Source organism: Epinephelus fuscoguttatus, linkage group LG19 (assembly GCF_011397635.1).
Source record: "Epinephelus fuscoguttatus linkage group LG19, E.fuscoguttatus.final_Chr_v1".
In the NCBI taxonomy this organism is placed as follows: domain Eukaryota; kingdom Metazoa; phylum Chordata; class Actinopteri; order Perciformes; family Serranidae; genus Epinephelus; species Epinephelus fuscoguttatus.
This window is the reverse complement of record NC_064770.1, coordinates 18341106-18413194: the sequence shown is the minus strand read 5'-3', so window position 1 is coordinate 18413194 and position 72089 is coordinate 18341106. Positions and strand designations below refer to the sequence as shown.

Here is a 72089-nt window from a genome sequence, read left to right as displayed (position 1 = left end):
GATCCACCCTCTTATTAAGGGTCTCATGTATCCACACAGATCTCCCAACAAACTAGCTGACCGCCTCTCATCCTCAAACCAGAGCTACAGCAAGTACCCTCTGCCTGAACATTTTAGGATCTATAGTGACTAATTACTGTGACATAAAAAATAAATAAAGGGCATATTGATCATATGGGAAGGTTAGTGTAAGGACGTGATGGGGTGGTTGCCTGGCAACAATAAAAAGGCGCAGCAAGCATTCCAAAAAATAATCTGTCAGGAGCCACAAAACATATTTGAGCGTTATAAGGAAGGTAACGCAGCCTATTAAGTCTAAATTAGCCTATCAGCATTACCAATGGGTCTAAATTAACATTTATTGATATGTTTTACTACAAAGTGGCCACACACTTTCTGTGAGAGACATTCCCTTTTTTGAATTTGGAAACCATAGCCATCCTATCCAGGGAGACACAAGATCAGCTACCGCTATGGCAGCTTGACAAAATTTAGAAGAAATGGCCCACATATTTCTTGCTGAATTATTAAAGCATTTATCTTTTTTTCTGTGGGCTCCACATTTTTACACTTGGAGTATGTAAGAATCAATTCAGACCTACAACACTGATAAATGAAAATGAAAATGTTAAAAAATAACCATTATTCATTTACATATACATTTTACTTATAGTTTTACAAGATACCACTTTCACTCCAGCTTAAAGAATCACTGCACCAAAACATCTTGCAGGCAGTTATATTGGCCTCCAATTATTTTAGCAGTTGTACAACCCCCCCCCACCCCCCCACCCTGAGGGCACATCTCTGCCTCCATAATCTGATTCACATTTATATTTTCTTTATTAGAAAAACAGATGTTTGCGTCATTTCTAATTAATCAGATTTTGTTTTGCTATTATGGCATTTAATACCTCATCACACAGCCGAGCCGACAGCCAGATGCATTAGAAATATAAACCTTGTTACTGGGACGAGACAAAAGCACATGGAGGTCAATGTGTGCTGCTGCTGAGACCAATATGGCTGCACATGGTAATACGGTATCTATTTTCTGTTTGCACGGGAGCCAAATAGATGAATGTAGCATGAAATATGGCTCGCAGCTCGGGGACTGAAGTCGAACTGGTGTTTATGTTTAATTGCTGCAATTTATTTATTTAAATCTGTTAAAGAACACAACCTGCTGTAGGACTCACTGTCAGGTATTTTAATGACCCACAGCTTAAGGAGCGCAAAAGAATGCTAATGAGGACAGGACAGTAAATACACTGAAATCACCGAGCAGTTTTCATACATTAGGAAAAGACTGCAGGGAGCTTTTTTTCCCCATTTGAATTGGGAATCGGTTGCTCAGTAGTGCGCCTGTTTTAGGCCACATCCTCCTGCTTGCAGAATAATGAATGCGTTTTTAATATTACAAAGATTATCAGGCTGATCCTCTCGCAAGACAGCAGCTGGTTATTCTCAGACTTCTACCGCAGTCTGAGGTTCAAGCTGAAAAATCCCCGTGACATGTTTAAAATATCAAGTAGTTCAACACTTGCAGTAATTGTGCATATTTGCATTGATGGGCTCGCTGTTATTTCACTTGGATGATATGCGGGATATGTCGTGTGGAGGATATTAACTTCTCACCTCACTCTATCTCTTTCTGTCTCTCCTCCAGTCCTCCCTCTCCAACAACCCTCCCCTTTCATCTCTCATCTGCAGTTCCCGGCTGATCTGCCACCATCTTTAAAGTCGCTCTGGATCTCTGAGAATATTCCTCGCTCAGCAGCTATGGATGAACTCATCCTCACACCCTGCTGCTGTATCGAGGACAGGTGAGCGCGTGAGATACCCATAGTTTTACCAGCACACTTGGATTTATAACACCTCAACACCACAAAGAGGCTCACTAAATAATAAAAAATACCCCTGTGAGCATGGAGGTTTAGATGAGAAAACCTTTGTTTTTCGTAACAGCAAAAGCAGAGAGAATTCCAGTTACCGCTAACTGAGAGTCGACATGTCTGGTTTTATTTGTCCAAACATTGGTAGCACACAGGCCTGACTACTCGCAAAGATCTGATGTAGGGCAATCCAAACAAGATAGGCCCTTTCGTCTAATCAGAGTCGTGATTGTTATTGATCTTCTCTCCTTTCTGCAAACAGAGGTTCAAGAGTATTTTTATCATTTCACAGTGAAGTAGCTTCTATCCTCTGACTGTTTTGGTTCAGCCGAAACCGTTTGATTATTTTCTGGAGGCAGCAGCAATTTGCCCTCTGATTGGTTAGTATGCAGTAAAAGCAGGAATAAATACAAGTTTACATAGCTGCGGGTTTATTTAAGTGATGCACATCATCATACTCAACGGTGACTGAAGAGAGCAGCCAGTTTGGACGAGGGTGTGATGTGAATTAGAAGCTGCTGTAAATCTTTTTTATCTGCCGAGCTGGAGGGAGTTTGCCATACCATCAGGAGAGTTTTACAGCCCATTGATACTTAATGTATCTTTGTATTGTTTAGAATGTGTCTTTGTTTGAGCTTGTTTTTTTTTTTTTGCAAGATGTGCCAGACTGCAGCGGGAAACTTTGTGTTGTGAAATATTCTCAGGATGTGTGCCTGCTATTGAAATCTCACACATTTCTCACAGTCCAGTCAGTTGTGTTGTGCGAGCCTCGAGTCCCTAGCTTTGTAAAAAAGACAGTCATTAAAGGGGATGATCATGCTTCTATCAATTACCAGCGACAGAAAGTAGCAGACGCTATTCCATCCTGACAGCAATTAGTCAGTCTCCCAGTGTTTTACAGGAACATGTAGCGTCCCTCTGCACAACATCAAACAAGCCGGTGTATACAGCTAATAAACGATATAAGACATGATGCTGTTCCTTTTGGACACATCAGCGCAAACACACCCTCTGTACAATATCCTGCCCTCATACTTTTACAATGAGACATGAACTCTTGATGAAAAATCAGTGAAAAGGCAACCTTTACTAAGAAACTTATATAAGACGGCCTCACTTTGTTGATTCATGTTTGTTTTCAGTTTCAATCTGACAGGGCTGAGGTGAGGATACGCTCGAGTGTGTCTGAGGGCAGCGACCCGTCCGCCTTCGCTCCACGTCCCGCCAACGAACAGTGTGTCACTTCTTGGACATGTTATTTACCAGACTGTTGCCGTTCTTTAACGCTACACTAGAGCGAGACGTCCCGTTGGAAGAGAGAGGTGTTTTCTCAGCATGTGCACTCCCTAAAAAGAGACATAATGCCTTGTCAAGCATTAGACCATGCTGTTATAGAATAATAACAATATAGAAAAAAAATGCTCTTGTCTCTACTGCAGCCTTTAATTTTAAATAATGAGGTTTTTATTGTCAAACCACCCAGACTGCTCGAAGCCACACAGGTTAATCTGTAATAATTACTGTAACTGGATACCAAAACATTACATGCATAATTGGAATTGTAATAATAACATTTATGACGTGCATGCAGGGATTTTACTGCTTCTGACTGTACCGTAGTGGATGAGTGGAGAGGGTCTGCCCATACATGCCTGAAGCAGCAGTCAGAGAATTTCACTTTCATTGGTTTCAATGAGGGTTTATGGCTCATGGTGGAAAATGTTTTAGTGCTTCTGCAGCAGGAAATACCGGAGGAACGGTGGTGCTCGATTCATTTGAATTCTACATTTTTTGTATGCTCCTGTTGATGTGTTTCACCACCATGTAACACTTTAAGTACTCCTATTTAGCATTTATAAGCAGCATGTAAACATTAAATCCATGGTTTATAATACACTATAATATGGTTCGTTAAAGTGAAATGAGGCCATTTCATGTGTTTTTTTCAATGGACAATATTTATTAGCAGTTGTAACTTCTTTTATGGAAACATATTTTAGATTATGACTGCTAGGTTTTATTATTTTGTTATATATTATCTGTTTCTGCAGCAGCATTCACTCATGGGTGTCCACAGAATGAGTCAGGCCCCAGTCACACAGACAACATAATCTATCTACCGTTTATTTATGTATTTTAGTTATTTGACAGTAATTAGTGTGGACAGGCAGAGGGTACTTGCTGTAGCTCTGGCTGAGGGTGAGAGGCTGTCAGCAAATAGTTTGTTGGGCACAGGGAAACAGAGATCTGTGTAGGTACATGAGACCCTAATAGAGAGGGTGGATCATGGAGAGTACCACCAGTTGGTCCAGGAGCTTCTCCTCGATGATGGCCATTTGCAGGCACATTTTAGGATGACTCAGGGGCAGTTTGACAACCTGCTGTCTATCGTCGGGCCGTATAGCTCTGGGTATCTAACAACCGCCACCACCAGTTTCTCCTCAATTGCTTACCAACTGTCAACTTGTTGTCGTAACCACCACAGAAGGTCTGCCTCTCAAATCATCCAGTTGCACAATGGGAAAAAGGATGATGAAGAAAGAGATGACATGGGGCTTTTTCTGCTTTGAGTTGAAGTTTTTTCAACTTGAGGAGTTCAGAGAGCTCCGGCAAAAAAAAAAACAACACCTAAAGTGTAGAAACATGAGGTACATAGCAACAAAAAACCCCCGAGCAAAACCTTAATTCTCATTAAAAATAATTACAAAAAGCCGCCTCCAGCTGCTAAAACACTTTCTGTGTGATCAGGGCCTTATAGTTGTTGATGAATACATTAATAAGTGCTTGTATCTGCTTACAGCTATATTACAGTGTGTTATAAGCCATTTTGTGAAATTTCATATGTTGGTCAACTGAAGAGCAGTTTATTAAATTTTCCAGTATTTATGATTTAATAACTCTTTCACGATTTAAAAAAAAACAACAAGTTTATCTTGAGTATTTGGCTCCAGCTTATATGTAAAGTGGAAAATATCTCTGCTAATGAAGATAAAAACGTTTCAAGGCCCATTTGCTGTATAGTAATTTGCAAAAGACTAAATGAGTGGGAGGTTAATTGGGGAATTTAAAATCTCACTTGAATAAGACGCAACTATGAAGCCAGGAATGCTTCAGTGTTGCTCGTTTAGCTGGTCGATTAAGCTCAATCACGACCATTAGCCTCTGGAAATCGATGAGTGTAGTTTGACGGGCGGCATAATAATTGTAATGAGGAAATATTTATCATTGTGACTAGCAGCAGCAGATTTCTTCTTCACTTGTAGAAAAACAAGCTTGGATTGAACTTCTTTGAATAGAAACAGACCTTGGATGTTGAATTCTTGAGCTTTCTGTATCTCACATGTACTTTCTTGAGTGGTGATTATTTTCTTCAGTCAGGTATTGCCAATCAGTGACATGTTTTTCAATCAACAGGTGTTCAGTCAGAGCGAAAAAATAATAATTCAGCTCCTCTCCTGGTTGCAGCTCACAAGCTTGTTAAAATGTTTGCCCACCATTCCTGGTATGGAGATTAGTACGGGGGCTGGAGGGTAAGTATCAGGAATTGTCAGTCAGTATCACGGCCACTTTTTGTGCTCTCCGACCCATGTGGGGCCGCACGGTGCATAACAAAGCATGCCCGTGTGCTTCCCTCACATCCCCACAGCCTCTGTATTCTTCCCCACGGGAGTGTGCAGCAGCCCCCCCTCTCAGCAGGAAGGGTGCCAGTGATTTTGGTGAGGATACACTGGTTGGAAAAAAAAAACCTAACACATAAATTCATCATGCACGCTGCAAGTCACACCACTTGTGCAATCAGAAGTGTGAAGCGAGTGCAAATGAGCAGCTTGTGTGTGGCTGGTGTGCAGTCACAGAGTTGCTATCTGATTCCTACAGCCGAGCCGTCTGACTGTTCCTCCAGGCCAGTTTGTGTGACACATAAATATTCAGTTACCCTCAGATTAGCATTGTTTTCACCAGATCTGCATCGTCCATCTTTATTTTAAACCAAGGACAAGTTCACTCTATATTTGTCTATATGTCCATAAAGTATAACGACTTATGTGTGTGTGTTCAGGTGTCCAAAATTCATCACACCATGCCATTCAGTTCTGTAATTGAGCCACACTGATAAAACAGTGTCTGAGTGGTTTGGCCCAAACCCTCATTCAACTTGAGACATTTTCATTCACACCAACTGGAGCGAGGGTTTGGTGCGCAGACTGTGGAGTGGATTTACAACTCCTCCAGCCTGTTCCATTTTCTCAACATGTTGAATAGTGATGATAAAACTGTCAGGGACTTTGCCAGAGGCTCTTTGATTTTGGCCATGAGGCAACTCGAGGTTCTGGCACAAAGAAGCCGGCCAGGTTTCCTTAGCCTCCAAACAAATCCAACCCAAATGCCAGAAAGGGCACAGACTCTGCTGGCTGTGTGGGGGTTCAGTCAGACTGAGCTGACCTCAGTGAGCTCTGTGGATGAAGTGCAGTTCTTTTCTGGCCCGAGTGATGTCTGACCCTGACTTGAAACTCTTTCTGAGGAAACTATAACTCACTCAGTCACCCCAGTCAAGGTCCCTGTTGACGCAAGATGACACTACAGTTCATCATCTTCCACCAACTAGTGCACACAGGTTATCAACAGGCTTTAAATAAGCAAGAACATCACAGGCATGGTTCAAACTACAGGGAAAAATAGCAGATGAAAGGCAAATTAAAGGGGAACTACAACCATTTTCAAAATTCATATATGTTATTTCTATGCTCTAAGACAGTCCAAAAATGTTAGTAAGTAAGTAAGTAATATTAGTATGAAAAAAGCTCACCCAAATCCAAAATCTAGAGTGCTAAAATTCTGGCAGTTTGGAGCTGCTCCATAGACAATGAATTGGGAGAGATGTTCTAGATAACACCATGAGCACCCAGGTGAATGTTCTGAGTATAAAGGCGCTTGCACATGACCAGCGTTAAAAATCTCTTGATGCCCGCTGTGCCATTGTTTTCCTATGGAAGCTGGCGTTAACGCTGACATCAGGGTACTTTTCGAATTTGGCATCGCGTTGTGGGCTTCATTAGTGTTTTGAGAGTTCAATTTTGTTGAACTTCAACCCCATTTGACGCTGACCTTTCCGTATAGAGCCAATGATTTTACAGTAGAATGCAGACGGGGGGCGGGGGCGCGGAAAAATGTAAAGATCCAAATGCAAGATGGAGGAGAGATCAACCTTGGGTCAAGCTGACGGCGAAATTAAAACACTACAACAGAATAAAGCTTATTTGGGTATAAAATAGAAAACAAACATCATGTGGGACCACAAAATCAGGATCCCATTCATTCCCTATGGAGCAGCTCCAGACTTTATACCCTATGACATCACAAGTTTGAGACTTACTTCCTGGTTTCTGGCTTTGACAGAGCGTATCTCATGTTCACAAATATTAATTCAACTTTCCTAGGCCATGGGAATAACATATTGGAATTCCTGATTTAGGTGGTGTTCCCCTTTAAATTAATTACATATTCTCAAACTAAATCCAACTACATGAAGTCAATAACAGATCTGGAGGGCACTATGTTACACCTGAAAAACATTCCTCTCACGCTACATGGCAATAACTCTCACGCTACAGCCCGAAATCACTTTCACACAGTTTGGTGTGACAGAGATTTACAGAATTATCCCTCTCACTTCCTGCCATACACAAGCTTTTCCAGTTGTTAATGAGAGAGAGAAATATACACCACGGATCCAATGTTTATATACTCCTTATAAACGCTAAATAGGAGTACTTAAAGTTTTACCAACATAATGGAGACAAAGCAACCCAGCCGTAAGCACTGCGTATGAGTGCATTTAAGGAGATTTTTCAATATGATTTTTTTATGCAAACACATGAGTCACATTCAAATCTTTCAGAGTTTCCTGAGCCCAGATCAGTTTGTCCATAGAGTGTGTAAGAGGATTTTTAAAACACAGATTGTTCCAAAAACTTGATGTTATTGAAATGCATGAATTTCAGTGTCGCAGCCCTGTAAGCTTTTACATACAAATAAAGCTGTCACCTTTACTGCTTCATGGTGCTAACTGTACCTGCCAGTGCTGCCAAGCGTCCATCCAGCTGATTTAATCCCCACTGGACTGTCTGGGACTGACTGATACTGTACAAGGAAATGCCTCAGTTATTGTAGGAAAACAGACAAATCCCCGCAGATACTGTAATGTACTTTCAGTGAGCTGCTGGTTTATTTGCATCTTTCTTGGCATTGATATTACAGTCACACACTTAATGGCAGGTTTTTTTGAAATGTTTCTTAGGGAAGCCTGAAGCATAAATTTTCTTTGAGCACAAAAGATCAATTGTCTGCAATGATCAAAAACTACAGTGCTTGATTCCCTTTGAAGTTTAAGGCCATTCTGCTGAAGGCTCCTGATTTCAGACATTGCTGATTCAGTGACATTTTATAACCCCTGTAGTGAATAATCACGCTCTAATCTATTTTGAATAATACAAAGAATCACAAGGATGGCATCTTACGAACACTGCGCTGTTCATTCTTATATGCAATAGTTGAAAATGATGGGAAAAAAGGCATATATGGACAGTTTTAACTGATTTTCCCACAATTTTGTTGCAATTTTAATCATTCCATCCTTATGGACAAGTTTCACCCTTTCATTAAAAAGTAAGTGATGGATTAATGAATATTAATACAACAATATACAGTGTATTCCTAAATGCATTATGTAAAGCATGCCAATGCCAGTGGAGCCGATATAGGCAGACAAGCTCTTTGCACTCTCCCTTACTTATAAATTATACCAGTGTTAATCCTCTTATTACAAATGGCAACTAAATGGCTACAATATAAAGGTTTGTGTCATTCAAATGTCTATATTTTTGTACCACTGTGCTAACTAATTCTGTTAAGATACATATTTAATTTACTGCTGTCTTGCCTTTCAGATAGTGTGATGTTTGGAATAGAAATGTCAGTCTTTAGTGTCATCATTAGCGAAACCGTTCCATGCATCCTTGCCATGAGGAAGCAGACAGTTGATAGACGTGATTTGGTGTGGGATAGTTTTTAATGAAACTCTTCATAATTTAGTTAGTAGATTATCAGAAGTAACTCTGACATCTGGGAAAAAAAATTGGTACCACAAACCAGCTGCTGCAGACAGCTCTACCTCAGCAAATCACACCAAAACCATCAGCGGCAGAAAGTGTATTCCAGATAACGAAGGTAGATAGGAATTGTGCAAATTTGCAGGAAAGCCCAATCAGTCTTCTTTCAGCATTGGCAGTATAAAAACAAAATCGGGGAGTGCGGCAAAATGCCGCCTGCCTACTTTTGTCTATACAGAATGCACCTTTTTCGGGGCAATGGGGGGCGTGAGCAAGTAACAAAACTTGTAGCTCAGCATGTGACATAAACAGTGGCGTGGGAGGGAAGCCATGGCTAGTCAGTCCTTCGGCAATTCTCTTGTAAGTCGGCCCATTCTTCACCGTCCCTGTCATCTGCCGGTTAATGGCCTCTTCGCTTGCGAGGGCAAGGAGGGCACGCAATTCTTTGTCTCCCCAGTTGCTCATCTTTACAGTGTCTGTCAGGTTTGCGTTTCACTCTTGCTACTAGCTGCTCGCTAATTCCTGCTATCAGCTGTTTCCTGTTTAGCCACAGCCAGTGGGTCGCACATGCGGCGTCATCAACAGCTCCTCCCACAAGTCATCAACAGCCCCTCCCGTTGCGGAAAGCCACCCCGGTCTTTTTAAACTAAAAGGGTTCCGCCAATATGACTACCCTACGAGGCGGAAAATTGGGCACCTCGGATCAAATCGCGAATCCGGCTCTGTGTGTCTAAACGCTCGCAGCTTGCTAGCAAAACGGCCCAACATTCGCAGAAAATCTGGCAGTGTAAAAGGGGCTATTGAGTAATAATTGGGTAATACTCCTCTAATCACAACCACGCTTAGAAAAGCATAAATGTAGCCGGCCAATCAGGATGCTCCCACTCAAATACGTGCAGACCCGACAGTATATAAGGACAGTGGTGATCTCATAGTACCCACAGGAACTGCCCGCCCACATACAGGTTCCCATGCACATATGCAATCTACTCAGTGAGCGAGCAAGAGATTAACATTAACGTTACCGACACAACACCACCATGGAACTGATGAGCCTACCACGTGCATTTCAAAGTAGTAAAATAATAGAATACAATATAATACACTGAATATAGCTCAGAGACACATACAGTCATTTAGCAGACAACAGATTCCTTCAGCCTGCATGAAATAAAACTATGCAAAATATATACATTTTGTATTTTGGATGAATGTATCCTTCAAATAATGCCTTGTCTCATGGGAAGCTTCTGATGTGCCCTTTTTCATATTTTGTGTGAGTGTGAGCTGAAGAATGACAATGTCAGCAGTTCAGTTTGTAACACCTCATTATGCTGAGTTTAAACATGGTGTGTTATCTGTGACTGTGTTGGCAGGCCAGCTCAAGGTCACCAAATGGGGAAATTACACATGCAGCCTTTTCAAAAAAGTAGGATAAGACTCAGGTTTTAGGACTGAAGGTTTGGTAATAATCTATATCAAACTGAGTCTCGCTGTTAAAAATGCGGCTCCCGTGGTCTTAACATGCTCTCGCTCTTCGGATGCTCATCAGGCCCTCCATGCAGCAATATGCGTGACCTTTACATGATGAACCATGCAGGGCCACAGTTCTGACATGTCGTTTTGTCTTGGGAGTCTTTGGCAAAGAGGCTCAGCTCCCTTCAGTGCAAGAATGCATGACAGAGTTCTGAGGTTCTTTGAAAGGCCACTATCCATTTTCAGAACATTTAACAAGCGGCTATAGGACACACTGTATTTGCTTGGCCCCATGAATCACATCTGTTCACCCACATCATCCCCCTTTATTTGCTCTAATGTGTTCCTAGCTTGACAAAAAAAATTGATGGACCTTTAATGTTGGTGATGTAAAGAAGTGAGCCTAATGCTGCTGCTGCACTTACTGTACACTGGGTGCTGTGGGTAATGCCATGGCCATCTGTTAATGTTGGCGCCATGTGCATATTACCTCATCGCCGTGCAGAAGGAAACATCTTCTCATGGATGGGAGGCTCGTGCTCATGACAACACAAGATGAAAACGTTAATGGCCTGTTCCCTTGCTGAGCTGTAACGTTAGCTATCTCAGTGGTGCTAGGTGAGCTAGCATAGATGCACACTTCCTTCTGTGAGGTGATACAAGTGTAGTTCGGAAGAAAGAAAGTATTTCCTACATGAAACTGAATTCAATAGTACCACACATTAGAGGAAAAATATGTATTTTTGATTTGGGGGTTAACTGTCCCTTTATGACGACCCCTGGATTAGATTCAATGACTTTTAACATTCAATGGCAATGTTTTTTGTTTTTTTTTTAAATCCTACAAGATCTTCACATGGCAGTTTTTTGTCAAGACTCAAACAATTTCCCCTCGGGGATCAATTAAGTATTTCTGATTCTGATTCTGATTCTGAGAAAATTGATACAAGTCTGTCAGTGCACTACATATAAAGCCAAAGCCAAGAGACAGCTTAGTTTAGCAAAAAGACTGGAAACGGGGAAATAGCTGGTCTGTCTAACATGGACAAAATCTGCTGTCCATGCAGGCTTCCCTCTGCACAGTGGTATGGTTGGCAGGAGTAGTTTGGTAGAAAGAAAAGAGTTTCTGCATGAAACTGAGATTGATAAGTACAGGTAAGAGGAAAAATATGTACTTTGAGCTCGGTCTCACTCCGAAGTCATCGAAATCCGTTGCTTGGGCAGTGACTCGTGGTGTCAGTAACCAACGAAAAAGGCGTCCTTTAACGTCCGCACGATATGTGGTCGCAACAGGACAAGGACGAAAGTTAAGGCACTGAAAGTTCAAGTGGGGCAGGCAGGAGGGGTGCTCGATGGGTCCAACAAATCACGACTTTCACCTACAAGAGTGGTGTTTGTGTCCCGCGAGACTCTAAGGCCAAACCCTGTTCTTTTTTCCTAAACCTAACCATGTGTGTTTGTTGTTGAGGGAAAAACAAGTGAATTTACGGCGTTGTATGGACATAGTGAGTTAAATTTGAAAGAGACTTTAAACGTTAAATTTCCGGTGAAAATGGAAGTGTATCTTGAAAGAGGACAATGCATGTAACAGGCAAAGCTTGACACGTTGTCCCAGAACATCAACAACTAATGCAGCCAGGGTACCATGCAAGTCGTATGTGGATGGGGAAACCAAATGTTAATATGTGACGAGGTCGGAGTGAGAATGTGTTGGTATTTTTTATTCAGGGTTAACTGACTCTGTGCAAAACCCTGGATTGGATGCAGTCTATCTTAATTTAGCACAAAGACAGGGGGAAAAACTAGCCTGTCCAACACGGATGCCCACCAGAACCTCTCACTGTCTCACAAGTCACTGATTAATACATTATATCTTGCCTGTTTAAAAGTTTAAGTGTAAAATGTTTTTTTCCCCCTTTATTGTTTTCTCTTCTTATTTTTCCCTTTTATTTTCCTGCCAGCATTATGACCATATATGCTAATTTGTTCAACTACTGACTTTTAATTCTTGAATGCTGGAGCCACAGTAGTTCAAGAATGCACCAATAGAGGAATGCATTTAAAACAATCCATGCTTTCATCTGCTTTACTATGATATGATAATGTAACTTAGCCAGACTACTATTTAAAACTTAGACAAAAACAGGAACCTTCAAGCTTAAAGTATTCTCTTAAGGTTTATTTTCATACCAAACGAATGTGAACTGAGACCACTTGCTGTCTGAAAAGTAGGAAAAACAAACCTTACATACCATAAAATCTTTGGAGAGTATTTGACAGCAATAATGATAATAATGTGATTTGTACTTTAATGACCTAACACAGGCAGAAAAAAAAAACAAACTCCCGTGCAGTCCTTGAATCTTGAAGTGCCATCAGAACATTCTTGTGTTCTGATTCTTGCAGCACACGAGTCATTTATTTTGAGTGAGAGAAAAACACATTCGGAAACCTTCAGCTTCAGCTCCTCGAAGAAGTGCGGAAGCGTCGGCGTGTCTGAAAGAAAAAGACATTCACTTCAAAGTCGAGCAATGATCTCGGTCTGTGTCAAAGCACCAGCACGACTTCGAGAAACAGGGAAAAAATAAATAAATAAAAAAAAATTCAGCAGCAAACAGAATTGCACATACTTGTTCTTGACACTTTTGTGGTAAGTCATCACTCGACACTTACAGCTAACAGAGAGTGGAAATTTATTCAAAATCCACACAAAAGTGCGATGGTAACATAATAAAAAATCTCTTTCTCAGTCTCAGGAAAATCCAGTGCAAAGCTGCAGCTCTATACTGTAGGATGCTTCCTGTCCCTTTCTCTACAATATTTATTTACTGAGGAGTTCAGAGAGGTCTGTAATTGCTCGCCTATTCACTCAAACCGAACTTGTCCTTAATGAATAATCACAGACTGAACTTTGATCTCAAAGTCATTTCATCACCTCCTCTGAAGATAAAAGTATAGCAGTGTCCGAATCTTACAGCCCTTCATATATAACAGACTTCCTATGGTTTTCTTGCCGTCTGTGCAAAAAGCAAGGTCGTTAAATTGAATTGGTTCAGACTCAATATTGTTGATAGACCAGCTTTAATAATTCAGTAGTCAAACAACTTTGATGCTGTAAGACACAAAGGCTGACAATTCCAGTGGAGCTCACTGTAAGTCCCAGTTATGTCAGCAAACATTAATAATCCTCTTACAGTTTGCACCCGTGTAGTGCAACTTGTCATGCATTTCAGATTGATTCTTTTGTTGCCTTCATATAGCTTTAGAGCGTCTCTGCCAACCACAAGCCATTAAGCTGCGCCCATTTTACAGGCCGACAGAACAGACGAGCCTTGTTACGTCTTTTACCTTTTCCTCTCAGATATTGAGGGTGCGTGTGAAGTCATTCAAATGTAAATGACTGTACTTCCACAAGAAGAGAACTGTTAAAATCTGAGGTAAATGTTCAAGTGAGTGATTTTCTCAAATTTACCAAGGAGATGAGGCTGGCAGAGGGATGTTTTAAAGGTGCATTAACACACCATTTTCAGCTATTGTCTCTCCGAGCACATTATTTTGAAGGATGCCAAAATGAGGCATGCTCGGATGACAGATCACCCATCTTTTCTTGGGGGTGCATAATTTCCTGACAACAAAGACATTTGATATTGTCAAAGGTAAAATGTCTCCTATATAATCGATGATTGTGTTGCAAGCAGAAATGTAACACAGTTGAAAATTCCGGCTGGGGAGCAGACATTCTAGACTGCATTCAAAAATGTTGAGACTAAACACCGGATTAATCTTATTCCCTCTTCAGGAGTCGTGCAGTAGATTCTTGTTGACTGTTTAAAATGTCATTCAGTGTTGCTTTGCTCTCTTGTTAAACTTGGTGCAAAACTACAAACTTCCTAATGATCTTAAATGAGTCTTAACTCCCCAACTTTGGCCACTTTTAAATCTAAATTAAAAACTCAACATGTGCCTCAGATTGATTCATTTTTTCTACTGCACTTTTCTTTGTTAAATTTGGGGTTACTTTTTCACTTTGCTCAAACTCTGTAATAATAATTATTTCTTTATGCACTATTCATTTGTCTGCTTTTAACTTGTATTTAACAAGTGACCAATCATAAGTGTGTCTGTGGAAAGTTTGCATTTATGTTTCAAAAATGTATTTTATGGGTTGTTTGAGTGCATTGCTTCTCAAAGGAATACTTCACCCTTAACTGACCCTTTGCTATGTCCCACCCTTCAAACACAGAATGGCCAATTATAGTGTAGTATTGGTCAGCTCCAACAAAGGTCTAGCAACTGAGGCAGTTGTTGTCTATATGCTTCTTCACTGTTACAAAACTGAAATTAAACCATGAAAAGTGTAAGGTTAGCTAGCTAGCTACTGAAGATATAGCCTACTGAATGTATACTGAATGTAGACCTACCGTGCTTTACAGGAGCAGAGGAGGGAAACAGGGAAACTGATTTTCAACCAGCTGTGTGTCATCTCAGTGTGTGCAAATGAACACTGTTTGGCTTCCCCCAGAGCTCTGTGCCCATCCACCAGTGGATGTCTAGGCATGGCCAGAACAGGGGGAAGCTTAACACTGTTCCACACACAATGAGATGACACATAGCTGGTTGAAAATCCACAAAGTTTCCCTTAATTTTCATTGTCTTCTGTTTCGATCACAAGTGATGTGATGGTTTCACTTTTACACTGTGATTTGTACGTTTGGCTTTAGCTTCTTTTTTAACCTGTTTTTGCTGCTGAATGAGTTTGACATCCTGGACACATCCTTCAAACACAGACTGTAGACCCCTCTGTCTGCTTGTCTCTGAAATTGCTTTTTATTCTTCCAAACAATTTCATAATACTTCTTCAGGGAGTGCAGTTAGTTACAGTGTGGTCTCCAAGCTAACTCCTACGCCTTGACGGACCATTACAAAGGGGTGGGGCTTAGCAAAGGGTATATTGGTAATAATAATAATAACTGGTAATATTGGTCTGTTCATAAGGAAAAATATATGGTACATGGACATTTTCCAAAATGGCAGACTATTCCTGAAGGAGCAAAATTTGCAGAAGATGTTCACTTTCAGAATAAGAATATAGATTATGTTTTTTTTTTTTTTGTTATTCTTGACCATATATGCATATAGACTCGAACAGTAAAACTCTGCATCAAAGTGTAATCAGAGCAGAGACCTGGCTGAAGTGAGCAGCAAATATCTTAAAATATTTAATATGTGGTTTGGGGGTTGAGGGCCGTTGTAAGGGGAGACGGTAGGAGACAAGAGCAGGAGTTAGACTGATGCTGACTGAATGAGCCCATTTTCTCTGAAAGTGTGAGAGTAATGACACAATGGAAATGCTTTGATAAGTCACATTACACTAAACCAGAGCCAGTGTGATTGCAAAGAGCTTCTATGATAATTTCCCTCTGAGAATCTATCCCAGGCAGGCAGAGGCAATCTCAGTGGCTTTGCATTTTGCTCTGATTATTGTCTCCTGTTCTCCAAAGTAAGGCCATTAGTTCCACAATTACAGAGAGTTATATTCAAGAATGATTCACCATTTTTTTCCCCAGAATGCCTACACATTAAGGGTCAATGAGGCATTATATCAACAGAGCATGTCCTCCATCCATGTTTACGGCACTGATGGCATTTTATTCACACCCTGAAAACAATCGTGACAGCTTTATGGCTCCATTTCATTAGAGATGCCTTCATAAATCTCAACCTCATGTTAATAATTACATCTGAATAAGCAACGCAAATGTGGGGTATTGATCAAAAAGCCAAACACAGGCATTAGTCTTGTAATACATAGCTGTAGCACATAGACTATGACGGTCTAAACACTGTAAACCTCTGCAAACCGTTAATCTTATCATGTCCACAGTGGTTTATGCACAGAGGTGGTCAAGAACAGACGGAAATGATAATCCGGCCTGTCAAGCAGAAAACAGAAAATAGCAGCCTTTCTATGCTGAACGTGTGCCTGACAGCTCAGTGACGCTTGCATTCAGATTACCTGCTTACCTTTCTTTTCTTCACCCATCAGTAGTTAAGTGAACTCTACGTGTTGTTCAGAATAAGGAACTATTCTTTTTCACCACCTGCTGGGATTTTAAAAGTTTCAGGTTCTGTGTGCTTGAGCTCCTTTTAGCTGAGGTCGGCGGGCTATGGGATTTGGTAAGAATGACAGAAACGGTAAAAGTTTGGGTACGTGGCGGTCATTTGGCAGGGCTCCTTATTGTGTTCTGCTCTCCTGAACACGCCATCGGACACATTCCCTCGAATGAATAAGGACTTAATTATCTCAGTTACAGACTCAGACTGACTGCATTTATCAGGCTTCCTGGAGAGGATGTCTGTTATCGCTGCGGACCCCTTCTTTTCCTCTGGGGGTCCCTTGGGCGCAGTCCTGTACACTGAATTGACATCCTTTGTGATCCCACATTTAAATGGAAGGCAGCGGGCAGAGCACAGTCCTCTGCCAACACTGAGCAGCTATGTGACTTGAAAAGCTACAACCTCCATAACAGTTTGTTTATCATTTGTCATTTGTTTATCATTTTCCAACAACACAGCATTAAAATATAATGCTGTTAAAATGCATTAAAATATAATGATGTTCAGCAGATGTCTGGAAGTTCCATTTATTACAGCACTGGGAAGCTGTTTTGGTAATAAAACATCATATTGGCAAAAATTACAGATGACTAACAAAAGTTAATTCACTGTGGGATTGAATTTGATACTGAGCTGTCTGACAATTTAAGAAACACGTTTTTTGTTAACTTGCAGGGACTAGGATATTAAAATTGATGCCACTCTCGTGTCTGTTCAATAAATATGAAGCTAAAACTAGTAGCTGGCTTAGTTAGCTCAGCATGGAGAGTTGAGATGGTGAAAACTTTACCCTGGTTCTGTCCAATGTTAACAAAATGTACCAGCACCTCTGAAGCTCATTAATTAACACTTTGTGTCACATTTGTTCAATCCAATGTCAAACCAAAGCAATTCAATGACATTTTTTGTAAAAACAACAAGCTGCCTTTTTACAGGGGGTTATTTATCAGACTGTTTCTTGACTGGAGCCAGTAACTTCCTGGAGTCTCCACTAGATCCATCAGAACTGGTCCCAATCAAGAAATAGTTTGAAGGCAACATGTTTAAATGCCAACTCATCAAATATCACTGCTTGGTCGGTGTACTTTCATTCCACGTACGACATGCTACGTATCCTCCTGCATCTTTTGGTGATGTTCTGGAACGCCAGATTGGGTCTTTTCAAAATCCACTTTAATTTTCATAGGAAATGTACAGTATCTGCTTGTTGATGCCATCTGGTGGCGTTATAAACTGATGCCGCCAGTCAACTTTTCCTTTAATGAGATACCAGCTGACAAAATGACAAAGAGGCATTTTAAAACACATCTGCACATCCCAAATTTCTAGCTTCATTTCCTGTCATTGGTAGCAGTATCAAAATAACAATAACACTGTTCTAAAGGAGTGAGACATTCAGAGCATACTTAGGATTTAGAGTCTGGGCTGGGATTGCACACAGCTCTCAGCATGAAGGTGGCTGAGCTAACAGTATAAACAGTGCTAACAACAACAACAGTGCTGACAGAGCTAATGGTGTAAACATGAGGCAGAACTGGAGGGTGGGCATTACACTTGAATTTGCGTCAACGCCGGCTTGCTACCGTACATCAGGACAGTGTTGTCAGCAGCACCAGTAGTTTAGCACGGTGCAGTGCAGCACTGATTAGCTAGGCGGTGGGACACACAGGGACTCACGCACAGTAACATGATTGTGCCGCTGGAACAAATTAGACCTACATTTAAGGAGCTTTATATGACATTCAAAGCATATCTGATTCAGCTGTCTGCACACGCCGCTCAGCATAGAAAAGGGTGGACTGGAGGGCTAGCAGCTAATGGTGCTAACTGCAGAAACAGAGCTACCAATGACAGTGCTGACAGAGCTAACTATGTCACCCTTGTGGGGGCCCAAAGGGTCATGCTCGGTTTATCAGCAGTAACCATCATATGAGCGCTGCACAGAGTTGCGGCAATTAGCTAGCTCATGGGATACAAACACAGAGACTTAGAGACACTACCATGCACACACCACTGGACCATCTACCACAACAACAAACAGAAGCTCGGATTACAACACACACTCAGGGAGAGTGAAGTCATTCTCTACAGTAGACGTCATTACTTTGCCATATCTTTATATGGCAAGTAGTTGTTTGCCCCTATATTAATGCACTTAATGTCGTATAGAGCTCCTTTAAATGATTTGTATTTTGAATACTAAGCATTAGTACCTTTTTTTCATTATACAGACCCTTTATTCCCTCCAGAGTTATTTTATATTTTGCATGAGAACAATGTAATGCAAATCCCTGCCTCTCTTGCATGTGAAACAATATGTTCGTTACTCCTGAGGGTGGCTACCGACCGCTGTGGTATCACAGGATCCGGAATGCATCTTCCACCACTACTGCTTAATTAGTTGACTGTGTGCCTGGAGACCCGTTCTGCACTTGACCTTTCTGAAAGTAAGGCAAGCAGCACATGTTCAACAGACCAGAGGAAATGAGGTGAGGGCGAAAGGTTCTCACATTGGTTGTTAGTACATATGGTAGGTGGGAATGTGTGGATGTGTCATTCCTTTCTTTCCCCAAGAATGCATGGCTTCTTGAATGGGATTTTTTTTATTAGTGTGACACTGAGCCAGTCAGTTGTATCACACAAAGCATGAAGCAGCACTGCAGAGACATCGACACATCCTGAGAAAATTCCAGCGTGCACCTGCAGAGGAAATAAATCAATTTTTTTTAGGGGTACATATTTTAATTTAGAGGAACAGCTTGAAGTACGATACGCAGTGATAGAACATGTGCCTGAAAAACCTTGGGGAATGATGACATATTCAAAAGGTGCATTGATGCAGGTAGAGGTTAGCTTAATGAGATTTCCTCTGGAGGGGTTTCTGGCTGCCAAGTTTCAAATCATCTAAAGGGAAGTCTGCTCTTCTCGTTGTCCACTGGAGAAAAGGAGAATCCTCATTATCCTCCATTGCATTGGCTCATTACAGAGGCCAAGGAGATGTCTCGATATAAATACTTCAACACTGTCCCTCAAATAGAAGAAGTCCTCGAGGAGAAAGTACACATTCCAATAAGAAGATATCTGCTTGAATTGCATTTGGAAAATTCAAGAAATATCAGTAAACAAATAGCTGCAAACTTGGTACATATCGTACAAGAAGCCAATAAATATAGCATATTCTCTGCTTTTTGCTTGTGTTTGAGAATTTGTTATGGTATTGATGCAATTTTTGGAGCAGCCTATCGTTACTTTGCTTTCTGGGACACAGCACTTTCGCAGCTGTTTTTCTTTAGATGACGTCCCCGCAATATAGAGATTACAGACACGAGCTTGTAAAGTGTGTGAAGTTTCAGGGTTGGAGCCTCAGTAGAATTTCAATAGGTTTTTCAAGGCAGGAGTTATAAAAGACCTCTACAGCTTTGGAGTCTGTAAGAGGCAACTGCAAAACACACATATTTGAATGCTGCCTCGTTATTTCTTTTCATTTAATAAGAGCCAAAATAAATGGTCTCCGTGGTAATTGATTTTATTGTGTACTGTTAGACATTTCTGATGAGTGGCAGAGGTGTATTTTACCTCAGAGTCTTTGAAAGTTCATGGCATTTACAGCAGCTTCTCTGGTATTTACTTTGAAGGTTAGAATGGTCAGACAGCTTTTAGTTACCAGGAGAACACTTTTGTTCTTTCATAATGAGGAGTTAATACATTATACACATCAATGAGCAACGTGTTTTCATTGCCACAACTGCAGGTGTTACATTGCAGGTGTACATTGCCTTCGATGTTGCAAGAAAGCATAAAACTTCAATGAGCAAAAGCATTCGAGGAAAAGATGTGCAGAAGCTGTGACAGCTGCCATTTTCCTCTCCCCAACATGTCTTACATCCATGAATACTCCCCCCCGAAAAAGTTTACCTAATATTCTTCAACAGAAGTCACATGGAAAGTAGCCATATGCAGGACTGATAGCACATCAAAGTATTCATTGGGTATCATATGGTGGCAGCCACGTGGGAGTTTCTTCCTCAGTGCCATGTCATCAAGCCCAAAGCATTCTTGGGGAAAAGTTATAATTAACTGAGCTGAGATAAAGTTGAGCTTATTGCTAAACTGGCGTGTCTGCTGATGGCTCACTAAGTAGCAGGCAGCTGCAGACGACATTGGCAGGTTAATCAAAAATTAATGGAGAATATCACAAATGACAGTTTAAATACTGCTGTTGGCCAACGGACATGCACTGGAAGAGCACAGTTGGAATGCAAGTGAATATCTAATTTCCTTTATATGGAAGGTCACATTGTCACTTTGGCATATTAGTCTAAGTGTGACTAGATAGGGCTGCTCAATTCACAGCCCTGCAGCAGCGGATTAAACAATGAAAGTGAAACATCTATGGGAGAAGTCACAGAAATTTTTCATACCCCAAATACTGTTTCAGCATTACCATAGGAGCTTAACTTGACTGTTTCAGCCAGGGTGCTTTGCTCAGATCAGGGGTCGACAACCTTGGGCATGTGGGCCACCACTGGCATGCCATAGCTTAACTAATAGCACACTAGCAAAATGTATGCAAGAGTGTTTTTTGAAATGTTTAAGCGCAGGGCTTCCCACACATTGATTCATTTGTGGCAGCCCATCACGATAACATCATCTGCTGCCATGTATTTTCTGTTTTTTTGAGCGGGACCGTTCATTAGGAGCGCTCCTAGGTGTCCTTAACTGCTCATTGTGCGGGATCTAAAAGTTTGCACTCACTTCCTGCAGCAGCTGCTCCTCTCATCTTTTAATAAGATCTGATCAGCTCTGACCAGTTGTCCACACTGTGACACAAAAAATCAGAACTCATGAGGAGTTTTGTGCTGCATTCAGGGACCATAAAAATCTGAATTAGAGAGGGGACAAAGAATGATACAACGAGATGGACACACACACACACACACACACACAGAAAGTTTGCAACTTTGACATGGCAGTTGATGAGAGTGTGGATGTGAATGACGCACCACGTTTGGCAGTCATAGCAACATACTGTGATTTGACTGTAAGGGTTTTTTATGGAGCATTTTTAGGAGTGAGGGATTGACATTGTATTGATACTGCACCCTAATTAATAAGAACATTTAATTCAGTGCTGCTCAAATATCAACTAAGATTATGCTACTGTGCTGCCTATTTTTCTCCTGAAATGTTCTTTCGAAACATTGTAAACAGGAAGTGGGAGTCATACTGTTTATGGTGGCTGACTGCTGCGTTTCCTCCTTCAAGCAAAACAGTTCCATCAAAACAGTTAAAGGGACTGATATAAGGAGAATGCCAGCGTCTCAGACCAATTAGACTTTGTAATTGAATGTTAAACCGAGAAACAACATGGCAGCGCTTGCACTTTCAACAGTGTTGGAAGGTCATTTTGTAGTCAGTTCACAGTGAAAGTTAAATCTCAAGCTGTATTCTTACGGGACCCAAGTATTACCTGGAGACTTCGTTTGAAATAATTGCAGAGGTCGTCTGTGTTCTTAATCCTGTGCTAATCTGACATCTGTAGCCTGTACTATAAAAACTCCACTGTGCATTTTTGTCGACACATTCCACAGACACAGATACATCAGGCATAAATTTACATGTCATTAATTTGGGGTATTACTTTTTGCACAGATTCTTTGGTTTTCGGCACTTTACTTCCTCTTCCGTGTTGAGAATTTTGGAGGCCTCGATAGAAATTATTAATGACAACTCTGATTGGCTTCAGGGTGCAAATTCAGGAGGTTAATCTAGCTGCTTAGCATGGAGGCCCATTCAGAAAGAGCATGATCAAATCCATCAAAAGAGGAATGGTGAAAGTTAATGAGATCAGTGACACGCATGACAGCACGTTTTATCTTTCATGAGGCTCAATATAAACTTCTTTGTACTAGTATGTTATATGCTCTTTGAAATTTGGTCAGGAGATTAGAGTGAAGGTCAACTTGAGTATGACTCATCAGATAATGACTGAACTGCCTGTATGTCACAGACACTGGTGGATTTGATTGATGTGTTTGTTACGAAAACCCCAAAAATACAATACTGCAAATGTAGAATACATGTGCTTGGATAGTATAACTGGACGATGTAAGAAGAACACAGTACTTTTACTGATGTGTAGGCAAGAATAAGAGAAAATCTCAAATAAATACTTAAGACTTTTGCCTTTTATTTCGATGATCACAACAAAAATACTGACACAGAAAGAGCTGAAGTTCAACGAACGATAAACCTTAATCAGTATTATAGCATCTGTTTTAATATAGCTGTTATTTTTTCTTTTCAGTTACAGTACATTTATTCAGTAAATTTGTCACCGTTGCATATGAGCTTCTGTGAACAATAAGGAGATAAATTTCATTGCAGAGTAATCGTCAGGCTGATTTTATTATTCATTTGACATTTCGCTGCAACTTTATGTTGAGAGCTCATTTTAACAGTGAAGCCGGTGGTTCATTTTGAGCGGAATGAATATTTAAGTCATTAACGTCAGTAAGGGAGCTGTATACAACATTCAGAGCAATAACATAGCAGCAAACAACTATTTGCAGTGTAAAGAGAGAGTGGAGTTATGGCGTCCTGAGCAGAGAACGGAAGTAATGCTCCGTCTATGTGTTTGTATCCCATTGGCTAGCTAATTGCTGCCACTCTGTACTGTGCTCATACAACAGTTACTGCTGATAAACCTATCGTGACCCATGGCATCATTGCGGAAGTGTAGCATCGACCCTCTGGTTCCTTCCAAGGTTAACGATAGCCCCTTTTCCACCAATGTTCCCAGGAACTTTTATTACCAGGAATTTATTCACCTGGGTAAAAGAATTCCTGGTAATCTGTGTGGTTTGCGTTTCCACTGCACCTCAAAGTTCCTGAAAATTTATTCAAATTAGCGTGATGATGCAGATGATTCGGCATGTGCCCTGTATTTGGCTCCGCCAGCAGTGAAGTTTAAAAGTATTTTAAGATAAGTGTCATACTAAGTTAGTCTACATACAGACAGCTGTCATTTCAGCTTATTAACAATTTACTATTAGCTGAACTAGCGTGCTGTCCTTGCTGAACACATGTATTGATAAAGTATTGGCTTCTTACTCGCTAAGGCTCAATGTCACTTACAGTAATGAGTGTAGCTGCCGTCAACTCGAGTGATTCACTTCGTGTCCACCACGGGCCGCTTGGCTGTTTACCGTGTCGTGTCGGTGTGTGTATGTGGAGGAGTTCAGCGCCAGCACAAAAGAACCGATACCGTTAGAGCATATCAATACTACGGTCTTTGATAATTTAGCCCCAGTGCTAATTTAGTACCGGGTTTCGGTACCCATCCTTAATCAAAACAGAAATGAAGTGAAGCTTGTAGAAATGAAATAAAGTTTGCAGCGGCTGCCCATGCCAGGAAGCACACAGCCCCGCCCCTCAAGAATTCCAGGTAATCTGAAAAGTCCTACCCCCCTACTAGGTACTTTTTCCAGGGTAAGTTTGGGGTTGAGGGAAAGTTTTTTTACCTGGGTAATTTCAGTGGAAACGCACAAAGGTTTTTCAAAATCCCGGGTAAATGAGAAAAGTTCCTGCGGTGGAAAAGGGGCTAATGTTAGCTTTGTCAGCACTGTTGTTAGTAGCTTTGTTTCTGGAGTTAGCACTGTTAGTTGCTCACCATTTGTTCAGCCTTTTCTATGTAGAGAGGCGTGTGCAGACAGCCTGAATCAGACTCTGAATTATAGCTTTGAATGTTATGTACAGCTCCTTAAATGTAGGTCTGGTTTGGCTAAATGACAGAACAGCATTGTAATGATGCTGGGTAATGACTTGGTTAATGTATAAATGCTTGTTGGCTGTTGATGAATTCATATGTCATGTTTATGGTAAAGAAACTTAGTTTTGTATATATATCTTTAAAGAAATGGCACTTATCAGAATGACCCAACCTAAAACCGAACATGATGTGAAACCATTGATATGATTATATTTTAATGAGTAGTATATTTTCCTGTCTTATTTTGTCGGTGTATACATAGCTCAATAAACCTTTGTTGAAGATACCCTCATTTATACTTCTCTCCAGAGGTAGCCATTTTAAAAAACAGCACTGTTTCTGTATGGCACTCTCAATCCCACTTGAAGTCTTGCCCCACAGTTTCAAAGAATTTGATATTAAATGGCCTATAAAACTCCTGCAGCTGCTCTATGACCTCCTGTTCGATCTGTACGTGAGTCCTGCCCTTGGATTTGCCCAGGCAGCGTGGCTGGCTGCTGCTCTCTGGCTTCTTCAGACAGGGGAAGCCTTTGGTTCGATTAAAGTAGAAGTGCTTGTCCGTGATTATTCGTTTCAGTCCTAGAAAGTCCTGAACACGGCCCATTTCCCCTGCCGGATCTGTGATCAGCCGCTCCCCGCTCACAAAGTGCATCTGCGACAGGCGAAAGTACTGCAGCCAGTTCTCCAGGTGCAGAATGTACATCCCGATCCGTATGGCGTTCCAGGAAGTGTCCACGATACCCTGGCTTCTGTTCTTAAAGGCCAGCTCTTCAAACGTAGGGATGTCTGGCTTCTTTGAAAGAGTCTGTGTGTAGTCAGAGATGGCTCTTGTGACTGGGTTACGCACCACAACGATCAGTTTGGTCTCATGGGACATGCTGGAGATGCGTCTGGGTGCCTCTCTGGTGACAAAGTAGCTGGGTGTCTTCTCTAATGTGATCTGGCTGTCTAGTGTACGTGGCATTAGTCCCCTTGGGAAAAAAGGAAGAGAAGAAAACACACATGGATGAGTCAGCAAGAGGTGTTATTTTCCTGTCCAGGAGCTTTTCCACATGTCTTTTCTGTTGGTTGGATGAGAGTAGTTATAAAAATGTAGCAGTCAGAGAGAAGCAAACAATAATCTTGCATCGCAAACAGCAAGTTAAAAACATCCTATTAACATGTCTTGTGACAACCCAGTCACCAGAATAAAATTTGGTGTTGTACATTCCTGCAAATTACGAATATCTTACATCCGTGTGTTTCATATGTAACTTTGTGAGTTTCATATATTGCTGATCTGTTCAAACTTTGCACTTCAGTTTACAGTTTGTGTCTTGACAAAACTGTGATCAACGTGTAATTTAGTTTAAGCACAAAATCCACTCGGGCTGCTTGGCAGCTGTCTCACCTACCAACCCGTCCTCCTCCTTATGCAAAACACAGCTGCACATGTACTACACATTGTGGCATTTCGGGTCTTGACAGCAACACAACAGCAAAGACAGGACAATATAATATATATATTTAATATATATTACTTAAGTAAAAGTATAATTACTTTACTTTCTCTACATTATAAACAGGGACATTTCTACGTAAAAGTCCTGCATTCAAAATTTTACTCACGTAAAGATACAAAAGTACTTTAGGTAAAAGTAAATGTGCTCATAATGTTGCAGATTAACTAATGTCATTGTTATGTTAAATTGTGGAATTATTGCTACTGATAATATAAGCAGTGTTTTAATGATGAGTACAGCATACCATATCATGACTTAGTCATACCAAAAATTTGAAAAAAACAACAACAACATTTGGCCACAGGGGGAGCCACAGCAATCGGTTGCATTTTAGCCATTTTTAAGCACATTTCTGTTGTTATAGCGCCACCCAGTTGCCAATTAGAGTTAAATTTCTCCAGTCACCTTGACGCGTCCTGTTCTACATATCTACCAAGTTTAGTAAAAATCCATATGGCAGTTAGGCCTAGATAAGAAATTAGCTCTCTAGCGCCCCCATTTTGTTTGATGGGGTCAATAATGGTGGGGGTCCCCTCAGATTATGTGTGGTCATATGCCTACAAAGTTGCGTGGTAATCGGTGAAACCCTTGAGATGTTATGCACCTTTATGTGATGAGCCACGCCCTCCGCAATATTCATTGCCTTATAGAAGCTCAGTTTTAGTAAGTTTTCCAACTTTTGCCAAGAGGGAACTTTAGATATTGGTCCCTAGATTATGTTCACCGAGTTTCATGCAGATCGGTCAAACTTCCTAGGAAGAGATCGATTTTAAGTGTTTTTCAAAAAATTCAAAATGGCGGTAAATCTATATAACCGGAAGATATGGGTTCTTTAAGCAAATTTGTTCCTCGTGAGGAGAGGCATCTCTGTGCAAAGTTTCATGTCTCTACGACATACGGGGCATGAGATATGCCCATTCAAAGTTTGTGATTTCAATCGCTTACTATAGCACCCCCCTTTGGCCAATTGATGTAATATTGCTTTATTCGCATCCTCCCATGACCCTCTACCACTGTGCCAAAGAATACCAGTGTCATTCAACCAGGTAACTTTTTCAATGGTAATCAGACAGAGCAGAGGACTGTGGTGAGAGAAGGGGAGAAGGCATGTGTGTAATGGTGAAAAAGGACAGTGGGAATGTGAGGTGCCATCCAGTTACTGCTCGCCCTGCATCATAAGGGGAATAAATCCTCTGGATTGCTGCTATTCACCGTTCAGAGGCGGCTTCAGAGTGAGATCACTGCCCATATTGGGGAGGAGAGACCACCTTTCCAACATCTTGTTGAGGTCAAGATATGCAAACAAACTGCAATGCATCCCCTCAGTGACACGAGAGGAGCCAGTCGGAGTCTTCCGAACATTTTGGGACCCAGCCGTTGATGTCATTGATGACATCAATGAATTCCACAGAGTCCGCAGTGGATTTAATTTGTATAACAGAAGTGACTGTACTAACACCAACAGTTAAATTATTCCACAACCAGTGACCATGGATTACCAGAACCATGTGGGAACATGGACACTTAAAAAGCCAACTATGTAAGGAAGGAGGAGCTGACAGGATCTGGAGTTGTACCTTGTATGACTTTCCTGATTTTACTGTCTTTTATTTCCTCAGTTTTTGTACACTTTTATCAGTTCTTTTAAGAGACAACCCAAAAACAAAACAAAACAAACAACAACAAAAAATCTGGCTATGTAATGACCACAGTCAAATATATAGAAATACTGGTAATACAGACAGCAGTAACTACAGTTTAACGATATTTTAATGACATTAGATGTAAAAGTGTAGGGTTAACTTCCAGCAAATGCAAAGTATCAGTTAACTGTAGACAAAACCTGAACAAACACCGTGTATTTGTTAGATATTCACTGATGACACGACAGCTTGTACAATCAAAACATGCATCATAATTATCATCATCATGCTGCCAAGATAATGGCCTTGCAAACTACAGGCAAATGTTTCTATTTGTCATATTTGTCATGCAAGTTTTCCTTCCCGGCGTAATATGTCATTCTGCTTTGGCACATTGGTTCAATAAAACTTGATTAATGAGCATCTGATGTTGGCTGTTGAGACACCGAATGCCTGGGCCACAATTCATCCTCACTTTGTTCTCTGTGTCCTGTAAGTAAAGAAAAAGGACTGTGCTGTGGAGTCAGCACAATAGCTTTACAGTTTGGTGAGAATAATTACAAAATAGTACGATTATACTGTTTTGTTTAACTTTTATTATTACAGATACAGTACCTAAACTTCTCTATTTCACAGCATGTGCATCGGTCTCTTGATTTCAGGTATGTTACCACACAGTGCTGATGATTAAATACCACACTTTCTTTATTATTACTGGGGGAAGGCTTCGATTAAAGCCTAACCTTTCTCAAAGCTTTCTCTCGCAAGGAAGGGGTAGCCATAGGTTACCTCTAAAGTCTTGGAAATATTGATCCATTTAGTTTTATTTATGAATCCTGAGTTGTTGGCTTGGGTGCCTCAGGGCCAGTAGGCAACTATTAATCTTTTATGAGAACAGCACCTTTTCAAGCAAACAGCTTTGCTACTCACTGAAAAAAAAAAACTCGCAGCCATTTTCCAGGAGGTACAGAATCTTTGGCTGTGTGCTGAGAAAACTGTCTTCGTTATCTGGCTTGTCAATTCCATACATTCTCACCATCCTCGGAGATGAAGATTGTATAGATGAGAGGACCCCGAACACGCTGGCTCAACTTGTTATATCGCAAAACTGGGCTGACAATGTGAACACATACAGTGAAAGGTTGCAGATGGCTCTGCTTAAAATAGTATAGCTACTCGCTGCTGACTACACAACCGTATACAGCACTACTCTGTTGACAACATGTTTACACACACAAGCATGAGGATACTGGGAATATGGTGCTGATGAAAAACCTATGATGCTAAACCAAGAGGATTTCACACTGACATTTTCCACTCACACCGGCTGTTTTTGTTTGGATGCAGAATACAAAACTCCAAGTGAGCCTGTCCATCAGAGAAAGCTGCATTATATACTAACTTATCTTGAGTTATTGATTTTTACAGCTGTGAGTCTCAGCACCGGATCTTCTTCATGTTACACAGACATCATACAGAACTGAGGGGAATTAAAGAGACGAGATGGAAATAAGGGTGTTAAAAAAACTGAATAGACTGAAATATCTCGAGTTTGGAGAGTCAGCGGCACCGCTGAAATCAATTATCATGCATGTGTTAAGAATGGTTAGTCAACATTTAGGTGTTATTTTTCCTATGAGAGGTACTCAAAGATCTGACTTGAAAGTAAATGTAACATTTTGAATGCACATAATATACACAAGCAACCACAGTCGGTCTCTGCTAAGAAGCCATTTACATCAGGTATTATACACACAGTGGGTGCGGTTATGTGATGGCTTCTCATTCAGAATGAAATAAATCTGAATGAAATCATTCGGAATTAAAGTTTTTCCAGGTAATTTACATGAGAAATATTCATTCCGAATGAGGGTTTACACGGGAGATCAGTTCAATCGCCTTTATTCAGGTCTGCGCAAGGTTTGGGGCAGGGAAGGTTTCTGATTGGATAGGGGGCGGGGCGGATGTTACGTGTTTACATTTACCGGAAGAAAACACTGTAGTCCTCACTCCAGATAACAAGATGCTTGACGATGCCGTTCTTCATGCCTATTTCGGGCTTGTTTTGCTTATATTCTTGAAGCAGCAGTACGACAACAACCTTGTTCTGCTAATGCTTCGTCTGTTGAGGAGGAAGAGAGAGGCAGAAGGTCGAAGAAGGGAGATAGAAGACCGTGCTTTGGCAAATGGAAACCGGTGAGCGTAACGAGTCTGACTGCTCTATCTCAGCCCGTTGCTATGCGCGCTATATACGTCATCGCGCCAGAAGGGCAAGGAAACGAGCATGCACAGAAAGACCAGAATGAACTTAAAGAGGAATGAGCGTTTACATGCACACAAAATTCTTTCATTCAGAATGACAAACAGGATAAACCACCCCCTTTAATCGGATTTAATTTTCAGTCGGAATGACCATTTACATGACCACTTGTAATTGGAATGGCCTTTCATTCAAAATGAAAGTTGAATTAAACTGTCCATGTTAATGTACTGAGTCTGGATATCTTATTTGGATAAGAATACATTTTCCTCCATACACTATCATTGTAAAGGAGTGGCAGTCAAATGGTGGATACATTTTTCTGAGCGAACCCTGCTAAATGACTCTTTTTATTATCAGAATTTGGTCCATTCTTTCCAGCAACATTTAGAAAGTAAGAGAAGAGCTATATAATTAAATTTAAGCATTCATGTGTGCGGGGAGCTAAGAGTAACTCAGACAGCTCGGCCAGCGGATGTCTGGGACAGTGCATGCTCTCAACTGGCTTAACTAGAAAAGTAATGCACATGCTCCATGGGCTCAAAATCAAAAGTGTGAGGAAACCAGTGTATGTGCTTAGTGAGCAGTTTTATAGGAATGAATGGCACTCCATCTGTACATGGGAGCGTATCTATGTATCCCGGGTTCTATGTTTCCCAGGTTCTGTGTTCCCCACTTAACCCTGCAATAAAGGTTCTATGTTTCCTGGGTTCTATGTTTCCTGGGTTCTATGTTCCCCGCTTACCACCCAAAAAGTTTCTATGTTTCTCGGGTTCTATGTTCCCCGCTTACACAAAAAAGGTTCTATGTTTCCTGGGTTCTTTTAGTAAGCGGGAAACATAGAACCCTTTTTTGTTGAGCGGGGAAAATAGAACCCGGGAAACATAGAACCTTTCTGGGTGGTAAGCGGGGAACATAGAACCCAGGAAATATAGAACCCGGGAAACATAGAACCCGGGAAACACAGGGATGACCCCCTGTACATCCACTAGCCTATCCAGTTCTCCTTAATACATTAGTGACTCATACAACAGCATTGCTCAGAGAGACTCTCTGAGGAACGTTATGGGAACTGCCCATTGGTCCGACAGCCCATTGGTTCGACATCCCATTGGTCCGACCATATTAAACTCATTGTTCTGAAGTCCGTTCCGAAATCATCATGATGCCCTGTGGTTAAGGTCTGGTTAGGTTTAGGCACAAAAACCACTTGGTTAGGGTCAGGAAAAGATCATGGTGTGGGTTAAAATGAAAAAGAAAGTGACAAACACATAAGCTGTGAAAACATCCACTTTTGTCGCTAGAATCACTGCTGCAAGTGTCCCACACTTTCATCAAAAAATACCCGCTTTTGTCGCTACAAACACAACTGAATATGTCTTGAACTCTCTTTAAAAAATACCTGCTTTTGTGGCTACAACCTGGTGGGAAATGTCCCAAAATAGAATTTCAAGATACTCGCTTTTGCGGCTACAAGTCAGCTGGAAAAGTCCCAAACTCTCATTAAATATTCCTGCTTTTGTCACAACAAACACAGCTGGACATGTCCTGAACTGTCGTTAAAAAACACTCGCTTTGTTACTTTGTTACTACAAATACAGCTGGACGTATCCTGAGCTCTTATTTAAAAATACCCGCTTTTGTCGCTACAAACATGACTGGATATATCTTGAACTCTCATTAAAATTACCTGCTTTTCTCACTACAACCTGGCTGGAAATGTCCAGAACTCTCATAAAAAAGAATACCAGCATTTGTTGCTACAAACACAGCTGGACATGTCTCAAACTCTCATTAAAAAAATACTCGCCTTTATTGATACAAACTCAGCTGGACAGTGTTTGAGTCTTGAACAGTGATCTGCTGCTGTCTGCTGCTTGATAGCTGTCTCGCCTAGGTATCACACCATCCACCATCCCTTTCTCCCCGTGGTGAGGCACTCAGCTCAGATACATGTAACCTGAACCATGTCACTTTTAAATGTTGTTCTGATATTTATGAAATGTAGAAACAAGTGTGATTTTCAGAAATGTACAAAGCCAACATTTTATTCTGGTGACTGGGCTGCATTATTCAGATACATTGCACATTATATGTTAATACCAGGTGTAAATGGGGTCTGGGGTCTCAGTGGGAAACAAAAGACTGTTGCAGTCAGTGTAAACATAGTCACTGTATATGGTCCACGGCAAAATTATGCAGTCTTTTACGACTGCTGTCTTTGATGGATCAATAAATTCTCACACTTTAGTATCTTCTACTGAGAGCAGTTCTCCTCAAAGAACTCAACAAGTTAGAAAATACAATATGTGCTGGAATAATCCTATCTCCAGTATCTGATCACACATGACTAGATGAAAACAGAAATATTAACAGAGCAATATCCTGCTGGGCATCGTCTAATCTCGCCCTGTGGCTCATTAAACTGATACCTACGGCCTCTGTGTCCTCTGAGCTCAGTTGTCATTTTTCCAGTCAAAGGATTGTTTAACTATCTGCAGCCAAGGAGGACAAGGTACAATCCAATGATCAAAGGATGTTAGTCTTTATTTTCTACTGAAATCAGGGCTATTTATAAGGGATTCTTTCATGTCAGTGGGAGCAGCCTGGACCTATAAACTCAAAGTCGTCTGTCTTGGAGTGATGTTAATGAGGAACACTGGGGGGTGCCTGTAAGTACAAACATTTATTTGAACTAGAATTTTGTAGTTGGAGCTCATCTCAAATTATCTGGTTATTACAAAATTATCGTACGTGCATGCGCCGGCCCTGCCACAGCTTATTTGAACCTTTAAGGGCCATATGTGATATCACAAACAGAACGCAAGTGATGAGCAGAGATTTATTATTTCTGATAAATCATTTTCTCTGCTCGCTCAAACACACCCAGCAGCAGCAGCAGCAGCAGCCTCATTTATGTATCTGTTCCTTATTGAGATAGCAGGAATCAAGCCAGAAGGGGAACATGTGATACCTGAGGCAGGTGTCTGAACCAACCATCAGGATTTTTTTTCCTCCCAATGCCCCCAAGAAACTATCTGCACTGCACACAGCATCTGAAAGTAGAAGATAAAATTGAGGATCTTTATGGCACTGGGTTCTTTCACGAAAAGCTGCTCCGCCCTTGCTTAGTAATGATTATTTCCAGTTTGTAAAGCTACATGACTGTAATACCAATGGAATTGCTCCAAGGGTAATCACTGTTGGGTCTGACACTCCAGCATCTTTATCAGTATGCATGTATCAGTAGAAACTTTCAAATGAACATCTTGCTTTGTGGGACATGAGCGAACACACATACCCAGACACACACACACCTTGATTAACTGACATTTGAGTGAAGTGTTCTGATTGATTACCACCTTTTCACTCAGAGTCAACGCTAAATTCTTCAGGGTAATTTTCTTCTACCCAATTCTTGGTGAAACTTTAAGTCAGGATGCATTACAAGGCTTGGCTGTGACATTTTAATCACTTTGGGAAAATGAACTCAGGTGTGGAAGATCAGCTCGATACTGTAAATGAGACCTGTTCCTGGTCAAATGAGAGGACATGGTTGAAAGCTAATTCGTTCTGGATGCTTCAGCATTTCGTTTGATGCCCTGATTCTCTGATTCTTATTGGTAATTTGTGCAAAATATTGTAAATCTTATTTATTTAGGTATGTTTGAATTTAACACTGACTTCTGGTGTATCTATAAAAATGGTTTGTTTGATATTTTTTTTTGTAAATATCTAAGCAATTAACAGACATAATAGTCTTGGGCCTTAAAGCATTAATACTAGCAGTTTTATTAATTAACCCTCAAGCATCACTTTTGTTTTTGCGATGATTATTTCAATGTGTTTACCATTTAAGGCAGTTTCTTGCTATAAATAAAGCAAATAAATGTAACTAAGAAAACTGAAAAGTGAGGACCAGCTTCATCTGTGTGAACATCACAGGAAGTCACTGCTAATGGGTGTGAAGCAGCCGCTACACGTGGTGTTTCTTTTATTGTGAAGGTTCTAATTTGAGTCTCTTCAAAACAGGGAGACTTCACAGTATATTACAATGTGTTTTTAACAGACCAATGCCCTGAAAACAGCTGAGGCAAACGCTAAAATTAAACAGTCTTATTTAGAGGCATGTATTCATTATTAAATTTGGCTATACAGTAAGATAAAAATAAGCACTTTTTTTTTTTTTTTTTTTTTTGCTTTTCAATTTTTAAATATTATGAAGTAAATGTTAATAGCACAATGCAATTGGTAAGGAATAATGACACCATCAGTGTTTCCATGGGCTCCCTGTAAGCCTCACTTTCACTATGCAATTCTGTCTGCCACCAGGTACAGTCACCAGGAAAATGAAGGCCAAACTTACAGTATAAAGACAGTGCGTCGGCTATTGGCAACAGTTACTATCCCCGAAAACTGTGGAAAAATGGTGGTGGAAATGGTGGACGATGGACGACCAAAGTAGAAGAAAATGCAGTGTGTTTCCCACAGTGTTCTCCTGTGCTATTGGTAGTTACTACTCTGAAGAAAACAGAGAGCAATCCAGTTGGCTTTGCCACAGCAGTGCCAACAATAAAACCACTTGGGTATGCGAGGGGGGTGGAGTTGAAAGTTGTCTCATTCCACATTATGCATAAACTACTTTATTCTATTCTAACAATTCTGCTTTGTGATGATTTGATGAAATATTTTATGTTAGCTCAATCACCCACTCCATGAGATAAGAGAGAAAAAAAACAAAACCAAATACGTGCATCCAGCTGCAGCTCTTATCTACAGGTAGTTAGGGTCGATGGCGGAAAGCATGGCAGTCATTGCCGCACATTAATGAGCTGTGGTGGTGAGCTGAAAGCTCATCTGCATATTGTAGTCACCCTGAAAGAACCTGCTGGCTATCTCGCGGAACAATTTATCTCTGTTGGCGCGGTGGAGGCAGGAGGTCTGGAGTTCACGCTTAGTTCCCTCTGGACGTTGCTATATCATTATGGAGGAATAAGCCACAAACATGGATCTGTTTTAAAGTATCAAGGACTTCCCATTAAACCCAGATACACCATTCTACTGCAGCGTGCAGTTCCACTGGGAGAACGTGTTACTCTTACTACAGTATTCATACCTAAAGCCATTCATTAGCAACAGATTTAAAGCTTTAAATTAATCCCTGCTATGATTGCTTTGACTTTTGCAAGCTAATATCTGTGAATTGCTGTTGGTCCATTTTACTCTCAACTTCTCATATGGCCCTAAAGGTGTAGTTATTCATCTGTGGTGTTCAGCATACCAAAGATTTTAATATTTTGTATGCGCTGAACCAGTTGGGATGAGCACTTTTAACCCTGGAGAGAACCTTATCAAAAAATAGGCTACACATCTGCCTTAGGCAGATCTTCATTTGGCTGTGTGTTTAAAACCAACCATCTGGACGGCACCTCTGGTCTGTTTTTGGCTGGCGATAGACACGTCCTCCAAGTATACTTCAGATGAGATGGCGATCCAGCTATACAACATTGTGGCAGCATTAACAGAGGACTGCATGAGTACATAACTATCCCAGCTTAGTCACCACAGCTGACCTGCACAGACAGTAATTTAGTTTGAAAGGATATATTATTGAGGTCGAGACTCCTGAATGTCAGAAACAATACTACCCACAGCAGAGTCCCTGCAAGACTACTGAGGACTGCACTACAGGAAATCATACAGTGTCCGAACAAGAAGGGGTCCATCCTCTGGGGAGTATGAATATGCTTTGTAACATTCATGGCAACCTCAGCATTTCTTTTTATACATTTATTTTGTTAAAAAAAAAAAAAAAAATGTTGGTCTGCTGGTGGTGCTGTAGTAAATATTAAGGGGTCAACAAATAGAGCAGGATTTGTTCAGGGGCCATAAATATCTATACAGATTTTAGGGCAATGTCCGGCAGCCCTGTTTCAAACAAAGATACCAATTGATACAGACTCTCCATACATCCCATCACTGTCAGAGCAAAAACACTTTTGCTACAATCCAGTATAACAGCAGAATCCAAATAATTACCACAGAGTATGATCAACTCAGACAAACCAAATAAAGACTGAACATTAAAATCAATTTAGTGCAGAGCTGTTGTATCACATTACAGACTGCAGACTGTAGACATCCACCCCCCTCTATGTGACACTGCATATATATAAATATAAAAGCTGCTGCATCACCTCCAGCATGTGCACGGTTTGTTTCATGGTGTGAAGACAGGCAATGCAGTGAAACAGTGGACTGTTCAACGCCAGACAAGTGTGTCTTGTTGAACAACTTAGACTTCCAAAGAGCAATGCAGGTTCATCAGGGATGCAGACCATCAGAACAAGTAAAGGTCAGCTTTGAATCATCTCCTTGTGAACGATCAATGAACTCAGAATATATTACTGTCATTTCACTGTGGTCTGAACTCAAAACAGAATGTTGCATATTGTCAGTTCCAGACAAGTTCTCAGTAAATGTTTGCAGCACAAATACGGGCAACACATGCAAAATGCAAGTCCCTTATGAAGCAACAAACCAAAATAACCAGTGAATTCTTCTCAGTCACCTTCTCATGTGTGATTTATCATTATAGGGCTGTCCCCTGAATGTCTGAGATTTGAATCATTGGTCAGAGACCCCTCAGTCAACTGAGATACCTTTAAGTCAAGCATTTTTTTCCCTTTGCCAGTCAGTGTGCAGTGTACTTCTAGGGAAGTTTTGGTCCCTACATTTTGCTGCAGAGTAAGTACTCACTTTCACGTTGTTTTTTGTACAGGCAGCTGCCGACACAGAGGAGGAGAGGCTTTGCCCCATAAGGCTCTGAAATGTTATCTTTCTGCTGGGAAGTGGTGAATTTAAGGCTCACTGCAACATAATATGACACAGTATCTGGCTTTTGTGCAATAGTGTAAATATTATTGCACATTTCTGATCCATTGTTAGCGTATAGCTTATGTACTATATTACATGTATGTCACTGTCACACTGAACATCCTGTTTAACCCTGTTCAGACTCTCAAACAAAGGAACAAATAATTGAATATTCATATTGAACAGCTAAATGTGATTCGAGTGACATAATTCAGAGTCGGGTACAGCCCTAAATCCATCCATCCATTTTCAACTCCGAGCTGGGTCATGGAGCCAGCAGCCTGAGCAAAGTATTTCAGACATCCCTCTCCCCAGCAACACTTTCCAGCTTCTCCTAGGGGAGGTGTTCCCAGGCCAGACGAATCCCTCCAGCATGTTGGGTCTGCTACCGGTTGAATGTGCCTCATTCGAATGACGACGAATAGGAGGCACCCAGGAGGCATCCTGGTCAGATGCCCGAACCACCTCAACTGACCCCTTTCGACACAAGGAGCAGCGGCTCTACTCCGAGCTCCCTCCGGATGTTTGAGCTCTTTATCCTATCTCTAAGGCTGAGCCCAGCCACCCTTCTGAGGAAACTCATTTCGGCCTCTTATATCCACAATCTCATTCTTTCAGTCACTTCCCAGAGCTCATAACCATAGGTGAGGGTTTGGGATGTAGATTGACCAGTAAATCCAAAGCTTTGCTCAAAGCAGCCCTAAATCATTTTGCATATAATCACATAATAATATTAGGCATCACATGTGATCACCTCTGTCTTGGTGAGAGTCCACCAGAAGCAGCACACACAGGGACAGGGCTAACTGTTAGCATCACACGGGTTTACACGCAGCATCCAGTCATTTCAGTGTTGGTGTGACCTTGTTGGGAGCATTTAACAGCTCAGGGATGGATGTTAGCTGCTGCTGCTGTGTTGGCGCGTTCTAACGGGGCAGATATTGAACTGACCCTTCACCCAAAACATAGTGGCACAAGAGAAGGCAGCAACAGAAAGTTTCCTGATTCGGCAGGGGAGTTGGAACAGTTTGAGTCCAGACCCCTGGTGCAAAAAAGGATTTAATGCAGCTATCGCTTGATTGTAGAAGTTTCGATACTACTTAGCACTGGGTTGTTTCAGTCGATACCCTAAAGGTATTGAGTACTGATACCCAGTCCTGCTAATAAAACAGTTGAATAAGTTGGAGGATTTCAGGCAAACACTGATCTGATTGGGATTTAACTTCGAAACCATTAATCACAGAGTGAAGTGTTTCTGCAGGGGGAGGGGCAAAGAGATTTAGAGAATGGCCTTTCCCTCCCACCGGACAACAAATGTTTGTCATTACAAGGACAAATAATGAACCCTGCCCATTGAACAATATGCAGGCACACAGGCTGACCATAGAGAGGCCCAAATCCAAGTATCTATTACATGTGCTGTGTTTGTTCTGTCTCTGGAGTAATTTAGCAGCAAAACAGTTACACAGTAAATTACAAGGAAAAGTCTCCTGAGCTCTCATTGCCTGTGTGTTATCACAATAAGCAGTTGCGGAGTAATGATGGCCACAGTCTTTGGCGATACACAAAAAGCTTTGGTCTAGAGACAAAAAGGAGACATTTTTTGAGAAGAAATAGATTAAAACTTTTATCAGAGGTGCTGCAAAGTCAAAAAATATCCAACACACAATCGGGAAATAATTAAAATTGCTTCTGTCGTTATCTTCAAAACTGAATTAGAGCTACACAAAAACATGCAACAATAGTGCTATCAACAGTAACAAAAGGGAGCAGCAAAGTACTGCTGAACACACACACACACACACACACACACACACACAAAATACAATGCAAATGCCATGCAGAGTTGGATTAATATACTAAAGTATTGTGGTCTGATTAGCATGAGAGCTTGTCATAGCAGCTTCAGGGTAATTGCTTTTTTCGGACACATTAGTGTTTTCAATTGGGGTTTTCAAGTACTGGATTTTTGTCTTGTTTGCATCGCAACAAATTCATATTTTGGTGATTCTGCTATTATCTAATAATATTTTTTTAAGTGCTAATTGGAGGGTTTTTTCTTTGCAAACTTTGTTTCCATACTGTCAGAAACTGACTTTGGGGAATTGCATTTCATACAAACCATTTGTCCTGAAATGTCCTGAAAAGCCAATACCACCCACAGACTTGCTTCCCTGCTGTCCAAACCCATTAACAGTTTGTATTACTCAGGTAGACTGTGCCGAGAAAATGTTCTTATGCTGCGTGATTCTCATAATGTCTGTGCCACTGCACTTCCTAAAAATGGCATCTTCCTCTTTTCTTGATACAGAATAGATCCAGTCTCCACTGAAGAGGCTGCTCCATTATTAAAGTATCACTCACTTAGATTACAGCTGTGATGACATCTGATCATTAATCACCAGCAACAGAGGCCTGCCGCCTTTCAAGTCCATTAAGAGTTAACAAAGGGCAGTCCAGACGAATACGGCAATCCTGTGGTCAATTCAGCTAGGTGAGGAACAGAGGTGAATAACAATTCAGCGCTCTGAGAATCAAGCATCTATTTTTCTAATTTAATTGACAAATTGGTCGAAAATAGCCGACTGACTCAGCCAGATGTCTCGGAGTAGAAAATTCCTGGCCTATCCTCAGCCACATAATAGAATCAAAACATATTCATAGCAGGACAATACAGCTCTGAAATATTGGAAATAAATTGCATAATGTACTTGACCTTGAACCAAAACCTATTTAATCGCTGTCATTTCAACACCGGGCTCTTGTTTTCCTTGAAATAACAATTATTCATGGTTTGGACTGCAGAGGGGAAATGACTGACACTTGCTCTCCTTGAACAATAACACGTTGAATTGAGCTGAGCTACGAGCTGTCACATTAACATGTGGCACGAGAAAGTATCCACCGACACTGAAATAAAGATGGTGAAGCCTTTGAAATCCTAAACTGCACATTCTCAGATGAGGATTACTGGTTATTCTTCTTATTTTGGGATAATTTTTCAAGATGATTTCAGCTGATAAACACATACAATAAAATTTTGCCACTCTGAGAAGAAGCTAGAATATTTTTCTAATCTTAAATTGACATAAAATGCCCTATGTGATAATAACATTGTGACAATGTGAATGTCTGCAATCGCTGATGGGCAGATTACATCCTGCTCCTACACACTTCCTGTCTATTTATCACCCATTTGTGCAGTTTTACAGTATTATCTTGACCAACTTGAATTTTTTTTTTTTTTAATCAAAACTGGAGCTTTTAGTAGTTCTTCCTGAGTTTACACTATAGCCTGTAGCAATGTGACCGTCAAGGATATTTATAAATGGAGAGTGGACCATCCACCCACCTTTAGTAGTTTCACTGTTGAGTTAGATGGTGGGAAAGTACAAAAGGAGACAGTATAGGGGAGGCACAGGAGGGAAAGCTCAGACAGGATTTGATCCCTGGTCAGTAGGGACGCACTGGGTTTGCCAAGGGGGGAAAGTTAACAAGCTGACAATCTCTGAGGATGAGCTAAGGTGAGCTAAGAATCGCTGACAGCCGGATATTTCCAGAATCACAATGTCTCCACAAAGATACAGTTATAACTAGTTTGATCTTATCATTTGTTTCCGCGACTTGAGATACATCACCTGACAAACCAGACTGCTGCCATCAGTCTTTATTGCTTGACCTAAATTTTGTGGCCACGCAAAAACAGATTATATCTCTTATGACTTTTATCAGCAACCTGTTTCCTAAAATCTAAAAAAAAAAAAAAAAAATGGTTTTGCTACAGTCACAGCACAAAAAAATGCTGCCTCCATTGTGTTCACTGGCAACATTTTTTTTTTCCAGTCAAGGAAGTGTTATGAGTTTTTGTTGTACAGCAGTTGTAGGGAGGTGTTAGTGGTGGATAATGGGTGTAGAAAGCACAGGGCTTTGACAGAGGAGACTGGGGTTTGCGTCCTAAATCCTGTGTGCTGTTCAAGCTACGTACACTTAAAAGTAGAGGCATGATGTCTTGTCCTTCAAGTCAGCCTTGACTTTTTTAATATTTCATCAAGGCTCCAGCTGTCTTAACCAAGCACTTTAGGTTGCCTATACATAACCATACACATGCTAATTAGTCTGTAATTGACATGAATGGATGTTCTAGGGAAACAAAATGTGTTGTCAGTGATTTTTTTATTTTCAGTATGAATATTTTGCGACTCTGCACACGCTCATTAAAAAGTTACCAGTTGTCCTCCTTTCTGTTTTTGTCAAAACACACTCGCTGTTGCAAATTAGTCATATATAAATATTATGTTATGAGACAGGACTGTTATCAAGGGTAGGACAACTAATTTCATAAAAATGCAATGGAACGATTTGCATTTTTCACATGCCTGGAAATGATCAAGTGCATTAAATCCATTCAGACTATGAGCAAGCAAGTTTGGTCGACACCCTGTCAGGTTGTTTGATGCACTAAATGTGTTGCCAGATTTATGATAACTACCACCTTTGCATGATAAGTTTGCCCTCTGTAGAATGTACCATCAGTGATGCCAAAAAGTGACATAATGCACAATAATTTGACCATTTTGTGCAGCTTATAGTTACTGTAAAAGTTGATTTTAGTCTGTGCTGTCTCGTTTTGATTAATTTCCCAACATGATCAGGACAGGAAATAATGGATTCTACATCTGTGTTTAAGCATCTATTCTCATGTGATCTTCTCCCAGCCGATCATGATAGGTGTAGGCTATGATGAATGTGACTCGTGAGCATGGCTTTCATTTTGGAGCTTGAACTTTCTCCCTGAGGTGTTCAAGTTGAATTGTTTTGAAGCTCAGTTATTCATTAGATTACTGTAGCTTAGCTTAGGCTTTAACAGTTTTCATGCAGAATATGAACAGGCTTGAAGTCATCCATTCTTGTAATTTAATTTTGCAATAGTAGGCTATTACAAAAATTATCAGTGGGACTTTAAGAATCAGACCCCACTTCCACACATCACAGTTATGTCAGTTTGCTTTAAACAAAACAAAACAAAATATTCAGGTAGATTTGTGTTTCAAAATAATAAAAAAAATCCACTTTAAAATCCTGTTAAAGATGAGGCGTGTCGCTTTCAAAGTGGCCTCTCATTGTAATCCATTGCTGTCACCCACCTGTGCTCACTTACTAATCAAGATTGGGTAACACCCCTAACCTAAAACTCCAGATGCCCTGCCCCTAGCAAATTCGAATTTGCTCTGCACGGGGATGTGGCTCCGATGAGCCACATCCCCAGCCAATCGGACCGATCAGATCAGTCTATCTGATAGAGACGGGCTGTTGGCAGGCGTAACAGGATGACGACAGCGCTGCGCTGTAGGAATCGAACAGTAAACAGCCAAGATGGCAGCTGCCGAAGGACCGCATCCATTCAGTTTAGCTTTGGAAGAAACGCTAAGCCAATAACACTTATCTTTTTCGTTGAGAGAGGAACAGAAGACTGTCCTAGAAGCCTTCGCTTCCAGGAAGGACGTTTTTGCTGTTTTGCCGACGGGATACAGCAAAAGCATGATATATCAGTAAGCCCCACTGTTCAGCAAACCAATGGGGCTTAGTGCAAAGAATACATCACCTTATTTTTTGCTCTGATTGGCCATCGTGCTATCCAATTGTGTGCCGTGGCATTTGAAATGCCTCAGTTAGTGCTGCCCCTTGGGTAGGAAGGGTGTATCAGTGAGGGCCAGACTCAAAATCTTTCTAGATTTGAGTCTGGATTTCCAGGCTGTAACGCCCCCTAACAAGTGTATAAAATGTTTGCTCGACTCCTGTCCACCCTTTTGCACTCTGAGGGTGAATACTTAGGGTCAAAACCGGTAAGTATTTCAATGTAAGCAGCTGTGTTTTGAAATAAAGCCATTTTAACTTAATTCAAATGCATCTTTTCCTGCTCCACGCATGAGTGCCTGAAGTTCATTTTTTCTTCCCCTGTTAATGACCAGCCTGGTCTTTTCAAGAGTCTACAGCCACGCTAACAGCTCTGTGATGCTTTTCGTATGCACAGACATGCTTCGAGCTCAGCTTACTCATATGCTGATGCTAAGCAGGTATAGGCTGAGGTTTACTATATTGACCACCTTAGTTTAGCATGTTAGCATGCTAACATTCGTAACTTGGCACTTATCAAAAAGTACAGCTAAGGCTGATGGGAATGTCAATAGTAAGATACGGTCATAAATCAAAGTCCTGATGGTGCTACGGAAAAGTTGAGGGATAGTCAAAATGAATGCAGTTCATCTTGTGGGGAGCATAAATGTGTGGACCAATTTTCATGGCAGTCCATCCACTAGTTGTCGAGACGTTTCAGTCAGTCAGACTTAATTATTTTGATACATCTTCTGGGCACCATGAATGTCAATTTCATGGCAATCGATCAAACTGTTGTTGAGATACTTCAGTCTGGAAAAAAGTAATGACCGATTGATGGCCAAAAAGTAAGTGGTGGATGTTGTGAAAGCTCATCATATTCTATGTCAAATACCAGACTTTCACACCATCAGTGTTGCAGGATTTGCAGTATTGGTTGCTTAATTGCATGCACTGGATAGGATTGGTCCATATTGTATGCATGATCACATTATTTCCTGAATTATTCTATTAAAGGAATAAAGGCACCATGTCTCTGCGCTTCAGACTCATCTCATTGGGGAAACCTCTCAGAAAGAGTTGTTTTTTAATTAATGTTAACCACTACATGTCTCTGAGCTGCACTGGAATGAAGACAGCTCATTAATAATGCAGAGTTACGCCTTACGATCCCTCGCTGTATAATGTGCAGTTTTCTGTGTTAAATGAGAACCATCCAACTTTCTGTCCTCATCAACCTTTCTGATGATACTGTTCCACAGCTCCCTGCCTCCCTGAGCCAATTAATGTGGACCTGGAGAATATTTGTTGCCGCAGCCTCTCATACAATTTCAACCCTTCTCGGGGAATCTACTGGAAGTGCTTCTGACTCCTGTGAAATCAATAGAGCTGAGATGCCCTTTTAAGTCTTGATGGTGTACAGCGACGTGTTTTTGTTTGATCTTTCTGATTCTGTGGAGGATGGAAAAAGTGGCGAGAGAAGTGTGAGGAAAATCGGTGGCAGTGAAATGTCTGTTTTATCAGGTCCTGTATGGTTATGTGAACACCCTCGCATAAAATAAATGAGGCCACGTGTGTGTTCTGCTCAGGAGGCACAGTAATGAACACTGCACCATTTTTCTTGGGAGTCTAAATGATCTGTCACACGCTTAATGTAACAGGACAGACTGTGCAGAACAACTGGCCAGTACACTGAAAATGACGAGAGTTAATTTGGTGTCACATGTTGTATGTTTCCTGTCTGTTCTACAGATATAAGCTACGAAGAAAAACTCCAAATAAAAACAAGATGCTTCAAAATATATCACAAATGTTGCTTTTATCCTCCTCAGAAAAGAGTATGTAGAGTTTTAAGTGTTTTTTTTTTTTTTTTTTACAGAGATTAGTGCAGAAAATTATCAGTGAATTAGCTTATCCATTGTTATCTTATGATGACACTTTAAATTTGCCTTTGACGATGAAGACCATGAGATGTTGAAGTTTTTAAAAAGCTAATAAGTGGACGTTTTGTTCAGATTATTTTGTCGCACACACATTTCCCAAGGTCAAGAATAAACCCCTATGCTCAAATTAATCAGTCAAATTAAATGAATCATGGACACTTTCAGTAATCAATTAATCATTGCGTTCATTCATCAAGTAGCAGACCTGCAAGACTATAATGCTACATGCTGGAAAATTAAATTGTTGGTGTTCTCGTCCCAACTCGTCAAATACCGCCACTTTGTCATTGGACCTACATGTCAAAATATGATGCTCTAGGTATCCTCGTGCGTCAATTTTGGACGTTCAGGGGCAGTATGTAAATTTACGCATGCTGCATGCATTGTGTCTTTTCAAAATACGCTTTCACAGGAAGTGTATAGCTTCTGTTTGTTACATTTATATAGTCTTTTTCACAATAAAATTACAATGTACTTAAACACTTTGTTTTTTGGTTTATTTCCTTAAGTTCAGGCAACAAAAGCATGTGGCTAGGTTTAGAAAAAAACATCATGGCTTGGCCTAACATAAGTACAGTTGTTACTGACCTCACACGACAAATGCTACTGCCATAGCATGCTACACATGCTAGCACACTACCTTGCTATTAAAATAACCCTACTGACTTTTGGTTTCACATGGGAAACGAACATCAGGCTCCTGGGTATTGGAGTTTGTCTGACCTATCCACCTCATCTCCTATCCACCCTATATACTTTGGTAGTTGCTGGTGGTGTTACAAATTGCAGCCAGCCAGTGCGTGTCATACCACCATGAAGGGCACCTACATGTGTCAGTGTCTGACGCTTACGTTCACTGACAAAGTGGCGGTTTTTAATGAGTTTGGCGTGAGAACAAGCTGAGATACATGTGCTACTAAGGAACACTTTAGACAAGAATAAACCTGTATGGTAGCATGTTGGCAGTTAACAGCTGTACAGCTGTCATGTGAGATACTATTGTGTAGCGTGCTTTTGTAGCATGATATGAGGGTATATGGATTCAAAGTGATGGGACCAGGTGTTATGCTTTCGAGACATCTTGTCATAAACTACCATGGAAATGAAATTAGGCATGTAGGTGGTGTGAATGGATTCTTCCTCTGGGGATCATGAATATTTGTACCAAATTTATTAATTTTGTATTTTTATTTATTAATTCCCATCATTGTCCAGGCATTTGACTTCAGACCACGATTTTGGGGGCTAATTGAACTGAACATTGAATTTCCCCTCAGGGGGATTAATAAAGTAAATAAACTTATAAACTTATAATTGATGAACACCGTCATCTCTTGTTTTTGTTTCTTTTAATTATTTATTTTTTGACTAATTCAGCAATTAAATAAATAACTGGGCATCAGTTTTGTTGTCTCCCCACAGGCATTTATCAAAATCATTTTTATATTGTATTCATGTTGATTTATCTCTTTTGTGACTTCCAGTTTGAAAAAGAAACTTCTGTCTTTCTCTTACTTATTTTGTATTTTCTTCTAGGACTTCCTAGTTTCACATTTCTACTGTATTCATTTCATTTCTTATTTATGTATGTGTTTTTTACAGTGATTGAAGGTATAATTGTCTTAGGTGTTTGTGATTTAATTGGTTGTTACAGCATGTGGCCTGTTGTTAGTTTTACCTGCCAAAGGTCTATAGTCAAAATGTTGCTTAGCACTATTAAATTATTAAAAGAGTTCACACTACACGATTTTCAAGGTCTCCAGATCACTGTACTGTTCTCACTACACAATGTTCTGTTTTATATTTGGGAGTCTTGAGTTGTAATTGCTGATCTGGGGCTATTGGAGCACCAAGCACCTTTTACACCCTTATGTTAGCTTTCATTGAAAAAAAAAATCTCATAACATCTCTAAGATCCATTAATAACAAAAATAACTTACTGCAGTCCATTTATATACAGGTAGGAAGGCCAACTGCCAACTTGTGCACAAAGCCCAGCAACACAAAGGGATTGTGCTACTTGCTATAGAGACGAATGTGACAGTTAATCAAAATGGAAAGATACTTTATGTGACGTGCTGCCAACAACCCAAACATTGTGACAGATAATCACTGAGGGCCAGTCTAACACAATGAACGTCACTCAGTCACTCGTCAGGTTGAGTAACAGTTGCTTCAGCCTGAATTAAACCAGCCTTTGTGTCCATGATATTGTTTAAGTATTTATCTTCAGTATATGAACTGTCAGCTTGTGACAAGTGGTGCAATTTTCCAGCTTTGTAATTTTCCACAAGTGGCATCATATTGGTGTGGGACCTCAATTTATCCTTGCTTAAATTTAGAGTGACAGAAAGAAAAATAATCAAACTTCTTTCAAGCCCAGTGCGAGTTAAACAGTTGCTATTGCATCATTAAGATGGTAGAATCATTGGGAGGAAGGTTGGTGGTGCAGTGAATGGACTAATGGTTGGGGCAGGACGACGTCTGATGTGCCAATGTCTGATCTCATCTGTTGGAGAAGTATAAAAAGGCACCACAGCTGTTTCTATCTGTACACTCTTAGTCTGCTGTGCTCAGATGTTGAGCTAGTGTTTGGTTTACTTCTGTTGCTGTAGTGCTGATGCTCGTTACTAAAGAGAGCCCTGTGAATACACGACGTACAGCTGACTACTTTACACTGTGTCTACACTTGGCCTTCTGTGTACACGTGTAAATAAATCAGGTCTTTTACCACAAAAAAGGACTATCCTCAGGGCCTATATCAAATGTCGTCATGCGTCGGGGTATTCGCTGAGGCTGTTAACAAGCTTTCCAGCTCTCTCTCTTAAGTATTACAAAGAGCGGCACCTTTCGTCTGTGAATGTTTCCAAATCAATTTCATTTGTGAAATTCACACAACAATAAAGACTAACTGTCTACAAAGTAGCCCCTCAGGAAGTTTTCCTTCAGTGTTTGAAAAGCTCCTTTCTTGCGCATTCAAATGACATCCTACTGTAAGCTTGATAACTGAGTACAATACATAGAAAATTAAGATTACTATCAGAAAGAGCAATTAAAAAGAGACGTTAATAAACATGCAAATTATTGAACAAGTGTTTGCTTTTAACTTCCAACCAGGGGCACTGTGGAGTGTTTTTGTGTCTTATATTAATGCATTTTTGTAATATCATAGTCTCTGGTTCATGAAGATAAAAACCACTGATTCGCTATTCAGGACTATGGAGCAGCTTTTGAGATAACTCTATTGTACAGCAGGGTTTGTGTGGATGTGTGTGTGTTTGTCTCTGTGGGGGATTGTCTTACATCACCATGAGGACGTTCGTCCATCCTGGCATTACTGACATTGCATCTTTATTGTATTTTGTAAATTTTGTTTCACTCTGAAACAATGAGGGCTCATTTCAGTTTTAACTTCAGGAAACTTTCCTTATCTGAAATGAAGTTTTAGAAACAACTAGAATCAAACTTAGTTGTTTATTAGTCACAACAATGTCGAGGCAATGTAATTAATTAAAAAACACACCTTGACAAAATCCTTCATTGCAGAAATGTGGTGTATCTTTGCTTCATGTCAAGTATAGAAAATGTGACTATTATTATTCAGCCTGCTCTCACTCTCACTCCCAGGGCGTCAAATATTGCGGCTTGGTCAAGGGCCCTAAGTGTCATGAGTGTGATTTCAACCCATAAGGCAGCCTTTAGCATCTGTATGAGACAGAGCCAGCACATTCTCACTGCAACCTCGGTACATATTGATGTTTAGTCATGGACTTTCCACATCCAGATATAACTTGCAAGGTACCTTGGGTGGTTGTTGATGTTCTGGGACACTGTGTCAAGTTCTGCCAGTTGCATGCATTGACTTAGTTCAAAATACATATCCATTTCCATAGGATAAAATGACAGGGTTTGGCTTTATAATCTTACTGGACACAAACACTACTCTCCCGGGTGAAAGTCCACGTTTGTTGGAAACATCCACCACCTCTCCTGCCCTCCCCACTCAGACTCTCGCCACTTTCACTTTTTCGTTCTTGTCCGGTTTCCTCCCTGACAGCAGAGCGCCATTATACTACAACGGCTACCGGACACATATTATGCCGATGTAAAAGGACGGCTTTTTGATTTCTAAAAAATTATGTTACATGATTAATGTGGCATAAGTCACTTACGTTTCGTGACATACTCATTAACACTTTTGTCAGTTAAATTACATAATAAACATATTTATTTTAATCCCAGCAATGATCTTTTTTCTAAACCTAAGAAGCAGTCTTGTTGCCTAAACATCCTCTTAGTGTTCATAACTAAAACTACTTTCCTGTGAACATATAAATCTTATTTTGGAAAGATGCTGTGCATGTAACGATTGTAAATTGACATCCAAAATCTGACGCTATAGGTGTACCTGGAGTATCATAGTTTGAAGCATAGGGCTGCTGACTAAGCTGCCGTATTGGATGAGTTGGGAGTTAGAATGTGTTGCAATATTATACATGTACCAAAATTCAGTCAAGCTAAAATGCATAATAACTCCAAGAATCAGCTGGAGACAGGGCCTGCCAGTAAGTGACAGTAGTATGCATGTAATGCATGTGCAAAATTTAAGGAAAGAATTTAAACATGCACATCTTGTAATTAAATCATTAATAGTTATTGAAAAGCTTAAAACTGAGAAATAGAACAAAAAACAAAACATACTAAAAAATATCTAACGAGATCTGAGCAAACTATGATGGACAGGTACTTGTAGACGTGATAATTTGTTGCAGCCTCCGCTGTTCTTTCCTGCAGTGCAGCTTGAGAACAGACTTCAGCACTTATTCCATGTTCTTGGAAGCAATGCACTGTAGTCTGTTCCTGCCACACTGGTGGCATTGTGACTATGTGAGCGGAAATCAGTAGGCAGCTCCTAACAATCAGACATAATGTAATACAACACTATTGAGCATTTTTGAAGGACATTTGCAGACCTGAGTGCAACGTTTTATGTGAGTGCGTACTCAGTGTGGCACTGATCTTCTTTTGAGAGGGAACATGAACTTTCTAGTTCAGTGTTATTTTACAGAAACAAAGTCTAGATTAGAAAGATGTCTGTAAATCAGAATCAACAGGGGCCATCTCGATAGTAGGGGGGGTGATGCTCTGGGCTCGGTGCACCTTATGAACCGCTTTGCCTTCACTAACCAACGCAAGAACATTTTGTGCCTTAGTATAGCCTGTTTGAAGTCGGCTAGGTAACCTGGGGGCCGCTGGTGTCATCTGTGCTGTTGGCTGTGATTGTGTACACTGATCCTGCCACAGCATCATGGAGCTGTCTTTTCAGCACCATGGAGTTCTGCTGACAGTTAACATCTGCAGCGCTGAGAAAAACAACACCATGCAGACTGAAAAGTAGAATCAAAGTTGTGATCTCAGAGGTGGATGCTGCTTCGGTATGTATGGAGGGTGTTGGCATGTGGGTGTGTGCATGTGTGATATCCCCAGTCAACGTGATGCCTTTGTATGTGTAGAGTGCAGCAAAATGTGACCCTTAAAATGAATTAAATAGTATTTGTAAGGCACTTATATGACTGAGAAGTGACTTGGACTATAAACTTGCATTCATACTTGTCACAAAAACAAATTAATTGAATATTTGGACATGGACGTGTCTACATCTGGACCCCACGTATGACAGGAGCCCAGTACAGCAGAGGGCTGACCACACTGAACTGGGTGACATAATTAAAAACAGTGTATCTACTTAAAATATATCAATATATCTCAGAAAAATACAAATGAATACTTAAATCATTGTTTCACTTTTTCCTCACCTGTACCAGTCAAGTCCTCTGTCATAGTTTCTGTCGAAAAAGTGCGGCTCTGTTCCAAGTGCGCGCACATCTGGATGTATCCGGATGAACTCCAGCACCGCCCTGGTGCCTCCTTTCTTTACACCGACTATCAGCGCATTAGGCAACTTCTTATTCCCATATTTTTGCGCAACGCTCATGTTTCTCAACTTCATGTCAGCCCAGTGACTTCCAGACGAAGCAGGGGCTTTACTTTGGTCGCGGAGATCACTTGAGCCCCGCTGGGCAGCAGACTCATCCAGAGCGGACCTCACTTCCAGCGAAGCGCAATTGTCTAATTTTCCAAGAAGTTTCTTCCCTCCCGCGTTCTTGGTCGGCGGGCATCTTTTCCCCTCGTAACCCTGGTTTGTCATGATTGTGCTGCGACAGAAAATAATACTGTAGCATAAGTAGGTGCAGGACAGTGACACAGTGAATATGAAGGCGAATCTGGCGCTGAATCTATTAGTAGGTGAGAGGAACCTATGTGCCATGTCTCCATGGGTTCAAAGTGCTGCATGATTTTCCATCGGAGTCTTCCTCCTCTCTTTGTCTGCGGTCGGAGTCTGGCAATAACAGGTTCTAAAGTCAGACAGACGGGCACATGAGGATAGGGGTGGCTTCTCGGAGGCATCAACCTCGCGTAAGTCGCATTATTCCTTTTCATAGGCTGCTGAACTGTGCCAGAAAACTTGGAGCAGAATATGATTACAGCCGCTGCCAAGGGAAGAAATGGGTCAGTCCTCCTTTTTAAACAAGTTTTTCTTAAGTAGTTTGAAGTGAGTCATTTGGATCAATAACTGTCTTAAAACGAATCCCATGGGAATTTGACGCCCATCTTTATCCTGCTTCTCCTTGTTGTGTGTCGATAGTGAGGAGGGAAAAAAAAGTCCAATGCGTCCTGTGTCCCACCAGTGTGATTATTCTGCTCGCCTCCGAGGGGATTTCGATGCTCAGCCCACCGCTTTTCCTTTCACAAAGAAGTTGTGAGGATATATGCACTTAGGCTACCAGCTATAAATATTTAATCACCCCCCTGACGTCATGCACATGATCATAATTCCATATGCGTTTTGTTTTAAAGGAACATCCTGAATATTTGAGGTAACATATCTGGAGATTTAAAGATGCAACATTTGTCATTAATTTGTTATGTCAACTTTAATTTTAACTTTAAATATATCAGAGCTGCAAGTGTGTGTGTTGACTGAGCCCAAGGACACAGGGTTTATAATGTTTGATGTATAAATAACATGGCTCATTTCAGAGGAATCCACCAAAACACCCTTAAAAGTAGCTATCAACAGTTTTGTAATCAGTTTTCAACACCTTTGCTTTTTACTTGCAACAGAATGATTCATCAAGGGGGAGCATTCTCTAGATGAGTATTTTCTGTACACACACCTGGGCATTAGCAGCCTCTGAAAGTCAAGATCAAGCTTGATCCTCTGTGTGCCATGATGCAAGCTGGATGCAGACCAGAATGCAAAGTTTACAGCTCTTTCAATGTCATGGTTAATGTTTTTCTTTATGGGGGAGTGGATAGCCTATGTGGTGTTTGGATACAGAGCAGCTGCAATATTCATGATTTTCCACCAAAATATGAATATCTTGTTTCAATCTGTGACCCTGCACAAATACGTTACACCATTAATATCAGATGTCACTGATAGTGTAGAAAAACGTACCTGTTTTTATTTCATCAGCAAGACTTACCAAATATACAAAGTACCCCACATTTTGTGTGTGACAACAGTCCACAGGCTCAGGCTAGACTACCACCAGTCATCCTGTGCAAGGTATCCCTATACAACTGCTCATTTGGTATTTTATGAAAATGCAATAACAGTTTGTATGATATCTAACAAATTAGTGCCCAATGAATGACGTTTTCATCTTACGTACTTAACATAGACTTATCTACTAAACGCAAAGGTCTTTTTTGTCTTTCTAAATCTTTTTATAGGTACCACATTCTGACCTCGTCACATATCAGCGTTTGCTCATGGACTTTCCATGTCAAGATACAGTGTGAAAGGTACCCTGCTACATTGCTTTCAAGTTCTGCCTGTTACATGCATTGTCTTCTTTGAAAATACACTTCAGTTTTCACAGGAAATTTACCATTTACATATAGTCCTTTTCAAAATAAATGCACTACATTGGTAACTGCTAATTGACTTTTTTTTTTTTTTAGCTTCAACAGCTATCGCATGTGGTTGGGTTTAGGCAACTAAAACATGATTAGATTTAGGCAACTAAAGCACATGGTTGGGTTTGGGAAAAAAGAACAGGGTTTGGCGCTATCACCTTAAAGGACACTGCTCTCCTGGTTGTAAATCTGTGTCCAGCTACAGTCCAACATGGACTATGAAATGACACAATGCTTAACTAATAATTGCAATATTAGCTATAACTTAAACATCTGACTTTCTTATTAACAATGGATTTCTTTTGAAATTTAGAAACAAGTAAATGGTAAAGTGTTTACCATTACAGTGTATTACTATCCTATACCACATAATTTAATCACACTTTACTCCTAAATAGTACTATAGATCCACTAATTAATCTGTGTGGACATGTGGAGTTCCCCAGGGTTCGATTCTTGGGTCACAATTATTCAACCTGCACATGCTCCCTCCAAGCCAAATCTTACATGATAATAACGTTGCCCATCACAGCTGTGCAGTTGATGCTGATATTTACTTAGCTCTTTAGCAAATGACTATGGTCCCTTAGATTCACTCAGTTAATGCTTAGAGCAAATAATCAGCTGGATACAATAATTTTTTATTCCAACAAATAAAAACAAGACAGAAATTAGTTCTCTTCCTGTGTCTGTGCAGACTTCCTCTCATAAAGTGAGCTGTTTTTACCTTTTTAAAAGCCCACAATATGAATTTGATTTCCCAACACAATTTTCCAGGTCCTCTGCAGCATAGATAACAAAGTGTGATTATGTCTGTCCATTGTGGTTGAGGGAGTTGAAAGGGATTTTTCAGCACCAGTGTTTTTTAGTTTTTTTTTGCAGCTGCTTCTCATTTTTTTTGCCTTGTTCATTATGTATCATAACAGGGAAGCCAAATTTCAAAGCAAATTCATTAAACATGTTCTCTGCTGCCACTGTCTTAAAAAAGTTTAATGTCTTTTTGTATCCAATGCAGATTGTCTAACAAGGTGTAAGACCTGTACTAGTCCCAGGACAGTAAAGGTACTTGTATGCCATGTCTTTGTACTTTTCTCAAAGTCCAATTTGAGTAAAGATTGCTTTTTTATGTTATAAAAGATCCTTTCGAGAAACCTAGAGTGTTTTCCATTCATGTAGAAGTTCTTTAACCTTTGCCATTTCCATAGTCCTGACAGCTCTGTCTGTTTTTCTCTTGACTTTTTCAACTGGAGCACGTGGGATATGCCTGGGTCTCACAACTGTGCCTGCGGTACCTCTGGCCTTGTTACTTTAATGTCAGACTGGCTATCTGTATCTGTCTCCTCAACATGTGGGCTGCAGGTAATCACTGAGATCCACACCACCTCATGCTGCTTTTGTGTTTGACCTGCACTGAATCTTGCACCTAACACTTCAGCAGAGTCCTGCTTTGTGCACTCATCCAAATCTGGTCTTACTCAATCACAGCTCGTCAAATACTGAAGCTTGAGTGGTAGCCTTTGGCGTCAGATACCAACACACCAAGGCACCATTTAGTGGTGGTATGAGACACACCGGTCAGCTGTGTTTTTTATGCACTGGGCAACTACCATAGTATAGCAAGAAAGTCTGCATAGAGTGGGCAAAAGTGGTGGTGGATGGGTCAAACTAAGTCTGGACTTTCACCAGGGGGCCTGCTGGTCACCTGTTCAAGTGAGTTGTGTTATTTTGACAACAACGCAGTGTGCTAGTATGTGCTGCATGCCATGTTAGTGACGTATGTCACACAACATAACATTATGTTAGTGACAAACATAGGCTACTTGTTTCAAGTCAAACCATGATGTTGTTTTCTAAACCTAACCACATGCTTTTGTTGCCTAAACCCAGGGCATTAAACCAAACTGTTTTACCTCCATTCTAAGAATGGACAACAAGCAGAAATGCATGCAATGAGCAAAAGTTGACAGACCATACCGTAGTGTCCAAAACCGATGCATGAGTGGTACCTATAGCGCATCATATTCTGATGTAGGGCCATGGACCAAGCATCAATATTTGATGAGCTGGGAGTTCCTTCTCACAGGAGTGTGAAACAGGATGCCTGTATTTGTTTTTCATGGATGGTATTTTAGAGTTATGTTGAACTTAGTCAGCTCAGGCACCCAGCAACATCCAGTCGCATAGCTGTGCTCAGAACAAAAGAAAAAGGCCATGACATACTCAACCAATGCACCATAACTTCTGGTTTGTTTTAATGTCCTAATAGTCTTGGCCAGGAAGTTTGCAGTACTCACAAACTTGAAAGGGTTTACAATTAACATTTTTTCTGTTTACAAACAAAACTATTCTTAGTGCTCTGACATCTTGCTTTGCGAACACTTTGCAGGAACCCTTGAAAAAGAACAAAATAGGTCGGTGTCATACTAGCTGGACTTCATGTTTTCAGGTCTTCATGTCAAGCTGTAGCTCTGTTAGCTTACGTAGCTGTCTACCACTTTCACACACTGGTGTTTAATGTGTGTCTGCCAGTGATGGAAAATGTTTCACTGTGAAATGTCTAATCTCAGTGGGACCTCCAAATTGTTGCACCATCCAGACTGCAACTGCATTAGTGATGTTGAAAAATGTTCACTTTAATTATTTAACTGGTGAGTCTTGGCAAAACATACAAGTTGGTACAGCAGCACTGGGCACACACTTTCATAACTTACTCTGCCACCTACTGGCAGGTGCGATACGTGGGTAACTTTAATCTATGGTAAAAACGGTATTCAAAAAATCTTATTTTAGGTACCACGCATGCCCGAATCTTCCTGTTTGCCTCACGTTGTCTTTTTTTAATGAAGTTTGGGATCCATTTTCTCTGACTGTGTGTTGTATGAATGTCCTTTGAAGCACCATCTGCAGCAACAATGATGCGAAGCTGTTAGAAGTGAAAGAGTTCAGAGCAAAGTTATGTGGCCGTATACACTCCCTGCTTCAAGGCAAATAGTTCTTAAAAAAGGGTGAAGCACACAAGTGAAAGGAGTTGGTTTTCTAAAGGATTATAATGATAAAAGTGTACTTATACTGTATGAACTAAAAGTGAAAAACAGAAGAGGTGCAAGGAGGTGAAGGTGAAACCACTCTTAAACAGAAAATGCAGGTACTCAACCAGCCTCTGCCTCCTTCTACCTCTTTATTATTTCAGCAAACCTGCACAAGAGTGCTCATAAAAGTCACATCTGACATTAAAACAACAGCAGTATCTCCACATTAAGAGGACAAAACCTACAATGAAACTGAGACTCTTTTCATGAACAGAAAAAAACACTCAAGGTTCAGCATATGTTGTTATTCCCTTTCTTGCTCATTAACTTTTGTTTATTGCAAATTAAAGAAGGGTTTAAAGCGGATTTATGCTGCATAGAGTAGCAGTGGGGTTAAGTGAATCCTTTTAGGAGAACATTCAGAGGTGCTTTGTGAATATTGTTACATTATACAAGTGAAATATCTCAGATTCAGTGCTGCTTAAACAGACAACACTCTCGGCTCCCTGGGGTTTACCACCACACTGCTACACTGTACTCCAGGAAATAAACAAGTGGCAGGTCTTTCTTTACACTACTAAAGCTTATACACACTTTTATGAAGTCATCCATCAGGCCCCTTGAGCTGGCAACCAGACAGCAGCGTTTCACCTGCAGCTCATGTTGCATGATGTCAGAAACTGTAACCACCTCCAAAAAGTTTAATGATGTACAGCCACTTGGACACAGCAGTTCCGTAGGGTGTGTCTTTTTTTTTTTAATTTCTTGGTGTTACTGTAGTATTAAAAATTCAAATAACTAAATAACAAATTTAGATAAGATAAATAACCTTGACCCCACCAATATGGCACGGTGAGAAAACATCTAGTTCTGATGTATGGAATTGAAATTGATAACCTAACAGTCTTTCCACAGAATCCCTCGCTATCGGATCATTATTTGATTACTTTTGATTTCTTTTTACTCGATTACACCCCACTCAGCAACAGTTACTATACTAGATGTTTATCAGATAGTGCTGTCGCAAAATTTAAGGAAATGATTACTCCGTCGTTAAATTCAATACCAAGTCCTTCAGTAACAGAGGTTTCCCGTACCGACTTTAACCTCTCCCGAATTGATCATTTTGTTGATAGCGCCGTAGGCTCGCTGTGAACAACACTTGACTCTGTAGCTCCTCTTAAAAAGAAGTTAACAAAGCAAAGAAAGTTCGCTCCTTGGTATAACTCTCAAACCCGTAAGTTAAAACAAATATCGCTAAAGTTTGAAAGGAATTGGCGATTAACCAAACTGGAAGAATCTCGTTTAATCTGGGCAGACAGTCTCAAAACTTATAAGAGGGGCCTCCGCAATGTCAGAGCAAACTATTACTCAGCTTTAATAGAAGAAAACAAAAATAACCCCAGGTTTCTTTTCAGCACTGTAGCCAGGCTGACTGAGAATCAAAGCTCTATTGAGCCTTGTATTCCTTTAGCCCTTAGCAGTAATGATTTTATGAGCTTTTTTAATGACAAAATTCTAACTATTAGAGGCAAAATTCATGACCTCCTGCCCTCAGATAGTAGGCCTACCTATCTAACCTCAAATACAGCTGTAAGACCTAATATATATTTAGATTGCTTCTCCCCAATTTCTCTTCAAGAATTGGCCGCAGTGATTTCTTCATCTAAATCATCAACGTGTCTCTTAGACCCCATCCCAACTAGGCTACTTAAGGAGGTCTTACCTTTAGTTAACACTCATATATTAGACATGATCAATATATCCTTATTAACAGGCTATGTACCACAGTCTTTTAAGGTAGCTGTAATTAAACCTCTACTAAAAAAGCCCACCCTGGATCCAGAGGTGTTAGCCAACTATAGACGAGTATCTAATCTTCCCTTTATGTCAAAGATCCTTGAGAAAGTAGTCGCAGACCAGCTGTGTGATTTTCTCCATGATAATAATTTATTTGAGGAATTACAGTCAGGATTTAGAGTGCATCATAGCACTGAGACAGTACTAGTTAAAATTACAAATGACCTTCTGATTGCTTCAGACAAAGGACTCATCTCTGTACTTGTTTTATTAGATCTTAGTGCAGCGTTTGACACTATTGACCATCAAATTCTGCTACAGAGACTGGATCACTTAATTGGCCTAAAAGGTTCTGCACTAAGCTGGTTTAAATCTTATATATCTGATTGTTTTCAGTTTGTTGACGTTCATAATGAATCATCCTTACCTACTAAAGTTTGTTTTGGAGTTCCACAAGGTTCTGTGCTCGGACCAATCGTATTTATTCTATATATGCTTCCTTTAGGCAACATCATTAGAAATCACTCTATAAATTTCCATTGTTATGCGGATGATACACAGTTGTATTTGTTGATGGAGCCAGAAGAAAGTAATCAATTAACTAAACTCCATAGCTGCCATAAAGACATAAAAACCTGGATGAGCACCAATTTTCTGATGTTAAATTCAGACAAAACTGAAATTATTGTTCTTGGCCCCAAACAACTCAGTGACTCTTTATCTGATGACATAGTTTCTCTAGATGGCATTGCTCTGGCCTCTAGCACTACCGTAAGAAACCTCAGAGTAACATTTGATCAAGATTTGCCTTTTAATTCTCGTTTAAAACAAACCTCACGGACTACGTTTTTTCATCTGCGTAATATTGTGAAAATTAGGCCTATCCTGACCCGAAAAGATGCAGAAAAACTGGTCCATGCTTTTGTTACCTCTAGGCTGGATTACTGTAACTCTCTATTATCAGGTAGCTCTAGTAAGTCCTTAAAAACTCTCCAGCTAATTCAGAATGCAGCAGCACGTGTACTAACAGGAACTAAGAAACGAGATCATATTTCTCCTGTTTTAGCTTCTCTGCACTGGCTCCCTGTAAAATCCAGAATTGAATTTAAAATCCTACTGTTAACTTATAAAGCTCTAAATGGTCAAGCTCCGTCATATCTTAGAGAGCTCATAGTGCCATATTATCCCACCAGAACACTGCGCTCTGAGAACGCAGGGTTACTCGTGGTCCCTAAAGTCTCCAAAAGTAGATCAGGAGCCAGAGCCTTCAGCTATCAGGCTCCTCTCCTGTGGAATCATCTTCCTGTTACGGTCCGGGAGGCAGACACCGTCTCCACATTTAAGACTAGACTTAAGACTTTCCTCTCTGATAAAGCTTATAGTTAGGGCTGGCTCAGGCTTGCCTTGTACCAGCCCCTAGTTAGACTGACTTAGGCCTAGTCTGCTGGAGGACCCCCCATAATACACCGGGTACCTTCTCTCCTTCTCTCTCTCTCTCTCGTATTCTATTACTGCATCTTGCTAACTCGGCCATTCTGGATGTCAGTAACTTGGCTTCTTCTCCGGAGCCTTTGTGCTCCACTGTCTCTCAGGTTAACTCATATCGCAGCGGTGCCTGGATAGCGTGACGTGTGTGGTTGTGCTGCTGCCGTGGTCCTGCCAGATGCCTCCTGCTGCTGCTGCCATCATTAGTCATTAGTCATACTTCTACTGTTATTATACACATATGATTATTGTCACACATGTATACTGCCAGATATTAATACATACTTTCAACATATTGTACCACAGTAGCCAGAACTATAATATTATTACTTTCATTAATGTTGTTGTAAGCTACTGTCATTACCGTCTGTCCTGCATCTCTCTCTCTCTCTCTCTCTCTCTCTCTCTGTCCCTCTCTCCCTGTCTCATTGTGTCATGCGGATTACTGTTAAGTTATTATGCTGATCTGTTCTGTACGACATCTATTGCACGTCTGTCTGTCCTGGAAGAGGGATCCCTCCTCAGTTGCTCTTCCTGAGGTTTCTACTGTTTTTTCCCCATTAAAGGGTTTTTTTTTTTGGGAGTTTTTCCTTATCCGCTGCGAGGGTCCAAAGGACAGAGGGATGTCGTATGCTGTAAAGCCCTGTGAGGCAAATTGTGATTTGTGATATTGGGCTGTATAAATAAAATTGATTGATTGATTGATTGATGTGACATGAGACAGAGTTGTTGTGATTCCTAATTACTGCGGCTTTAATGCCATTTTTTGTTCTTGGATGTGAGATATGGTCCACAGTAATGTAGATCACATATGTCCATGGTGGTCAAATAGCTGAAATATAAACCATTATAAAATATTTTTTTACACAAAGGAACAATGAAACCCTTAGAGTGGCAGATATGGCCTTTGGAACAGCTCCAACTCTATTACACTTTACACTGTTTTGATGTGCCACCCCAAGACTGTACATTCAAGATTGGCCGTGGGCAGCAAAGACATTCATGTTTGTAGCCTGTGTGAATGGACTCAAAAGTGAAATTCAGGGACACAAAGGGAGAACTTTTAAAATCTGTGTATTTTCTCCAGTTATTATGAGTCCCTTCTCTTGATTCACCATGTCCAATTCTGAAAACCTTTTGGCTTTTTGCTTTATAATTTGTCTGCATACATGAGTGAGCGGTTCACATTTTTGTCATTACAAGCCATGACAGCTGCTACGGGCTGGTATTGTTTTCACCTTGTGAGTGTGTGTGTGTGTGTGTGTGTGATTGTGTGATCATGGCAAAATGTGGTCCTGGAGACACCTATTGTAGTGAGAACTACCACAGATTGAGTGTACTTTGAGTACTTTGCCAGGTGTTTATACGTCTGTTGACAGACTTTGTCACCACGATAGCATCACGACCATGCAAGACACAGTTCCAAAACTTTACAGGTGTGTAGTAACAACACATTCTCACTCTGACCTCGTCACATATTGACGTGCTTGGTCATGGACTTTCCACGACCACATACCCTGGGTGCGTTGGTTGTCGACGTTCTGGGACACTGTGTCAAGCTTTGCCTTTCAAAATACACTTCGGTTTTCACAGGTTTACATACAGTCTCTTTCAAAATAAACGCGCTACGTCGCTACAACACCGGGAATTGAGTTTTTCTTCCTTCAACCAACACACATTTGGGTTTAGGCAACAAAAACATGGTTAGGTTAAGGAAAAAAGAACAGGGACGCAAACACTGCTTTCTCGGGTGGAAGTTGTTGGTGTTTGTTGGACCCATCCACCACCCCTCCCACCCGACCCACTCAGACTTTCGCTGCCTTAACTATCGTCCTTGTCCAGCCACGTTTCCCCCTGTTGCCGCCGTGCACCGCTAAACCATAATGGCAACCAACCGCGTATCATGCTGACATTAAAGGAGGCCTTTTTTTCGTTGGTTTCTAACACCGTAAGTCACTGCCCAAGCGCCAGATTTTGATGACTTCCAAGTAAGACTGTGCTAGCATCAAAGCTCCCAAACAAAAGGTTAGTAACGTATGTTAACATAAAGATAGGACAGAAAGTGCCAGTAGATGTAGATGACTTTGGAGGGAGACTGGGCTCGTAGTAAAGATGACAAGTTCGAAGATTGGTGTGGTCTGACTAAAAGCTCTGGATGTAGGGGCTAGGAAATAGGGAAGGGGCCATTGCGCCTCCGCTTTACACCCCTTGCGCGCATTCATTTCAATTCACAAATCATTGTATCATGGCTGGAGTGTCACAATCGAGAGATGGTGTCCAGTTTTCACTTGCTTCCGAAGCAATAGAATTAATTTGTAGTTGATGTTTAAAGCACTATAAATTGGCAAATGATCATGGTAAGTGACTCGTTGCATTTACAATAACCTTGCATAGTGGCTTCACTGCTGTAGTAGTACTAAAGCATACACTCCTCACTCCACATACACACACAGAAACACACACCTTACCCAGAAAAACACCTTCATCTACTTAAAGTCTGCTCATGGGGACAGGATGTACTGAAAGGGCCTTTCCAAAACATTTCCTATAGAACTCTTATACGTGAGGACAACACTGCACTTGTCTGCCCTCACATCCTTCACACTGTGGAAGATGAACCCCTTCCTGCAGAACAGCATCTCAGTAGACTATGAAATGATACAGTACAGGATTTTTTTTTCTAATATTGCTTATGCAGTACTGAGCTCAAACAAATGACCATACACCTTCCAGCCACCTGTGCACACACAAGTTTAAAGGTGCAGAATGTAACTCTGGAGAAGGACAGTTGGGTTGCCAAAGTCAAAGTCTTTGGTAGTTGGAGACGTGGGAATAAGACTCAACAATCAAATGATTTTTCTCTAGAATTGCATAGAAAGCACTGAAATTACTTGTGCACTGTGTGCTGCTAAACCTTAGACATACTAAATACCACTGTATGCCTGCCATCCCCAGCTGGGAGAACTTTGATGAAGATGAGCTGTGAAGTTTTTTGTATTCTGTGCAAATGGATGCAATTCCAATGAGTAATGGAGCACAATGTTATACAGCTCTTGTTTGACGTGTGCAGGTATCCCAGAAATTGCTCCTAAATTACAGGCTCCTGCAATATGCGATAGTTTGTCATGCAGCAAGTTTTCAGAAAATATGACATTTGTAGGGCAGCATCCCGACTTTCATGCTGTGCCTTCTGTGCTTTTGTTCACACGGCTCCTGCATCACAGCAAACACACACAGCGCTATTAATTGATTCTCCTTGAAAACTAATCGTTTCATGTCACATATCAACATAGCAATCAAAAACAACACCTTCAAAAAGTTTTTCTGTTGACTTGTGTTGACCACATGCTGCTAGATGCCAATTAACTGCTCATAGTATCTCCTCGCTGCCATATTAATGCTGCTAAACTGCCAGCTGTGCCCTGGCTGCAGCAGCACAGTATATTGTCCCCGGGGATTCAAATAATCTTTCCCTTTTAAGTTGATATAAACCACTGAGAATAAGCAACCTTGCCAAGCCTCTGCACAGTGGCGCAGCGGAGCGCCCCGTGGTAATGAAACACCTTCCCTTTCTTCTTTCTGTCGTCCTATAATGCCAAGGATATCAGAATATCTCACTTTTTCATTTAGTTTCTTGCTATTCAGAGATTATAGGATCACCGTATCAGCGTGATATCAGTTGACAGCATTAAGTTATTCCACCCACTCTATGTGGAAAACCTGACATTATACGGCTAAATTATGTGGCACACTGTAGGCTGCAGTTTTGTAGATAAACTTGAAAGAGATGTCAGCGTTAGGACAATAACTATTGTTTATTTTACTTTTTTTGGTAAAAGTTTGACAGCAATGATGAGTTTGAGAATAGATTGTACTGTAAAATGTGTCATTTTTATTTGTGGTAAACACCCACTCAGTCATACAGATTCCTATCTGTCTGGTGGCAAATCAGAGTCTAAAAAATAATAAATAAATAAACAACTGCAGATAGAGTTAGTCATTATCTCAAAATATACTACAAGTGCTTTAAAAGCCAAATGGTTAGTTCAAAGACAAATTTAATGTCTGCAGAAGTGTGCTCTTGGATAGGGCCAGTTAGGAGATGATTGTTCAGAGAGAGGAGCAGAGAACGAGAGGCACAAAGGGAACCCCTGAGTTACAGTGATGTTTTGTTGCTCTGAGACTGCACTAATGTTTTCTTTGAGAACAAACATAAGGATGCTCATTCCCCCCTCCGCTGAATCCATAACACAGTGTTATACAACTGCTGAACAAACCCAGTTCATCAAAATGTTGAAGCAGTGCTATAAATGTGGGCTGCTGTGAATCAGTAGAGTGAGGTGATCTTATTGCTGCGCCTCCCGTTGAAAGAGTGAGACACTACTCATTGTGTTTTGGTCAAGACGTGTCTTTTTCTGCAATCAGTCACTCCTGCACAGTTCAAGTAATTAAAGTGGACCCAAAGACTGACAGAATCAGGGCCCTTTTCGCTACAGACCTTATATTATGCCATCAAAATGGATTTCAGAGTGGCATTTAGAGGTTCATTTTCCGCATGTAGGTGTTTAAGGACAGAACACTAACACAGACTTGTCAACACTTTATGATAATTTTTGTTGGATTATTTTAACAGTTTTATTGTTTTTGTTCGTAGTCTTATCACGTTCAGTGTCAAGTTTTCTGTGCTTGGTAGGAGGCAGGCATGCATAGATTGCTTCACAAGTTTTAAATTCTGTTTAAAACTTGCATCGAAAAGGTTCCAGTGTAAAGGATAAGGGACAAAATTCACAGTCTTTGTGCCGTGCAAAAAATGTATTTCAAAGCTTATCTTTAGTTAATATGAAGCTTCAGTAGTCTGAGTTCATCAAATCAAGTGGGGGATCTCACATAGTTACAGCTTTTTGAGTGCAAAATTGGTGGAGGGGTAGTAACACAAAGAGGAACTCAAAAGACTGTAAGTTAAGAAGACACTCACTTGATTTGTCTAAGTGAGACTGCTGGAGCGTCAAATTAGCTTCAGATAAACTTTGGAATGGATTTTTGCAGAGACGAGGACTGTGGATTTTGTTCTCCATCGCTTACATTGGAAACACATTAGGGATCTCTTAATGGCCACAGTGACCAGGAGGAGTGATGACAGCGAGCGAAAGCTGTTGCAGTGAGCATTCGGGCACCTATGTTTTAACACAGACTTGAAAATTTGCAAACGTATCATTCAACAGGAGAGAAATTAGTTTGACTTGCTGCAGAAACTACAGATATAATCCCATTTTCATTCCCATGTTGTCAAATACTGATGCTTTGTCTCATAGCAACCCACAGGGCACCCTTTAGCGTCTTTATGTGATGCACAGCCAAAATACATTGTAACAAGTTGTTATTGCTGTGAAACGGTCAACAAATCTACTTGGTCAGTTTTTCTTCTTACGTAACAATAGGGTAATGTCACAAAATACATCACATAACTGACAGTAGTGCACAACAACCATGTGTAAATTACCTGCCATTACATTAAAACAACACAGTCTACAGAGTCTTGTTTTATTTGACCCATCCATCTCACCTCTCTCGAACCTCTCCGAAGACTTTCTTGCTCTTCATACTACCTCAGTTGCTCTTAGCATCAAATACTGCAGCAGATAGATTTACAGTGGTGTTATTTGAAAGCCTGGTGCATCTCGTAAAGATGCTAAAGGGTGTCAGTATCCCAAGGGGTGTGACAAAGCATCAGTATTTGACAGCCTGGAGATGAGATTGAGCTGGATATGTAGTTGTACTGTGTCACACACTGCCTGGTGGCAGCCCTGTCGGGAACTACCCATTGGTTCGACAGCCCATTGTTCCGACCATATTAAACTCGTTGTTCCTAAGTCCGTTCCAAAATCATCATAATGCCCTGTTGTTAAGGTCTGGTTAGGTTTAGGCACAAAAACCACTTGGTTAGGGTCAGGAAAAGATCATGGTGTGGGTTAAAATGAAAAAGAAAGTGACAAACACAAAAGCCGTGAGCCTGCTCCACCTCAAGCCGGTCGCAGAGCACCATACGCCCGCAGCGAGCTGTTCAGCACCGCCGACAGTCGGACTAATGGGATGTCGAACCAATGGGCTGTCGAACCAATGACATGGACCCACCCTGTCTACTAGAAATTACGTTTATAATTTGAAACAGCAAATATGTTTTGAGGGGAGCATATGTAGAGCAAGATATGTTTGCTATTGCCATAACGAGAAAATGTTGATAATTAATGCATCTGGCAAATGACGAAAAAATGTTTATATTGAATGAATTGACGAAATGTTTGCTGACAACATATTTCAATTATCGGCAAAATGTTCAGGGACAGCGTAGTACAGTTGTTTTCTGCCAAAATAAGCAACCTTGCAATATAGTATCCACTCGTAGTTTTCACACCTAAGTTACGATCTTTCCCTTAACTTAAACAAAAATGCACTTGTTACCTAAACATCAGACAGGAGTCTGGACACTGGTGCCAAGCACAGACTGTAAAAATAATGGATGTAGCAACCGTGATGTCACCTTTGGGTGGCTTCATTTTTCAGCCCTGGAGATTGTCACTGCCTAAATCCAAAACCTATGTGTTAATGTACATGTAGTGTTTTGTATATAGAAACATTGTCTCTGAACATGATCCAGGCAGCGCTTGCATGGCCACAATAATGTAAGAAAGTAGTTTAGTGATATATAAAGTAATTTAGGATACAGGGTTGCAGGTGTAGGAGTGCAGACTGTTTTCTCTGAGCAGGACTCTGAGTGCTGCCATAGAAACGTATCATAATAAAATGTTTAGTGCGCTTGTAAAAATGAGTTAAAAATATTTGTTTTCCCATCAGGCACATGCTGAGCTTTTCCAATAAAGAGGCTTTGACTCAGAAACCTGTTGCGTGATGAACTTCAGTTAGGAAAATTTACATCATGTTTCAAGTCTTTCTCACGACTGAGTTTGCAGGCTTGTTTTTTTTAAATAACGCTTAATTATTTTTTGCCTTTTTTTCATGTGCATATTCATCATCTTCCTCTTCTTGTGTATTTGTTGCTGATCTTCTGGGAAAAGACAACAAGAACAAAAGCCAAGCGCCAACTAAAGGCCATTGAACAGCAGGTTACCTCTCTCCTCGCCAACCACGGTGTCAGCTAATTGCTGGTGACATTTTGCCCGTGTTGTTTAACTCAAGACTATTCTGATGCATTGCTTTCTTTTGTTTCTTCACATAAAGGGGACATGGTTTAGAAATGCCATCCTCTCTGCCGTCCGCTGAGCGTCTCGATATTTGACAAAATCGTCTAATTATCACACAGTTTGCTTTGACAGTACTCAGCAGTTTCCCAAATCCAGCAAATATTTCTGATCCCCTTGCATGGAGAGGAAAGTTATCACCCGCAGGTCTGGCTGCCACCAGGTCAAAAAAGTCTCAGACTGTCAGGAGGAATCCCAAAATTCTAATTAGTTACAACTTCAACAAAAATATGAGAACCCCAGGAGCCTGAGTGCTGTGATGCCTCCACTCCTGATTTGTTTTGTCACAGTTCTAATATTAGAACAGGAATCTGCTGCACATTTATTTGGGATAATAATGAGCATTGATTCTAAGCATCTGCAGCTCTCACTTGCATTCGTAAGTCATTTGCTAAATTTGAATGATTTTTAAAATTATTGATTGCAGGTTGTTGTCATCTTTGTAGGCTTCCAGTGATGCAGAGGCTGCCTGTGTCCCAGCATAATTAAAATATTCTAACACCTCTGTCACTGAATGATTTCCATGTTCTCGATTTTTTTTCATGTCGCAGCTCTGTGATGATGGACAGCCGCCATCAGAGTAGGACATGAGCATGTTAAAAAATGAAGCCATTTATTTGCTGTGAGCACTTCTGGACACAACTTCTTATTGACTGGGACAAACCGCATGGCTGAAGGATTTTGTGCGTTTTATTTGGGTTTCAATGACACAGACAAAGGGTTGCTTCGGCGAGTGATTGATCACAGCGGATAGAGGGCTACACCCCTGTTCCTGTTGCCTAAATGCAACAAGAGTCGATTGATGGCAGCAAAGTGGATTTCGATGTCCTTTCAGTGGCTCCCAGATTTGTTTTCTTTGATTGCATCTCCGCTGATTCTTTATTCTGGATGGCCAGCGCCTTGTGAAAAGCACATAAACAGGGAGTACCTAATCCCTGCTGTTATTCTGAGGCTCAACAATCCTGATTCCAAACAAAATGAGAACTGTCCCTCAGTGGGACCCTGTATCACAGAGCAACCTCGGACTGGGAAATAGGAAAAAGCACTGATAAAGACACAGACAGGACACGGCGAGTCTCTGTGTAAACAAACTCTTTTCTGCTGCCTGGTTAGGAGAACAAACTGTTAGCCTTTATTAAGTCCTGGTATGAGCTTATACATATTCATTCAGTTAGCATACTGAATCAATCCAATCAATATGTTAACTCCTCAGAGTCCAAGTCATGAACCATTGTTGTCACAAAAACTTCTAATTTGATTCAGCAAATTTCAAGTGTTGTAACTTTAGATGTCACCTGTTGCTAACATCCCACATTTCAGTGTTGGCTGCCTCATTTATGCCCTCGAGAGAGAATTAACGGTGACAAATATTGATTGGAATGTCCTGCGGCATATTATGTCCAACAGAGATGGGAATATTTAATTTGGTGATATTCTGCTTCAAGCAAAACTGTGGAGTGTTTAATTTTCACACAGGCTGACGACCGCATGCACAGAATATTTTGTGAGGCAATTTGTCCACTCTTTTCAGTCAGCCAGTTTATCAAACAAGAATACCGGGCAGAAAAAAAACATAAAATAAATACAATTACATGTATGTTCTTGTGTATAAATTATATAGGTCTCGATATAGGCTACAAATACAGTACATAAAGTGAATTAAGAAGCAAACAAACAAACTCCATACAAATGAGAATATATGCAAAATGTTCCAGGTCTTGACACTAATTTCTGACAAACATAAAAATGCAGGTTAGGTTAGCTGTTAGTGCCAACTGGTTAAAGCAATTCACTGCCAAAGGCAAAATGTAAGCACTCTGGAATGAAATAGACCTTCAACAAATGTCTTATCTACATATTCTAAGAGCAAAATAGAATATTGATGTTACTCAATAAATTATTTTGTGCATAAACACACATAATGGAAGAGGCTCTTCTCCTATTAAATTCCACATAGGTCTTTTGTACAAGCAGCTTATTATGACCCATATTTGCCTTATTGTTAGGCAGTAACCTCATGTGGCTGTGGTCATTATGAGGAGCAAAGGAGGAAGTCAGGTGACATAGTATAAAAAGCAACAACGTTTATTTCAGTCAGGAACACTTCAGTCAAAGAAAACTTTATTTCCATTTGCAGTATTATATTTGGGCTCTTTTCTGGGGCCTCTCTGCCTTTCCTTGGTCTTACACAGAGAGCCTCTTCCACGCACCTATGTGGAAAACCTAATGCAGAGAGAGCACACCTCTCTGCCCTTCCACATGCAAACAAGGAAAGCCTTATGGCAGAGAGAGCAAACCTCCCTGCCCTTCCATGCACCTACATGGAAAGCCTAAGGCAGGGAGAGCAGCAGCAAAGACCCCCGGGAACAGAGCAGAGCAGCATCAATGACAAACAGAAATGACACTGACAAGTCAGACACAGCATTAAAAGGAGGAGCTGGGGTGGAGGCAGGTTGCAAAGCAGCTTGCAGAGGAAGCAGCAACAGTAGGCAGGCCAGAGCAGTTTAAATAGGGCTTCCTGAATGAGATTCGCCAATTGGTTGCTTATAAAGGAATCATGTGATCTATCACCTGACTCCCTTCCCTTCAGTTGCTCCATCAGTTGACTGGGCTGTCTGAGCTCAGCTGATGTTGCTGGGATGTGAGCTGAGCTTGACATCCTGTCCAACTTGAACCAACACTATGCTCTATGTATGGAGATGGTTGGGTTGCAAGAATGGGTCAAAAAACACAGGACTTTGACATTTTGCTGCTGTGTCCTGTATGAAACCAAAAGTCAGTGCTGATTTATTTTAACTAGGTAATGTAGTATGTGACACGTCATGTTACTCTCGTAACAAATGTACTTGTTTTAACCCAAACCATGATCTTTTTACAAAACCTGACCAACTAGGTTTCTGTTTTTTGCTAAACCTATCAAAGTAGTTTTGGTGCAACTGCGACCGTTAACAGCCATATGTGACCTATTCCAGTCGAGTAGGTATAACACAGCTATGGGTGCTATTTCAGGAAATGCTCTTGCAGATTGTATTAGAAGATTGGAACAAACAACTTACGTGGTCGTATAGGCCGGAGGACTTGGTGATAGAAATATGGCATGTATTTGTGTTTTATGTAATTTTAGGAAGTCTCCTCCGCCCCTCCTGACAAACCTGATGTTTTATTTGATGCCACTGCATATCTTGTGTGATGTTTAAGTCACGTTTCCATTACATTTTGCGACATTTCACCTCAGCCAAGTGTTAAAACCTTTTGCAATACATCAGGTTTTGAGTCTTTAGTTTAAATTTCCGGCCTTACCAGTCCAGATTTAATGTGCACACTGAACAAATGCAGGAAAACAGGTGAATGTAAACTCACTTGGTGATGCACTTTACAATGCCCGATGTGATCAGTGCATCATAATGCATATTTTTCACTGTAGACCTGTCACACAGCAGACATGTTGCCTGGTCATAGTAGGAAAAGCACACTAATAACAATAACAATGACTCCAAGACACCAAGACCCTGAAACTGAAGCAGCTAAATGGAATTCAGCAATCATTAAATGTATTATTTCCACCTGTATTTTTACTGCGACATGTCAAAATGTCTGCTGTGAAAAAGGTTTATTGAACTGTGAGCAAGTGTCATCATGAATGTACCCGTGGGCTTGTTGGTTGTCCTGCAGCTGATTGGTTGGCAGGTCTGTCTGAGAACACCTGGGTGCAGTACTCCTCAGGTTGTGTAGAGGTTTCTATCACATTTCCCACAGAGAGTCTCTTTCCATGCACTGTGTTTTGGTTTCTTTATCTTTTGCCATGTCCTGCAAGCTATTCTTGAAACCATTTGTTTGGCTAAACAAAATAACAATTATCTTTTTGCCCAAACTTATCTGGGTTTGGCTGTGTTGTCGGCAAACTGCTGGTCATGTTGGCTGCTGAAGAGAAGGGAGGAGATGCTTCCTAAACTGGCTGTTGATCAGAAGCAATGTGGACACGCTTTCATCTAGAATGACAAAACGAGGCGCTGATCCTGTGCATTTTTCCTGTGCTGTTTATTCTTTGGCCTTACTCTTAGTTTAGATTGTCTCTGTTTAGCACCTGATGATGTGTGGAGAACTTGGATAATCATTTGTTTTTCTCTCATTGTGGTTCCCATTTTCTTGCTCCAAAAATTACAGTATTTTTTTTTTATTATGTTCTTAAACTTTATCTTGTTTTGGAGCACATTGGCATTTAATTAGCAAAAGCTGGCTGTGCCACATTACTTTCACAGATTGGTGGGCTGTCAGCTCCTCCACTCTGTCCCTGTGGACACAAACCCAGTGAAATGAGCAGGTTTGCATCCTCCTGTTTACCTCACGTTAACAGGTAGTCTGCATAAAACTAAGAGGTTCTGTCCCCACAGATTTCATGCAGGAAGAAGTATGAACAGGTGGCGCAGGTGTTGCTGTAAGTGTGTGCTTAAAATGACCAAATAAAACCCCCCATAAAAACAGAGGGAATTATTACCTGCTACCCTGCGCAGATCTACTCATCAGCTCCCATGCAAAACGCAGAGCATTTTATCAGTAATGGCCGATGTGACTGCGATGGGCAGGGCACCTATCTGCCTGTATTCACAGATTAATATTTAAACATACCTGAAACTGACTCCCCTCCAGCGTGCTCCTCCTTGAACAGTAATTTCTGATTTTCCTGAGGAGCCTCGCAGTTCATCAGTCAGACATCTCAGCATACGAGTTCTGTCAGTGAAAGAGGTAGCAGTTCTGCTTTTACAGCACGTCCCACTGTGAAAATAGAAGTGCGACCTCGGCTTTCAGCATCTGTTTGAGAAGGTGTTAGTAAAAAGTAACTTCATATGTTAGTATATGTAACAGATGTCTAAACCTAGCAATCACACAGAGAGGTAACATGCAGTGAAGTGCAAATCTCCCAGCACTCAGTACAGGCTGAAATGTACTATATATATATTTTCTTTTTTTGATGTAAGATTCTATCAGTTCTCCAGTCATGCAAAGTTTCTGCACTTGAACATGTTCCACTGATTCGCAAATAAACCAGGTGGCAAACCTGTTAGTAACAAGTGTTTATAGAATCAAGTGATACAGTACTATGAGTTTAATTCTGCTCAACAGGAAAAGCCAAAACAATAATAGGAATTTCATCCATCTCATGTAAGAAGAGATTATTTGGCATTACTCTCACAAACACCAGTGTATAAATGAGGATCCCATATGGATCGGCAAAGCACTAAACCGTATCTATTATTAAAGCGTGAGGGAGAATTTTTAGAGCACTCTGAATTTCTGCCGTATTCATAATTTATATTTAAATCCTTCTTGGTCCCCACTACATATTCAGATCTCATTTACCGTCATCCGTGCAGACTCACCGCCTTTATCCTCCAGGAATCTGGTCTCAATTAATGTTCTTATCGAGATTTAGGAGAGGATTTGAAAGGAAAGGTGCTTGGCAGTGACCATGGAAACACGCAGTGGAAGCAATTTGTGTGTTGTTACAGACGTCAGAATAATTTAATTGAATGGCAGTGCTTTTCCTGCGTTTATACTACCACCGGGATCACACTGTGTTTACCATGTTGGCGAGCAGAGCCTTGTATGTTTTTTCAGAGCTTGAATATATGCCCCCCTACCCACCCACAAACAATCTACTAGGACTTTGGGATCAGCCTTAGGATTGGTGCATAAATATTTCATTTAAACAAATTGATTGTTGCAAATACCAATGGAGGTGTTCAATTTTCTGCCTGGTTTGTCTTTTACAGAGGTCTGACTCTGTATCCAGCCCATTCCTGCACTGCTGAGGGGAAACTCCACACACAGCCTGTGTCTGTCAGAGGAGATAGTGTTGCAACCATATAGAGAGATGGAAAAAAAAAATGGGGGGGGGGGGGGAGCTTCAATCATTCATCACCTCTCCCCTGCACCAGTGTCACAGGGGTGGAGATTCAGAATTCAAAGAACAATGTTCAGGGATGCTAAAACTGCAGAAACAGAACGGGGTGCTTTTGGTGATTTGTCATACTTTTTGCACGGTGGACAGAACTGTAAAGTGCTACAATTTGGCCCAGGAAAAGATCTTCCAGGAACACGAGATCAGTAATGTCAGATTTATTTTCACTTTGTGTGTGTTAGTTGTGCTCGTGAAAGCACTGGCTCTGTTGTTTTTATGCCATCACAATGATGCAGGCCAGAAGCAAAGCAGAAACTGCAACAAACAACCAGCAAAACCAAAATGAAAAACAAAGGGGAAAGAATTCATTTCAAAGCATGTTTCTACCATTAATTCAATTGTAAAAAGGAAATAAGAATAAAATGAAAGTCT

At 40.7% G+C, this 72089-nt stretch overlaps 1 protein-coding gene across 1 annotated transcript; it reads right to left on the bottom strand.

Moving 5' to 3' along the window:
* Nucleotides 1-22828: 22828 nt before the first annotated feature.
* On the bottom strand, nucleotides 22829-51149 carry hs3st2 (heparan sulfate (glucosamine) 3-O-sulfotransferase 2). The gene is made up of 2 exons (XM_049560568.1): nucleotides 50019-51149; nucleotides 22829-25336 (listed from the first exon to the last, which is right to left on the bottom strand). The coding sequence occupies exons 1-2, from the start codon at nucleotides 50528-50530 to the stop codon at nucleotides 24718-24720; spliced, it is 1131 nt and encodes a 376-aa protein (XP_049416525.1). The 5' UTR covers nucleotides 50531-51149; the 3' UTR covers nucleotides 22829-24717.
* Between the last annotated feature and the right edge of the window lie 20940 nt (nucleotides 51150-72089).

Coding starts and splice junctions, on each gene's coding strand:
- hs3st2 (XM_049560568.1), bottom strand. CDS start 50,530: ATGGCACATAGGTTCCTCTCACCTACTAATAGATTCAGCGCCAGATTC. Junction 25,337..50,018: donor AGAGGACTTGACTGGTACAG/GTGAGGAAAAAG, acceptor TTTTTTCCCAAG/GGGACTAATGCCACGTACAC.